At 47.1% G+C, this 68618-nt stretch overlaps 5 protein-coding genes across 10 annotated transcripts; 3 read left to right on the top strand and 2 right to left on the bottom strand.

Moving 5' to 3' along the window:
* Positions 1-27138: 27138 nt before the first annotated feature.
* On the top strand, positions 27139-35503 carry LOC111153289 (methyltransferase like 17). 2 transcript variants are annotated; one of them, XM_022512223.1, is made up of 14 exons: positions 27139-27324; positions 27444-27601; positions 27683-27813; positions 28720-28801; positions 29269-29350; positions 29661-29734; positions 30184-30278; positions 30819-30889; positions 31085-31192; positions 31699-31767; positions 32653-32703; positions 32952-33044; positions 33278-33465; positions 33540-35503. In XM_022512223.1, the coding sequence occupies exons 1-14, from the start codon at positions 27244-27246 to the stop codon at positions 33649-33651; spliced, it is 1395 nt and encodes a 464-aa protein (XP_022367931.1). In that variant the 5' UTR covers positions 27139-27243; the 3' UTR covers positions 33652-35503. The 2 variants fall into 2 exon arrangements, with proteins under 2 accessions (XP_022367931.1, XP_022367930.1); XM_022512222.1 differs by having other exon boundaries at positions 27141-27324; positions 27444-27597; positions 27679-27813; positions 33540-35502.
* On the top strand, positions 35281-37664 carry LOC111153291 (solute carrier family 39 member 2). 2 transcript variants are annotated; one of them, XM_022512224.1, is made up of 4 exons: positions 35281-35622; positions 35805-35935; positions 36153-36203; positions 36743-37664. In XM_022512224.1, exons 1-4 carry the CDS (start codon positions 35508-35510, stop codon positions 37370-37372), a joined length of 927 nt encoding a protein of 308 aa, XP_022367932.1. In that variant the 5' UTR covers positions 35281-35507; the 3' UTR covers positions 37373-37664. The 2 variants fall into 2 exon arrangements, with proteins under 2 accessions (XP_022367932.1, XP_022367933.1); XM_022512225.1 differs by having other exon boundaries at positions 35491-35622; positions 36158-36203; positions 36743-36804.
* Positions 37665-43758: 6094 nt separating this feature from the next.
* Positions 43759-52426, bottom strand: LOC111153185 (NDRG family member 2). 4 transcript variants are annotated; one of them, XM_022512039.1, is made up of 17 exons: positions 52366-52426; positions 50706-50768; positions 49927-50007; positions 49523-49564; positions 49032-49137; positions 48690-48810; positions 48444-48506; positions 47416-47476; positions 47108-47194; positions 46907-46963; positions 46631-46734; positions 46151-46195; positions 45809-45860; positions 45524-45571; positions 45221-45256; positions 45012-45063; positions 43759-44759 (listed from the first exon to the last, which is right to left on the bottom strand). In XM_022512039.1, exons 3-17 carry the CDS (start codon positions 49999-50001, stop codon positions 44593-44595), a joined length of 1116 nt encoding a protein of 371 aa, XP_022367747.1. In that variant the 5' UTR covers positions 50002-50007; positions 50706-50768; positions 52366-52426; the 3' UTR covers positions 43759-44592. The 4 variants fall into 4 exon arrangements, with proteins under 4 accessions (XP_022367747.1, XP_022367746.1, XP_022367748.1 ...); XM_022512038.1 differs by lacking the exon at positions 52366-52426 and adding an exon at positions 51704-51763; XM_022512040.1 differs by lacking the exons at positions 49523-49564; positions 52366-52426 and adding an exon at positions 51704-51763.
* A 3892-nt stretch (positions 52427-56318) lies between these two features.
* On the top strand, positions 56319-58191 carry LOC111153316 (tubulin polymerization promoting protein family member 2). Its single transcript, XM_022512261.1, has 4 exons — positions 56319-56352; positions 56549-56790; positions 57026-57179; positions 57904-58191. Exons 2-4 carry the CDS (start codon positions 56618-56620, stop codon positions 58090-58092), a joined length of 516 nt encoding a protein of 171 aa, XP_022367969.1. The 5' UTR covers positions 56319-56352; positions 56549-56617; the 3' UTR covers positions 58093-58191.
* Positions 58192-60068: 1877 nt separating this feature from the next.
* LOC111153317 (ribonuclease A family member 13 (inactive)) lies at positions 60069-60578 on the bottom strand. Its single transcript, XM_022512262.1, has one exon. The coding sequence runs from the start codon at positions 60528-60530 to the stop codon at positions 60069-60071; it is 462 nt and encodes a 153-aa protein (XP_022367970.1). The 5' UTR covers positions 60531-60578.
* Between the last annotated feature and the right edge of the window lie 8040 nt (positions 60579-68618).

The raw sequence follows: 68618 nt of genomic DNA, 5'->3' as shown, positions 1-68618 counted from the left end.
ACAAGCCAGGTAGTTCAGTCTGGATGATATACCCTTCTTAGAGATGAGACTCAGAGGCAGCCTGAATGGGCAGAACTGACCTTAACCCTATCGCACCCTGCCTCCCTCTGAGAAGCAGTGTCCAAAGAAGAGCACTGGAGCTTGAAAGTAGACCCTCAGGACTCTGCTGCTCCCTGCTGTCACCATCCTCTCTGGGCCTCAGGACAATCTCTAGCATGGGGAGAGTCAGAACTACCTTGTAGTCTGCTGTGAGGGTTAAGTGAGGCAATTTTGATAAATTGTCTTACAAATGGGGGGACGCCTGGGTGGCTCAGTTGGTTAAGCAGCTGCCTTTGGCTCAGGTCATGATCCCAGCGTCCGGGATCGAGTCCCACATCGGGCTCCTTGCTCGTCAGGGAGCCTGCTTCTCCCTCTGCCTCTGCCTGCCATTCTGTCTGCCTGTGCTCACTCTCTCTCCCTCTCTCTCTCTCTGACAAATAAATAAATAAAATCTTAAAAAAAAAGAAAATTGTCTTACAAATGGGAACTTTCAATCTGCTCCAGAATATGCTCCAAGTGAATGTAAAAATAAGTTAGCTGTCCATCCTAGTACCTTAGTTTGTCCGCCGTATACTAAAATGGCTTATTTTAACTGTCTCCACTATTAAAAGACCAAAGTCTAATCCAATTGATACTGATTTCTCAGATACCCATTACAGAAAAAACAATCTGAGGGTTTTGAAGGGGCGGAGGGTGGAAGGTTGGGGGAACCAGGTGGTGGGTATTAGGGAGGGCACGGATTGCACGGAGCACTGGGTGTGGTGCAAAAACAATGAATACTGTTACACTGAAAAGAAATTAAAAAATTTTTTAAAAGGAAAAAAAAATCATAATCATAATAAAAATAACTACTCAGTTGTGCCCAGAATGTTCACTTTCCCTAGGCTTCCTTAGGTCTGGTAACAGCAAGTGCATCTGGAAGGGTTTCCTGTTCTCAACCCACAGCCCCCGGAACCCACACTCATGCGGGAGCTTCAGAACTTACATCCAGGGATGTAAACAGTAAAACGCGGAAGGACTTATGGACAGCACACACGCTACAGATAAATCCATGGGGCTCCTGCTGCTGTTTTGTTCCAGTATATTCCTCCTAAGTGGTTTATACTAGTAAAAGTTGGGAAACAAAGAGAATGTCCTGAACATGGAACTGGTTAAAATATGATGCATATCCTTACAACAGAATACTATGCAAATAGAACCAAGTACACCTTTGCTACTGACATGAAATAGGTCCAAAATATATTCTTAGTGGGAAAGAGGAAACAGTGTACTACATTGCGTATAATTGTTATTCATCTGTGAAGGAAAATGAGGGAACACATGCACATATATACATGTTAATTAACTTTTTTGAATGTTTTCTTTATTTATTTGAAAGAGAGAGAGAGAGCCTGTGAGCAAGGGAGAGGGGCAGAGGTCAAGAAAGAGGCAGACATCCCACTGAGCAGGGAGCCTGACCACTCAAGACCAGGGGCTCCAATCCCAGGACGCAGGAATCATGACCTGAGCTGAAGGCACACACTTAACCCACTGAGCCACCCATGCGCCCTGTCAATAAACTTTTATTTTTATTTATTTTTTTGTAATAATATATTTGTTCATTATTATTTTAAATTTTTTAATTTAAATTCAACAATTAACATATAATTATTGTTAGTTTCAGAGGTACAGGTCAGTGATTCATCAGTCTCATATAATACCCAGTGCTCATTACATCATGTGCCCTCCTTAATGTCCATCACCCAGTTACCCCATCCCTCTGCCCTCTCCCCTCCAGAAACCCTCAATTTGTTTCCTATGATTAAGAGTCTGTATGGTTTGTCTCCCTCTCTGGTTTCCTCTGGTTTTATTTTTTCCTCTCTTCCCCTATGATCCTCTGCTTTGTGTCTTAAATTCCACAGATCACTGAGATCATATGATAATTGTCTTTCTCTGAATGACTTCTGTCACTTAGCATAACGTCCTCCAGTTCCATCCAGCTGTTGCAAATGCCAAGATTTCATGTATCTGACGGCTGAATCATATTCCATCAAATATATTAATAATATTTAATACTTAAATCTGTGTAATAGATAGATGGTGAAGGGACATAAAAAACTGAACTGCGTCTGGAAAAGAAAACTGGAGCCTAACAAACAACAACCAAAGGAAAACATCCTTTTTACCAGATTTGTTTCTCAGTATTGCATTTACGCTTACCATTTGCATGTGCGATGCATACATAGATATAAAGGAAAAAGTCAAAGGCACTACCTCACTGCAGCCCCTTCTCTGTCGGTAAGGAAGATCCTGGTAATAGAAAGTCCAGACAATGACGTTAGGAAGAAAACTTAAAAGTACCACCGCGATGAAACCTTGAGCTGACCGGGACACCCCCACGTGTCACCCCGCAGCAGCCCCGCAGACAGAAGCACACACCCCCGCCTTCCGCACATCTAACCACCGTCGTGATGGAGAGCTCGTGGTACACAGTAGGCGCTCTTTATCCGAAGCCTATTGGCTTACTTTCGCGCAGTGTTCCTCAGAATTTCAAAGAGCCTTTGGCAAGCCACCTCTACGGAAGAACCAGGTCGTCACGTTCCGGTCCCCGGGCGCGCGGGAAGGGCGGCGCAGCGCCCCCTACCGGCCCTGGCAGGGGCGACAGCGGGACCCGCCCGGAAGGGCGAAGGTGCGGAGCGAGAGCTGGGGTCTCCCCTCCTCCGCTACCCCCTCTCCCGGCAGCACCTGGTTCCCGGGCTATGCCCCCCGGGTCCGGGGTTTGCGCCTCTGGAGGAGGCGAGGCCCTCCCTGTAGAACCTCCAGACCTCTCTCCACGAGCGGTGACCCGTCCCCGCGGTGGCGGAGCCCCTGGGGGTGAAGGGACCTAGGGAATAACGGGGCGGGCCCGGTGTCTCGGGGCTCAGGGGCCGCGCCGCCGGAGTGTTATTCGAGGAGCCCGGGAGCTCGGCTCTCCCGAATCGAAGCCCAGCACCGCGTCACCAGCCCCGGCCCCGTGCGAACAGATTCCCCGGGCCCTGGCGTCCTTCCTCACTCCGCCCAGGAAGAAGGAGGGGAGCTGGAGAGAAGCGGGGGCCGGGCCGGGAAACTCAGCCGGAGATCCTGCCCCCTGCTGGCGGCAAGGCGCCTTTACACGCGCGGTTATTGAGGGTTGACGAGGGCGGCCAGCATCAGCTCCTCTTCGTGGTCAAGGCCTCAGCCTCTGGAAAGGCTAGGAGAGAGGCGGTGGGCCGGGGGTCGATGACGGCTGCGGATTTCCGAGAGAAGGCATTAAAAAGAAGAACTGAGGTTCGCACAGATAAAGAGCGGTTGGATCACCTGCACTTGCCACATAGAGGAAAGGGGGTGTCTCCTCCAGGCCCCCCATTAGGCCTCATGGATGGCCAGAGTGGAGATTCAGTTGAGTGAGGAGCTGGTCACGGCTGGCTGGGAGCCCACATCAGTCCGTGACCTTGACATCTCAGGAATATTATGTAGTGGCAGTTGGGCCTTTCATTGGCAGAGCCTTATTCAGTAATCATTTCTTGAGTATCTACACACTAGAGGAATGTGGGACTCATCAGAGAACACAGCAGACCAAACCAAAAGGAGGAGGAGAAGGAGAGGGAGGAGGAGGGGAAGGGGAGGGGGGAGGGGGAGGAGGAGAGAAAAGAAAGAAAGAAAAAGAGAGACAAAAAATATAAGTATGTAAATTATATAGACAGTTAAGGTCATAAGGTCTATGGGAAAATGTAACAGGAAGGAGAATGGGGGAAGCTATGAATAACATTTTTAAGTAGGGTAGTTAAGCATCCTTGATAAGGTGAGGCTTAAAGGTGGTATGTCGTTAGCCTTGCAGAATATCTAGGGAAGGGGAGGTGATTTCTTAAAGAGAGCCTGCTTAATCCCAGGACCTGTGGGACTCAATCTCAGGACCACAGGATCATGATCTGAGCCAAAGGCAGATGACCAACCACTGAGCCACCCAGGCACCTCTTATGTGTCAACTTGACTGAGCCATTGTGTACCTGGATGTTCAATCAAACACTATTCTGGATATTTCTGTGAGGGTGGTTTGGAGTGAGATTAATATATTTTTTAAAAGTTTATTTATTTATGCAATCTCTACATCCAATGTGGGGCTCAGATTCACAACCTCGAGATCAAGAGCCATATGCTCCCCTGAGGGAGTCAGCCAGACACTCTCTTTTTTTTTTTTTTTAAGTTTCGGTGAGATTAATATTTAAGTTGGTAAACTGAGTGAAGCAGAGTGCTCTTCCTAATGTGGGTGGACCTCATCCAATCACTTGAAAGTCTGATTAGAACAAAATGGTAAACCTTTCCCCAAATGAAAGAGAATTCTCTTGCTTGATGGCCTTCGACTGGGACATCGGCTCTTTTCTGCCTTCTGACCTGCACTGAAACATCAGCTTTTCCTGGGTCTCAAGCCTGCCTGCCTTCAGACTGGAACCACACCATCAGCTCTCCTGCATCCCCAGCTTGCCACATCACCTTAGAAATCCTGGAACTTGCCAGCCTTCATAACTGCATGAGCCAATTCCTTATAATAAATCCTTACGTATATCCTCTCGGCTCTGTTTCCCTGGAGAAACCTCACTAATGCAACATGTATATTTATTATTGTTGTTTTGTTTTTTGTTGCTTTAAGATTATCAAGAAAAACATTAAGTATTACACGGAAAGCAACATGCAAATCCCTCTCCCTTGGAGCCGTTTTTCAGTTGAGCAAGAGAAAAGTTCAACACAGAACTACAGGGTGATCTTACACCACTGAGACTGATGGTCATTGGCTAATGCCCTGGAGGATACCGCTCAGTCGGTCCACAAACATCAGTGGAGTAGCTCCCATCCTTGGCTAACTCCAGTAGTTCGACCTCGGGTCTAATAGGAAAACAAGAGGCCTAAAATTCATTAAAACTAAGAGGAAGCTTTGGGCGCCTGGGTGGCTCAGTGGGTTAAGCCTCTGCCTTCGGCTCAGGTCATGATCTCAGGGTCCTGGGATCGAGCCCCGCATCAGGCTCTCTGCTTAGCAAGGAGCCTGCTTCCTCCTCTCTCTCTGCCTGCTTCTCTGCCTACTTGTGATCTCTGTCTCTCAAATAAATAAATAAAATCTTTAAAAAAAAAAAAAACTAAGAGGAAGCTTTAATGGATGGGCTCTATACAGCCTAAAATATCTCCACATCACTCATGATTTGAATGGCTTGTGGGACTGTTGAAAATAAACCAGGAAACAACCATGTCTTTGGTGCACCTGTTTCAGACTGGGCAATTGGGATTAAGCCTTACAATACTATCCAGTAGGTAGCACTCTCTACACTTCCTAGTGTTTTTACCTGTGCTCAGGATCTAGAGTAACCCACCATCAGACTTAGTATGTCTGTGTATCTGGAAAGAATTTTACTGTTTCCCTGGCAGAAAAGGGAAGACAATCACCTTGTCTAAGGTCACAATGTGGTAGGTGAATAGCAGGGCTGTGAGTCAAACCCTGAGCTATCTTTTTAAAAAGCCCGCACACTTTAGCAGACAACCAAGCTAGACCCTCTTAAGGGAAGGATATGAGGCAAGTAGGAGAGAGTAGGGCATGATGCTCCATGCAGGAAAACCCTGGCTTTGAACGAAGAACATATCTTAACAGTTAAGGGGCCTACAATTCCCCGGAAAAGGCATCAAAGGGAAAGACCCAACTGCTAAATATATCAGCAGTAATGACTATTCTTAGAAAATATTGTTGGGAACCAAGTTCAAACTGAGAAGCCAGACAATTAGGGCATCCACCCAGGTAAGCCTGTCTATCTCAGAGTTTCCCAGACGTCAGGCAACCTACACCATGACTCCATTCCTTCTGTATTGTTAATTAACATTTCCTTCTCATCAACTCATGTTTTCACACAGTTTGATTCTAAACAATGATACATATGAAGCCAGAGATTTACCATATTGATTATTCATTCACATTGAAATAAACACATGACAATTCATGCTTAAAATGTCTGTGTCCTGCCTTACATCAGTCATCTCACTTCCTACCAGTCATTCAAACCATTTCATCCTTCTACAAACAGTTTTATCTCAAGTTTTAACTCAAAAAACTTTACCTGGAAAATGTTTTCACGAAGAATAAAAGACCAAAGGACCATATGGAAAGACATGGAACCCGGGGACACCTGGATGGCTCAGTCAGTTAAGCATCTGCTTTCCACTCAGGTCATGACCCCAGGGTTCTGGGATGAAGCCCCTCATTGGGTTCCTTGATTGGCAGGGAGCCTGCTTCTCCCTCTGCCTGCCACTCACCCTGCTTGTACTCTCTCTCTCTCTCTCTCTCTCTCTCTGACAAACACATAAATAAAATCTTTAAAAAAAAAAAAGGAAAAAGAAGCCCAAGGTCAAAGAGTTGGTCATGTTTATCCAGTTCTGTTCAAAACCAAGCAGGCTTTATAATCTCATGATTATGGAAATGTTTCTAGTTGCCTCAGTAGAGCTGTTCCTCATATTTTTCATGGAGTCAATAAAAGAACTAATTTTTGTGACCATTTATTTCTGTTTGCTCTGATTCCAAGAGTAAAGTAGCACTTTAAAAGCTGATTCTGGGGACACCTGGGTGGCTCAGTTGGTTAAGCAGCTGCCTTCGGCTCAGGTCATGATCCCAGCGTCCTGGGATCGAGTCCCACATCGGGCTCCTTGCTCATCAGGGAGCCTGCTTCTCCCTCTGCCTCTGCCTGCCATTCTGTCTGCCTGTGCTTGCTCTCTCTCCCTCTCTCTCTGACAAATAAATAAATAAAATATTTTTTTTTAAAAAATAAATAAATAAAAGCTGATTCTGTCTCAATTTTAGAAAGGGTCTCTAGCTGATAGTTACATTGAGATGATGGTGGCCCTACATTTTGCCTGCTTTAAGGCAAGCCAGAATCTAAATTTTCTATGTGAAAATTACCATCTGGATAAGTTACGACTAACTTCAAAAACCAACAACAAAAAACCCACTGGATAAGCCATCAGAGCGGCTCTTCAGCCAGCTATACCCCCTGTTTCTGCAGTTTGTGAGTTTTGCCTCATAAACACTCAGGTGTTGTGGAGTATAGAATCATGACTATAAGCATTAAGGAGACTATACACATGACAGCATTGTACTTTACCTAATTCATTTTTACATCTCATCACCTATAGAAATGCTTCACATACCATGTATATGAATAAACTTGCTTAACAATCAGAGGAATCAAGGAATTTGACAAAGCAAGATGACAAAGCAGAGGGCTCCTAGCTCTGCATTCAGTCCTGTCCAGGTCAAAATTTGTGTCCATATTTATAGAAGAACATCAACAGTAACATGATTGCATTTTCAGATAAGAACAGAGAAAGATAGTAAAACACTACATGGGTTAATTTTGTTGGAAGATGATATTACACCAGTTTAAGACTTTAATTCCAATTTTTCTCACCTAGAAGAAATTTATCATCTATCTCTTAGCAGTTAGACCTTCCCCACCTTTGTGCCTTTTTCCACACCAATCCATGTGTCAAGAATGCCCATCTTTGGGGTGCCTGGGTGGCTCAGTGGGTTAAAGCCTCTGCCTTCGGCTCAGGTCATGATCCCAGGGTCCTGGGATCGAGCCCCGCATCAGGCTCTCTGCTCAGCAAGGAGCCTGCTTCCTCCTTTCTCTCTGGCTGCCTCTCTGCCTACTTGTGATCTCTGTCTGTCAAATAAATAAATAAAATCTTTAAAAAAAAATAAAAAAGAATGCCCATCTTTTCCCTATTACCCAGTAAACCCCTTGCTCGTCCTCATGGCTCTGCTCAGATGGAGCTCCCTCTTGCAAGCCTTCCTGAATCCAACAGGGAAAAAATAACTTCCTCCTTCTCCTAAGCTCCCATACCACGTTCATACAAGTGTTATTACTTCTATCCCATATTTGGTTTCTCTAATTTCCCATAAGCTACTTGGGGATTATGTATCCTAATATACCCTGTTAATCACAGAAATAGAGTGCACAGTCCACAAATAGCTGGTTTATAAATAAAGATTAAAATTCCCATTCTACATAATGAAATACAATACTGGGAATATAAATGACAGGTGTGTAGAAAACAGCACACATATGAACAAATGCAAGATTCTAGAAACTTAGATTAGAGTCCTTTACATAACGCTCATTCTTTTTGAGATTTCCCAGGACGACCTCAGATATCTCTAAAGGAGGAGGAGTTTCTCTTCTTGCTCTCAACTACCGCTAGCCCAATAGAAAGCAAGAGGGAAAAATATCTTTAACTGTAGGAGGATGTCCCAGGTGGTGAGTAGTGTGATATGTAGCTTGGACCCCTTCAGTGTCCTTCTCCACTTACCTGCCCTATGGCTATCTAAGAAGGCAAAGAAACAAAGAAAGAAACCACTAGCACTTCTAAACACTTACATTGTGTCAGGCATACACACACACATACACAAACACACAAATATCCTATATACATATAGAAAAAGATTTACTATGTATTTCTTATATCTTTATAAATATATACTACATATATTTGCCATATAGCAAATCACCTGAGTGACTTAAAACAGCAATTACTTATTAATTTTCATTATTAGGTAAATTGGCTGAACCCAGCTAGGTTAGCTCAACTCTGGACAACTTGGTGTCAGCTGGGCTGACTCTTATAGTTATCATTTAAGATTATTTCACTCAAGGGGCGCCTGGGTGGCTCAGTGGGTTAAAGCCTCTGCCTTCGGCTCAGGTCATGATCCCAGAGTCCTGGGATCAAGCCCCACATCGAGCCCCACATCGGGCTCTCTGCTCTGCAGGGAGCCTGCTTCCCCCTCTCTCTGCCTGCCTCTCTGCCTACTCGTGATCTCTGTCTGTCAAATAAATAAAATCTTTTAAAAAAAAAGATTATTTCATTCACATATTGAGTCCCCTAGATGGGATGACTATACATCGGGTCTTTCTCTCTTGGTGTTCACTGACCCTCCAGGACCCATCTCCAACACAGGAAAAGCATATCCTACCACAACCCCAACCGTTCATAGATCTCCAGGACCTACCAATTCAGGTGGTATCAGGAGTTCTATTATCACTGCGGCCTCCATCTCCAAATGGAGCAGATTACTAGTTCTTTTTGGCAGCCACTCTGGACTATCTGATATTCCAGTCAAAACAGGGTTTTTGCACCAAGCAGAAGAAATGCTGAAGGCTAGACCAGTCCCCTCACTGGAGTGGCTGGACAACAGAGGTCTTCTCCTCATGATCTCTCAACCTCCAGAGCCTCTCTCCCCCTATGGGGTCTCCAGTAATGAAGGGTTCTATAAAGACCATTGTTTTTCATCTTTGTTGAGGGCAGGGCAATAAAAATACTTCCAATGCCTCCAAATTCTTCAATTTCCCAAATGCAATAGAAGAAAAAGAAAGAATCACTTAATATGGGATCCTTTATGAATCAGAGGAACACAAGGATTATATACTAGTGATAACCATATAGGTTTAAAGTCTTCATGGGGTGCTTGGGTAACTCAGCCAGTTAAGTGTGAGACTTTTGGTTTCGGCTCAGATCATGATCTCGTGGTTTGTGGGAACAAGACCCATAACAGTCTCCCTGCTCATCGGGGAGTCTCCTGGAAGATTCTCTCCCTGCTCCCTGCTCCCTGCTCCCACTCGCTCACACATGCATATGCATGCACGCGTACTCTCTCTAAAATAAAGAAATCTTTTAAAAAATAAAATAAAGTCTTCTTAGGCATCTTAGTAAATACTCAAAAAAAATTCTCCTGGAATCCTACCTTATTTCACTCCTTAATGCAATAGCGGCCCTTCTGCACCTCTAGGAAAAGTCATTGATTGAGTGACCAAACCTTTATGTTTGGGTTGAAAGCTCAGCTCCAATTAACAAACTCCTCCCATTGCCTTGGACAATAGCCTGATACTGGAGAACCATGTTTGTGTCTTTAGCCTCAGAGAGTGGTGGGGCAGAGAAGGAGCAGTAGGGAAGGTATGAATTCAGGAGCCAGTGTAAAACAACTCCTTCCTTTTTGCCTATGTATGCTACACCTGATAAAACTAGTATATTACCTAATAGATCCAAAACCCTAATGAAAACACATTTACTCACATTACAGATGAATAGGATGCGCTAACAAAGTCTTTGAATGTAAAGCATTTTTGTAGAGATAATACCATTTATATCCGGTAATGAGAAGTACCACTTGACAACTATATATGCATGTGATCAACATTAATGGCCCAAAATAAAAATACCAGTTTACTTAGTATGTTCTAAAAACATGTGTTTTGGGTGTTGGATAGCTCAGTCAGTTAAGCGTCTGCCTTAGGCTCAGATCATGATCCCAGGTCCTGGGGTCAAGTCCTACACTGGGCTCCATGCTCAGCAGGGAGTTTGCTTCTCCCTCTCCCCCTCCCCCAGCTTGTGCTCTCTCTCGCTCTCTCTCTCTCTCTCGCTCACTCTCTTTTTCTAAATAAATAAATAAAATCTTTAAAAAAAAATAAAAATTTTAAAAAGCATTTGTTTCACAGGCAGGATTAATGACAGGGGTCCATGGGGTTGTAAAGGGTGAGAACCACCAGAATGAAGACTCTCTCCATCTCTCACATTTAGAATGCATATTTTATTATGGAAACAACATTATTACCTAGAACATAAACCAGATAATACAGATAAGTGATCCTGGATGATTGTCCCTATTTTAGACATGAAGAAACAGAGACAAGAAGAAAGAAAGGATTTACCCTAAAGATACATTGCACCCCAGATCCCTTTAAGAGGCAGCCCAGAATAAATGGGAACACTCTGTCTTTTGGGGAGACACTCTTAGTTCTGTCACTACTATCTATTAACTATATGGGTCTCTGCTTGCTCATCCTTAAAATGAGGATAATAGGGGCACCTGGATGGTGCAGTTAGGTGACCGAGTCTTGGTTTCAGCTCAGGTCATGATCTCAGGGTCCTGAAATCAAGCCCTGCCTGGGGCTCCAAACTCAGCTGGGAAACTGCTTCAGATTCTCTGCCCCTCCCTGCGTTTGTGGGCATACTCCCACTCTCTCTCTCTAGACTAAACGAACAAATCTTAAAATGAGGATAGTAGTATCTATCTTGTGGGATGTTTTGAGAGTGAAATGAGTCAATTTAAGTAAAGTGCTTACCACATAGAAATTGTTTAAAAACGAGTGCTTGTAGTTTGGCCTAAAATTTTCTATAGGTGATCAGAAACTAAATTAGTCGACTTTACTCGTGTCTAAGTTTATCTAACACATATAAACAGGTATTACTTTCACTCTCTCCAGTATTAAAAGATCAGAATGTTAAAACAATAATGTTGACTTCTATGTGCAGAGATGTTACTGGGCTCTCAATTTCAAGGAAAACATTTCTCTGGTCATGTTGTTATATTCCAAAAACTAATACGTTCCTAGGATTCTCTGGGGCCAGTGACACCCACAAGCATCTGGAAGATTTGGTGTGGCCAACCCACAGCTCCCTCTGCCCCACACTGTGCAGAAACCTAGGCCAGACCCTAGGAACACTGACAGGGCATAAGAGTGAGCTTGTCAATAGCTGAATACACATGGCTTGTTGTTGTTATTTTGTTCCAGGACGTATGTTCCAGCTTGTTTACAGTTGCAAAAGGCTAGAACAAAGTGTACACCGTGAATAACAGATTGATTAAGGAAATGATTACGTAGCTATAGAACAGAATAGACTATCATGCAGTCACCAATAAGAGTGAGGTACATCCCTTCCTAAATATGTTTGTGACCCAAAGATAAGGTGCAGAACACTGTATATAAGGTGCTACTATCCCTGGAGCAGAATGGAGGAGACACACACAAACACACACAAACCTGAATACATACCGATAAGTTTATATATATGTACAGGCTTGTATATTATGTACAGACTGTGAAAAGATACAAGGAAACTGAATGCTTGATGCTTTCAGAAGAAGAAACTTGGGCCTGGAACAGACAGGAACTCTGCTGATACTCTCTCCCCAACCCTGGTCCTCCTCCATCCTCGCTCTACTGTTACAGGCTCATGGCACACAATGGATGCTCGTTAGATGTGTCTGTTGCTGCCCTTCTCTCTTTGGAAAAGTGTGACTGAGACAGAGCTTGGGGCCGGTTCGCAGCAGAAGGGTTAAAACCTGTGTTTTGGAAACCAATTTGCTTTGAGATATTTAAATCCTATGTGTCTATTTCTCCCTTGTTCTCTGCAGGGCTCAAAAAGCCTTCTAAGGGGCGCCTGGGTGGCTCAGTGGGTTAAGCCGCTGCCTTCGGCTCAGGTCATGATCTCAGAGTCCTGGGATCAAGCCCCGCATCGGGCTCTCTGCTCTCTAGGGGAGCCTGCTTCCTCCTCTCTCTCTGCCTGCCTCTCTGCCTGCTTGTGATCTCTCTGTCAAATAAATAAATAAAATCTTTAAAAAAAAAAAAAAAAAAAGCCTTCTAAAAGATAAAGCTGGCCGCAGCTTTAGCAAAACAGGGCCAAAAGTTGCACTCTTGGCTCGCGGGAAGCGGGCAACAGAGCGCCCCCCTGGCGGGCCAGTCAGGACAGGAGCGGGAGAGAGAGTACAGAGGCCACGGAAGAGAGAAGCTCCCAGCCAGGATCAGAGTCCTTGCCTGCAGGCGTTTTATTAGAGCAGCTCGGGAACAAAGTGGACTCAAGACTCAGAGAACATCACGTTAGGGTGGGATCAAGGCTTCCCGCAGCAGATGCTTCCCCCACTCCCAACCCTCACACTATGCACCCGTGAAGATTCCCCGGGTGGAAGGGGGACTAAGGAAATTTGAAAGAAAAGCAAGTGTCAGCCTAGGAGGTCCTGTCTGGCCAGAAGGCAATCACCCACAGAGGAGACAGAGTGGCCCTTCTCCCGTTGTCCAACCATGTTTCCTCACCCCACCTCCTGCACATGAGGAGCCTGAGAGAGCATAGCTATCAGGCTGGGGTCAGTGAAGGGTGTAGCTTCTGGGGAAGGAAGGAGAGGGAGGACCACAGAAGGCAAACCAACCAGGGCTCAGATCTTAGAACTGGAAGGAGGGTCAGGGCACCAGGATCCCTAGGAGACCACGCACTTGGTGATCTTGAGTTTTCAGAAGCTGAGGTAACAGTTGGTTGTCCATTGCAGGGTTGTGTCACCTTCTAGGTATGGCACTAAATATGTCACTTATCCTTCAGAAGCTCTAATGAATGAAGGTATCTATGGACTTGCATTACAGATTCTTTTCTTAGGAGGAGCTATAGGTAAGAAATATAGTCTGATAGTTTTCAGCAAGTCCCTAAGTTTTCTGGAAAAGTGCACAGCTGTGAAAATGGCCCTTCCTTTTCATTCTTTAAAACTTGCCATGTCTGTTCTCTAGAATATCTCCCCTTAAACCTCTAGATGGAAAGGGAAAACAGAAGTAGGTGGTAAGCGGTATGGATAGAGCGTAGCTCAAGGACATGTCCACACTGAGAACGTCTTAGCCAGCTTTGTGTTCACCTGGCTAATTGTTGTGATATAAATTTGAGTGACAAAATCCTTTTCTTCAGAAAGTGTAGTCTGAGGTTCTGTCCTAGCCTTACACCTCCCTGGTAGGGACCTCCCTGTTTCCTCTGACTGACAGTTATATAAAGAGCAGATATTATTTTTCCACAATAACAATGACTTTTCACAGTCAGTGCTTCCCTAGATAGCATTAGCGAAGATTTATAGATACTATCTCATGCCACACAACTTGGCTTGGCACAATCTCACCCACTAGAGAGGCCTACTCCAGTTTATTTAAAAGTTCTGTACTGCCAGTCCCCATTTTAGCCCAGAGCCATTTTGTCCCTTCATCTCTGAAGCAGTAGCGTTCTTTCAGCCTGAACTCCAGGCCCAGCCTTTGTGGCTCAAATAGAAACTACTCTCCTAATGTCCATACAAAGCCAACTCAAGAGTATGTCTGGTTTTGTACTCTGCTTGGAGAACACTTCTTCTCTTTCTTTTAAGATCGTATTTATTTGTCAGAGAAAGAGAGCACAAGTAGGGGGAGAGGGAGAAGCAAACTCCCTGCTAAGCAAGGAGTCTGATGTGGGACTTGATCCCAGGGTCCTGGGATCCTGACCTAAGCCAAACACAGACACTTAACGGACTGAGCCACCCAGGTGTCCCCGTAGAACATTTCTAAACTAATCTCTTTTTGGCCAATAATTCTAAACTTCTGCTCTGAAGGCTTTCTCCCTCTTATCTGTACTATAAAGACACTCTTCTTAAAACAACAACAACAATAAAACTCTTCTTTGCTTAAAATTCACTAACTATGGGACATTCAGAAAGCCAGCAACACATCTCTTTCAGGAGCTCGTTGTCCTCACTCAAAAAATATTTGATCAGATATTATTAGGAATCACCTATTGCTATGTAGTTCATTTGGCCAAAGTGCTGAAGATACAGCCAGAACTACCCTAGACCAAGGCCCTTCCCTGGGCCTCACACGTAAGAAAGGCCAACAGGGAACTAACACAAACATACAACATAATAAATATATTAAGGGGTGCCTGGGTGGCTCAGTGGGTTAAGCCTCTGCCTTCGGCTCAGGTCATGATCCCAGGGTCCTGGGATGGAGTCCCGCATTGGGCTCTCTGCTCAGCAGGGAGCCTGCTTCCTCCTCTCTCTGCCTGCCTCTCTGCCTACTTGTGATCTCTGTCTGTCAAATAAATAAATAAAATCTTTTTTAAAAAATAAATAAAAATAAATATATTAAGGAACACAGAGGTGCCTCTGTGACTTGAAATCCAGGGCAACCAAGAATCCTAAACCTCTGCTTTCATGCCTGACACAGCTCTAATCCAAGGGAAATAGTTCTCCACAGTTCTTGCCCAAAGCCTTAAAAGGGAACTATGCCTGAGTGACGAGACCGCTCACAGATTGTGCCTCTGCCAGGATAGGAGACAGGCCTGTTTCCAAGTACTGGAAGGATCTGAGCCGCAGAAGCCCGTCAGTAAAACAAAAGGCTGACTTGTCAAATTCTTCCTTTCAGATGGCATGACTGCCGTGCATTTTATATTGTGATGTATCACGATGCCAAGCATCTCTTTCCTTCTCTCCCTTCATGTTCCAATGTACAGTTTTGAAAGTATTCACAAATTAGCACAATCCCCCCCGACAGTTGTACATGACAGCTGAAGCATGTTTGGCAATATTCGATTTCTTTACCCTTAAATTTGTACATATGTATTGTGACACTTCATACTAATTCTTTACAAAACTCTATATATCTAGATATTGTTTTAAGAAGTGGCAAAAATAGCAATAGAATTTACAGAACTTTATATAATAAAATGAAAATAATCCGTAACATTTACTGTGATAATCTTAATTTAACATATGCAACCCCATTTCAGTGTTACAACATACGTAAAACTCACAACTCATTTCCAAATCTCAATATTGTTTTATTTTCTTTCCTTTTTTTAAGATTTTATTTATTTATTTATTTGACAGAGAGAGAGATCACAAGTAGGCAAAGAGGCAGGCAGAGAGATGGGGGGAAGCAGACTCCCCTCTGAGCAGAGAGCCTGATGCGGGGCTCGATCCCAGGACCCTGAGATCATGACCTGAGCCTAAGGCAGAGGCTTAACCCACTGAGTCACCCAGGTGCCCCTGTTTTATTTTCTTACGAAGGTTTATTTATTTGAGAAAGAGAAAGAGAGAGAAAGCATGCAGTGGGAGGGGCACAGGAGAGAGGGAGAGTGAGGTGGAGAGAGAGAATCTTAAGCAGGCTCCATGCTGACCACAGAGCCCAACGTAGGGCTCAGTCTCGTGACCCTGAGATCATGACCTGAGCCCAAATCAAGAGTTTGATGCTTAAACAACTGAGCCACATAGATGCCCCGAATATTGCTCTAAGAACAGTACTGATAATACATTCCCATAACCTTTTAACAGAAAAAAAATCTTCAAATGGAAATTAATTTTTAAAAATTAATAACTTACAATGATCCAAGAAAAATTAGCTACTTTGACATATCCATTGCTGTCATAAGAAGAATATAAACTGTGTAAAAACTTAGACTGTGGCAACAGTGATTTTGCTGAAACAAAAGCAAAAAATGAATTTTCAGCTGTGCCTTTTGAAGGCCAATCTGTCTGCCTTACTTCCTTCAAACAGAAGACATCCTGCATGCCATCCACTCTCTGCTGCCGTCCACCACAGTGGTCTCCCCAGGACTTTGGGGGGGTGAAGTGGAAGGGATACAATTATACGGTCATTAGCTATTCCAGGGACAGAGGATTTGTAGGACTACAGAAAGAAGACTTGAGGAGAAGGACATCAGACTCTGGGGCTCTTCAGATGTTTCTGGGTCACCTATGCTATCAGCGTCAGAGGGAAATGAGCAGAGGGTGGGAGATTTCAAGCACGGGTGAGTCATGCACTTTTTGCCTCCTCCCATCCCGGGAGCCCTTACATTCACCTTCAGCCACCTCTGCTTTCAGCCATCAGTGCTTTCTCTCCTTCATGAGCACTTCCTTTCCTCTCCCAACAACTTACCAACCCCAACAGGAACCATCTTCAGTTCGAACCGTATCGTTGCAAGAGCGGGAATAAAGCTAGAGAATGGCTCCTTACAACCTCAGGATCAGGGCGCCTGGGTGGCTCAGTTGGTTAAGCGTCTGCCTTTGGCTCGGGTCATGATCTCAGGGTCCTGGGGTGGGGCTCCCTGCTCGGTGGGGAGTCTGCTTCTCCCTCTCCCTCTCCCCTTCTCCCTCTCCCTCCACCCCTTCCCCCTGCTCATACTTTCCCTCTGTCTCTCTCTTTCAAATACTTAAAATTTTTTAAAATGAGGATCAAATTAAAAAAGGACCAACCAGAGCATTTTCCAAAGCTCTGAATCCCCAGCCAGGAGTCTGAGAGGGCTATAAGGGAGCAGATGAATGTGACTTCAAGTGAGTCTGCAGTGAGAAGGATGGAATGAAAATGGGCATGAGAACCACGGACAGGAGCAAGAGCTAAGGTGGCTGGGCCATGGCAACTGGAAGCCAGAGTCAGGAGTAACTTAGGAAGGGAAGCAGGACCTGGAGAAAGTTAGGAAGAACCATGAGAACCACAGGAGGGCGCTGCACTCCCATGGGCTAGCCGGGACTGCCTGGGACTAGCACAGTAAAGAGGTCAATCCGGACAGCAAACCCCCTCTGCCTTGCTCCCCAAAGAGAGCATCTCTCCCTCTCCCTAACTCTTGGGTTTCTTGTGCTGACACAACTATAGGAGAGAGACACACAGTCACCACCCACTTCACACACCAGCTCCCAGCAGATACACACACATATTCATGTGGGAACATGTAAATATCATCTCCTCCCAGTTCTGAAGATTACCTTGCTAATAGTGTTTTCTGTGTAGGCAATGTGCTGAGAAGACCTGCCTTCCCTTCCATAATGCATAACAACACCTCTGTTTTTGTTTTCTTAACTGGGCTTCACACACAATATGGGGCTTGAACTTGTAACCCTGAGAACAAAAGTCTCAAGATCTATGGACTGAACCAGCCAAGTGCCCCTCACAACAGCACCTCTTGCTGGTCAGGACTGATGCTCTTTGGAGTTCTTTACCTTTTCCTCATGTTTTGCCTCAGCTTAAAAATATCAGGGTGTTAGGATATAAAAGTAGCCTAAATGCCCATATTCGGGTGAATGGGTTAAAAAAAAAAATATCCACACAGTGGATTATTCAGCCATGAGGAAGAAAGATATCCTGACATTTGCAACAACATGGATGGACCTTGAGCACATTATCCTAAGCGAGATAAGTCAGACAGAAAAAGACAAATATTAGATGATATCACTTACAAGTGGAATCTAAAAGAGTCAAATTTAAAAAAAAAAAAAAAAAAGAGAGAGAGAGTAAAATGGTGGTTACCAGTGATGAAGGAGAGTTGGAAAGCAGGCAGACAGGGGTAAAGGCCCATACCTCCGGGGGAACGACTCTTAAAAGGATTTTACACCCCCCTGGAAGGAGGCCGCCACCCTTTCCCACATGACAAAAACCTGATTGGATGACAGGCTCAGGGAGGGTTAATCAGATTAAAACAGCTGTCAACCAGTTCACAAAAGTCTTGAGACTTAGAAATTCTGGTGGCATCCCTCTCAGGTCCCCTCCCTCCTCAGGAGCTTAGTACTATCACTTAGCTATCCCTCAACAAACCTGGCTCTGCTGCCCACCACTCTGTCTGGCCTACCTCTCTATTCTTCGAAGCCGCATGACCGAGAACCTCTGGCACTGAGAAAAAAATCCTGTAACACCAGGGGATAGGGGGAGAAAAAATCCTGTAACACCAGGGGATAGAGGGTGAGGGGATAAGACTGATGTAGTTTAAGAGTATAAACTTACAATGAGTAGTAAATAAGTCATAGAGATCTAACTCACAGTATAATGAATATAGGTAACAAAATACTATACTACATTATCAAACTTACTAAGAAACTAAAATGTAATTATCCCAAAGACTAAAAGGAATGGATAATTATGTAATCTGATAAAGGTGCTAAATATAGCTACAAAGGCAATCATATTACAACATATAAATACATCAAGGTAGCACATTGTACATCTTAAACTTACACAATGTTATATGTCAAATATATTCAATTTTTTTAAAAATCAGAGCTTTTGATGATATCCTATCTGTCCTCATCCTAAGTTCATATGTTCTTCCTGATGCCAAACTTTGCCTTCATAAGAAAGAATGACAGGAGATCAAGACAGAAGTCAATTATGGTTCATCTTGGAGAAAAACATTCTGTACAGTTCTCTGGATGGTGTGTGTTATCAGTCAGCCTTCTGAAAAACAACAGAGAGAAAACTGCAATTATCCAGAGGGTGAAGCATTTTTCTTGAAGTGTTCTCAGGGAGAAAGAAACTCATAAAAATCAGTCAAGAATTCTCTGAGCAACCCTGGGATTCCAAACATTCCTCTATCAGTATCACCCACTTGGAGGAGGAGTCCAAAAGTCTAGGTGAGTGTGTGGTCCCCACTGCACCAAGAAGAAGGTTTGTTGAGCCTGGAAAGGACCTCAGAATGTCTGATTTAAGAAGCCAACATTTTAAATAACATCTCCATTTTTTTCTTATTAGAGAAGTAACACATATTCAATACGGAAATGTTAGGAAATTTGGAAAAATCACAAATCTTAAAGAAAAACAAAAACAGATCAGCTGTAATCTCGCCAGCCAAAGATAAACATATTCACAAATTTCCAACCAACATTTTTTCTGATTGTATTTAAAACTAAAATGTGTGATAGGAAACATAGTATTTTATGTTCTGCTTCTTTTTTTCCTCCCTTTCCAATAACAAGAGAATGTTTCCCCCCCCCATAAGCTTTCTCAGGGGGTGTATTTTATAGTGGCAGCATTGTTTTCCATCCTAGATTTCCATCACTTACTTATCCTTTCTCTTATTACTGAGTTATTCGGTTATTCTGTCCACACAGGAGAGCAGCCTGACAGCTGATAACCCTGTCTGAAGTTTTGCCTCAGTGCTGGTGGCCTTTCCCCTTGAGCTGTTTCAAGTGTGTGTGATCACCAGGGTGGGGACCTGTTCTCCTGGAAGTTCTTGTTCTTTGTTTCAGTTTAGAATGCTGTTATAAGACAGAAAACTCCATGGAGTAAATCTGAATATCTAAGTAACTTTATTAATCAGTGCATGAATCAGAAAGCATCCCATCTAGTAAGTAGAGGGGAGCTCCTAGGAATTGTCAAAATGAAGGGTTTCCATAAGAAAGAGGGTAGGACAAGAAGTTATTAGCAAAGGAAAAGAGAGGATTGTATCAAGCCAGGACATGTTGGGGGAGGGGGAACAACAGGGTTTTTATCATGTATATTACTGCACTAGTGCTGATCAGGAAATTTCATATTGACTGTTAAAAGATGGCATTCATTGAATAGATTGAAACTATTAAATTACTTATTCCCTGGAGCCAGGGGGTCTTGGCATCCACATTTCCAGTACCAGTGGTCTGGAATACACACATGTGGCCTCGCCCAGTTACTCTAGCCCCATGGCTCCCTAGATGTTATCTATTGTGCTGGAAGGCTCCAAAGAAATTAACTCCTTGTCCCTTACAAGGAGGACATACACTAAGGTATTTGTAAGATAGGAAAAGGAGGGGGGAAAACAGTTTTTATGGGGTCCCTTCAGTTTCCCTGTCTTAATTAGATCTTCTATTTTACTCAGTTGAATTTTTTTTCTTCAACAATGGAAATTGAGTAAGAAGAAAAGACTGTGTATAGCTCTAAGATACACAGAAATGAATCAGAAGGATATCAGTCAACTAATATTGGACACATATTGTAAATCATGTGAATCGTTTAAGTATTTTTTTAAAGATTTTATTTATTTATTTGACAGACAGAGATCACAAGTAGGCAGAGAGGCAGGCAGAAAGGGGGGGGGGGTGAAGCAGGCTTCCTGCCGAGCAGAGAGCCCGATGTGGGGCTCGATGTGGGGCTCGATGTGGGGCTCAATCCCAGGACTCCGGGATCATGACCTGAGCTGAAAGCAGAGCCTTTAACCCACTGAGCCACCCAGGTGCCCCTGTTTAAGTATTTTTAAAAGATGCCTCATTCCCCACTGAAATGAGCTTGTTTTGACAGATGGTTTTTACCTCACCTTGTAAATTATAAAATTCTATTTTTCTTAAGAAATCTCATAAAAAGGGTGATGTGGGAAAGATATTAGGGTTCAAAGCCAACGGCCAAGAAAGAATTCTTTGGTGCAAAAAAGGTGGTTTTATTAAAGAATGGGGACATTCTTTTTTTTTTTTTTTAAGATTTTATTTATTTATTTGTCAGAGTGAGCACAGGCAGACAGAGTGGCAGGCAGAGGCAGATGGAGAAGCAGGCTCCCGCTGAGCAAGGAGCCCGATGTGGGACTTGATCCCAGTACGCTGGGACCATGACCCCAAAGGCAGCGGCTTAACCAACTGAGCCACCCAGGCGTCCCAGAATGGGGATATTCTTTAATAAGATTTAATAAGAGCTGCACTGGGGTCATGAGCAGTGGCTCATTACATACTTTCAAGCTGGGAGGGGGTCAGGAATATCGAAAGTCTCTAAGGAATTTTGGAAGCAAGGTTTCCAGGACTTTAAGGGGGCTAGCTATTGTTGGGGAAAGGTCGTTTATTACTGTCCAATAAAACCTTAGTCATGAGACCCTTCAGATGTATATCAGTGGATATATGCTTGGGGGATGATTGCCAACCTGTATCTTGGGGGGTAGAGATAAAGGAAGTTCCCAAAGGAATTTTTATAGGTTAAATTAGACTTAAATGATCCTGGGGTTTGGGTTAAGACTGCCGTTTGCCCTTAGCAAAGTATCAACAGCAAGGCAGTTGAGTCCCTAAAGGAATGTCACTCTGCCTGTTTCAAGGACTTGTCAGTGGGCTGTAGGGAGTAAGGAAATTTAATAATTTTTCTTCTGCCTTTGCTTCCCACATCACAGGGGTGCCTGGCTGGCTCATTCAGTGGAGCATGTGACTCTTGATCTTGGGGTCATGAGTTCGACCTCCACGTTTATGTAAACTTGTTTTAAAACTTGTCTTTTTTAAGAGAAATTATTTTATTTTACTTTTTTAGTAATCTCTACACCCAACAGGGGGCTCAAACCCACAACACCAAGATTAAAAGTTCCATGCTCTTCCTGCTAAGCCAGCCAGGTGCCCCTTGAGAAATTTTTTAAAGAAAACATGTTTATATCTGAAATTGAGTAATGTGTACATGTTGTTTTTGAGAGGAAGGCTATGGAAGAATGGATGAGAGTCTAGGGCCAGACCCCTTGGTGCAGTAACCCCCAGTCCCTGGTAAGAGTTCTAGTGTAAACGCCTGTGCAGCCACACTATCACTGAACATGGAACATCAAGCACTAGTCTCTTGCCCTTCTCTTTTTTTTTTTAAGTTTTTTTTTTCTTTTTTACACTTTTTTGCACTTCTAATGGGAGAACTTACATCAGGTTCTTTGCAGACCATGACCCCCAGTCTTTGAGGCGACTCCAGCCTCCTTGGGCAAAAATGAGGAAACAAAGGATATTTGATATTTGATCCTTTTTACTCATATTTTATTCTTATGTAAAACCTTGCAGGTGGCTGGCAACGACAGCAGCCTGGCACTGAAACACTGATTGTTCCTGTTAAGTTGGTATGACTCCCTATTGTCCTACCCCATTCATTCCCTTGCTCCCTGCTTAGCTCACTGACAGGTATAAATGTAAATGTTGTATTAACCAAATGTGTGGGCATATGTCATAAATATTTTCTCTCAGTATTGCCTGCATTTTGAAATCCTGAACCTAAGAGTTTTGCATGCAACCTTGAGTTACTACTCAAAATAAAACACATATCCTTCTTCTTGTAGTTCTTGGCCTGCTGAATCCTTGAAAAGCATATGAGAAATATATAGCAACCTATTCTCAACTTGGCCAATCTAATGAGTCTCTGTCACTCTAAGAGAATTCCTAGCCTCATCCTCCTCTCTTGGACAACCATCATCCTGAGACCAGGGTAATTTTTTTTTAAGATCTTATTTATTTATTTATTTATTTATTTGAGAGATAGTGAGAGGGCACAGGGGGTGGGGTGGGAGGAGCAACAGAGGGAGAGGGAGAAGCAAGCTCCCCACTGAGTAGGGAACCCAATACGGGGCTTGATCCCAGGCATGACTAAGCTAAGGCAAATGCTTAACTGACTGAGCCACCCAGGCACCCAACCAGGGTCATGTTGAATTGCATTCCAACAACTAAGAAGTCCAGCCAGTTGAAATGCACAATGTCTACTTGCTGAATATGTAACTTGGTTCCCAAAATTATTAACAGGACCTATTAACCTGAATTCCTATTTTGGAATATTAGTATCTTTATTAGTATCTTTATTACCTCCCCATTTCTACACTGCACCAAGTATAGTTTACAAAGCTCAGTCAAATGACAGGAACCTATACATCTTACATTAGAATGAATTTGGTAACTCATTGATAATGACATTTTCTCCTTAATTACGGGGGCGGGGGTGGGAGGATAATGCATCTCAATTGATTCTCAATCAACCTAAAGTATACTGAGATTCCAAAAATGAACATAAAACACAAGACACAGAATCAATAATCAAAAATAGAAGAAACATTCTTTGGCAGAAGGTGGGGAGCTAATTGTAGAAATAGAGAACATCTAGTCCCATCATAAGCAGAAGTAATACAAAAACATTGCCTTCTGAAAATTTTCTAAAACACAACAAAAGAGAAGGCATTCTGAAAGTTCTTAAATAGAAAAGAGGACCACCAGAGAGGAATACCGATAAGAGTAGTCTGTGAAATTCCACTGAAAAAATAAAAACTACCCTATGGACACCAAGAAACAAAGGATATTTGATCCTTTTTACTCATATTTTATTCTTATGTAAAGACAACAGAGATATACTTTTAGATCATTAATATTTATTTAAGTGACATTTCTGAGTGCCCTTGATGTGGCAAGCACTATGCTAAGTGCTGTGTATACAGTGGTGAAGAAAATAGACATGTGCCTGCATTTTACAAATCCTCTCCCCACATACTTTGCTTATGATAATTATGAAGTATATGTCAAATACTGAGCTGTAAATCTGTGAAGAAAGGCTTGAAAGAGGATGTTGCCTATTTATCCAAGTGATAACCAGTAACATCAGTATCCATGTGCCTTAGAAATGAGGAATGGGTATTTCCCAAACTAGCTCAGAAGGGTATATTTGAAGAAGAGAAAATCTTTCTATCGCAGCAGTTAATTACCTTCAGTAAGAGCCCATCATAACCAAGGACACTGCACATTTGTCATCAGGACTACGGCTTGGGACCTCTTTTGTATCCTGGATCAGTAGATCAAGTGAGGACAAATCATTTATCAAATCTGGGAAAGAGAAAAGACAAACATCAAAAATGAAAACATAGTGCAGGTCATCACCAGATGGCTCTGCTAGACTGAAAGTAAAATCAAAGTCACAGAGAGGTATAACCAAGAATTAGCTAAACTATGACATTCTATTTAATCACAGTTCAGAACAACTCCCCTAATTGCTGCTGAAGATACTTCAGTAATATCACTTACCTCTGGAAGACAGTAGAGGACTAGTGAGAAGAGATGATTGGTGTTTACTTTAGAACAAAAGAAAAGACACAACACACTCCAGCTCCAAGGGAGAGAGGTGGAAGGGGACAGAAGGGAGAGAAAGAAAGAGGGCAAGAGAAAGAGAGTGTGAGACAGAGGAAGAGAAAGGAGGGAGGGCAGGAGGAGGGGAAAGACTGGCTTTCTAAATGCACAGCTAAAGCAACAGCTCAGAGGCATGGGTACCATTCTTCAGGATCCAGTGTGCTTATTGAACAAGAGAGCTCTAAATGATACTGTGTCCCAAATAGGAAAAGTACAGGGTTCCAGCAACCAAAGAGCAGAAGCAGAAGTAACTCCACTTACCACACCCACTGACCAACTGGGAAATTTTGTACTTTCTTCTCTGTAACTCTGGGCTCTGCAGGGCCAAAGGTCCAGGTCCCCAGAGCAGATGCACCCTTAGTCTTTAAAAAAAAATCTTAAAAAAAAAAAATGTGGAGGGGCACCTGAGTGGCTCAGTTGGTTAAGTGTCTGCCTTCAGCTCAGATCATGATCTCAGTGTCCTGAGATCCAGCCCTGCATGGGGCTCCCTGCTCAGCAGGGGACATGCTTCTCTCTCCCCCTGACGCTCCCCCTGCTTGTGCCCTCTCTCTCTCTGTAAAATAAATAAATAAAGTCTTAAAAAAAAAAAAAAAAAACATGGAGTTAACAGACTGTCAGGGTTAAGTAGTCCTTATTAGCAAGAGGAAGGATATAGGGCTGCTTTCACACAATGAGGCCAGACAGGATTTCGTGTAGAACCCAAGCGATCTATTTGGGTGCTTCCTAGAATTCCCATGCTCCATTGTAACTGTGAATATGTGCGTTCAGCAATCTCAGCCAGAGAAATATATGACTGTCAAGGGTTTGGACCCCTCAGGAATGAAGGTTTGGGTCATAATACCAGGCAAGCCACTAAGACCTGAGGACATGTAGTGGAGAGTGAGGGGAAATTAGAATTCATAGTAAAGGAGGGAGTGGATGCGGGCCAGTTGCAGCCCTGAGATCAACTGCGGTGATAGTGGCTATAATTTGCCGCAGTAACCTCCTTCTTCTAAGTTTCTCTTTAGGAACAGAGGCCCATATGAAGGTTGAAGGAATTGTCCCTTGAACCCGTCTGGAAAAGTAGATCTGTGTGGCTCTAGGCAGCTATGAAAATGCACTCCTCAGATCTCCTGCCATGGGGATCATAATTGATGATGGCCCCAATTGCCACACTGAATCTGCTACACTTCCCATGGGCTGTCCTCAAAAAATCAGTGCAGCAGGGATAATAAGTCATCCCTGTCTCTGCCCAATGCAGGACGCCTCTAACGTTGGGCTCAAAGATTCTCCTGGCCTGGCTGAAACTCTTAGAACTGTGCGTATCCAACCTGTTTTACTTCCCGCCCTCTTTCACAGAGCTCAAACTTGATTCCCACTCTAACAGTTCTTCCTGCCTCCTCTGGTTTCCTCTTCCTTTCCCCCCTCACAAAACTCCTTCCAGAGCACTCAGATTATAAAGCCAAAGTCTCCTTTATTAGAATCGAAGCTTACTAACCTAAACGCAAATCAGACACTTAACTCCCTGATGGATATAGTTCCCCATATTTTACCCCATAATTATTATATTTGGACTCTTGCAGTTGCAGCAAAGACAATACTTTCACCCATCCAGTCAACAGATACCAAAAAGTTAACATATTCCATAGTTGACCAATATGTTTGCTAACAGAATCAAGAGGGCACACAGCCCAGTGAGTTCATTTTAATGCTATATGTTAATTTAACACTTCAGGACATTTACCATATTGTTCCCAGTTAACTTGCTAAGTTACATTCCAAGGGCCAACAATATCAGGTAGAGTATATGTTTAAAGGTGAAACTCAGACTTAAAACTGCCCAAGTTTATTCTTTTATTTTTATTTTTAAAAAGATTTATTTATCTATCTATATAGCACGTGAGTGGGGGGAAAGACAGAGGGAAGGAGAGAATCTCAAGCAGATTCCCCGCTAAGCGGGGAACCCAATATCACAACGCTCCGATGACGACTTGAGCTGAAATCAGGAGTCCCTGCCTCAACCAACCTAGCCACTCAGGGGCCCCTAAACTGCCCAAGTTTAAATCTAATTGTCATCTAACAAGGTTTGTGATCTTGGGCGTGATATTTAACCATTTGAATACTCGCTTTTTTCAACTGCAAAATGGTGTTAACAGAATGTATCTCACAGATAGCAGGAACTAAATGTGGTAATATTATGTAAATGCGCTTGCCCACTGTATCAGGTATGTTCTAAGTGTTAGCTACTTATCTAAGAGACATCTTAGATCTTAGATAAATACATGTCAGGCATCTGCTGACATGTAGCAGTTTTTTTTTTTTTAAGATTTTTATTTATTTATTTGACAGAGACAGAGATCACAAGTAGGCAGAGAGGCAGGCAGAGAGAGAGGAGGAAGTAGGCTTCCTGCTGAGCAGAGAGCCCGACGTGGGACTCGATCCCAACACCCTGAGATCATGACCTGAGCTGGTCAGAGGCTTAACACTCTGAGCCACCCAGGCACCCCCTAAGAGGACAGTTTAATATGGAGAATAATATGTCAAAACAAACAAACAAAAAATTTGTATCTATTAACTATTAATTTCTGTTATCTTGGGTTGCCTAAACTTGGGTTTTTCTTATCTTTCCATTACTGAATTCTCCCGTTCTCACACACAGGGACAAAAAAATCCCAAGACTTCTAGAGGTTCTCCAGAGAGAGAAGCAAGGAACGCAGGTAGGTAATACATCCGGAAATAGTCTTTTCCTGTCTATGGCGCTTCTCTAGAGAGCCCAGAAAAGGGCCCGTCCCCACCCCGCCCCTCGACTTCGGAACGTCGAGACCAAACCCCGCACAACCTTGACGCCACTTCGCCGTGGACTGCTTACGCAGAAACCCAAGGCCTAACGCCACCCACGTACCGTTAGCCTCCGAGGTGATTTATATATCGGTTGTTTATTGGCTACTAGAAGCACTCGCTCTTCTCATTGGCTGACACTGCTCCGGGCGCCTCACGGGTCTCATCATTTCCGTTTCCTGCTCGCCTCCGGTGCCATGGCGACCGTGAGGGGACTGAGGCATCTGCTGACATGTAGCAGGTGGCGCCGCGGCAGTGGAGAAGCTCCCCAGTCTCGCGTGAGTGTCTGCTTTCCCTGCTCTCGGAGAAACTCTGGATCTCAGGGATAGCCTCTTCCTTAGAGAAGGCCAGAGCCTTTCCTCTGCCCCGCAATCAGCTTTTCTTTCCTGGCCTGCAGACGCTCGCTGCCATCGTTCCGGGCATATCCCAGGTCGATAACAATTCCGATTTTCTGGGAAAGACGCCCCATCGCCGGCACCCCGGCATCTTGCAGCTGCCATGCATAGAGGTGCCGCCAGCACTGGCTGCCGCTGCGCAGTTCCTGCTGCTCGGTGAGTAACGGTGGGAAGCGGAAACCCGAGAAGCAAAAACTGGGTCTGCATTAAGTGATGCGTTTCATCTTTGGCCCATAGAGAGCTCGATGCCCAATGTGGAGAAGCAGGTGCAAGCACTGACCAATTATCTGTGGAGCCGGCGTTTACCTGTAGAGCCTCAGGAGTTGCAAAGACGGGCTGTCCATCTTGAGAAGAAATTCCTGGAAAACCCAGGTGGGGCCTAAGAATAAAGAGTAGGCCCAATTGAAATACCGGTGGGAAATTAAGAGCAAGGAATAATTTTACAGATCTGTTTGAGTGTCTGTGACAAACAGATACTGCGGTTTCCTGTTTGATTTTTCTGGTCGGAGCTGCTTGTTACAGTGATGCCTTGCTAAAACAGAATAGTTTCCGAGGTTGCTCTTGGGACTTTTGTAAAGGTCAGCAAGGTACTTAAGTATCCGTCAAAATCTAGGTCTTAGGGTTTTTTTCCTGCAAATCCATTGGATTAGGATGGTTTAAGTTTTTATTAAAGTGAAATAAAATCCCTGTATGGCTCCCTGTCCAGTACTGAAACGGTCTTCAAGGATAGGAGAATGAGTATAACTCATCAAGTTATTTTCATGAATGTGAGCTCCTTAATACTACAGACCTGCCTTTTATTCATCTTGTGTTCCCTGCGCTTCCCACAGTACCTGGTTCATAGGTGCTCAGTAGATAAAATAGTACTGAGCTGAACACAATCCTGAGATGAGATTTTTGAAACCCCTTTCTTCCCTCTAGGAACATTGGAGATGTCACGTACTAAAGTTTAGGGGGACCTGAGGAAATCCACAAAATATAGTCCTTACCCTGTCCTTTTAAATCTTTGAGACACTTCCCTTTAAAAGAGAGCAAAGCCTGTGGGATGGTTTTGATCTTGTTGAATAAACTGCTGGTAGAGACGAAATACTGTCTCATGCATTCTGGTGGTAATGGTGGTGGTTGCTGTTATTCTTACCCAAAATTTTTCTCTAGATTTGGCTTTTTCTTAAGCTTTGAGATTTTGCTTAAGGGGAAGGATGGATCTCAGCATATTCAGATATTGGATCTGAGCCCTGGTCTTCCTAGGTCCTCACTCAGTTCTTGTTCTCACCACAGAGTTAGGTCAATTGGAGGAGAAACTTCGTGAAGCTGTGCTGCGAGCCCTGCGCAAAACTACATACCATTGGCAAGAACTGAGGTAAGCGGGGCTAGAAGGGCTGCAAAAAAAAAAAAAATCTTGTCTCTAGGAGGAGACTGGGGAAGTACTATTACACAATTCCTGTTTGAAAAGCCTACCTGGTTTGTAACTCAGGACTTCTCTTTTTTTTTTTTTTTTTTTTTTTTTTTAAAGATTGTGTTTATTTGACAGACAGAGATCCCAAGTAGGCAGAGAGGCAGGCAGAGAGAGGAGGAAGCAGGCTCCCTGCCGAGCAGAGAGCCCAATGTGGGGCTCGATCCCAGGACCCTGGGATCATGACCTGAGCCGAAGGCAGAGGCTTTAACCCACTGAGCCACTCAGGTGCCCCAGGACTTCTCTCTTTTAAGGAGTGAAAGTACTGAGCTGGAGGAGCCCTTTCCAAAGATTTCATTCCTAAAAATCTAGAAGGTTAACTATGCGATGGAGGTTATTTCCTGGTAGGTGTGACTCTCTGGTTTTTCTGGCAGCTACAATGAGAGCCTGAGCCTGGTATATATGGCAGCAAGACTGGATGGTGGCTTTGCAGCAGTCTCCAGGGCATTCCATGAGGTGAAAGCCCCTCAGCTTCCAACCTGTTACCATCAGTTCCCTTATACATAAAGTAGTCTCCTGGGGTATGGTTCTTGGGAAATTGCATGTCCTTTTTTTTTTTTTTTGAGAGGCTCTCTTTATCCTCTGAAAGGGTTTCATGACCCAAGGAATGTTTAAAATCATTGTCTTAGGAAGTTCCCAGTCTATAAAGTATTTACATTATATCTCAACATTCGCATCTCATCTGCTCTGTCATGGTCCCCTAATTCATAGTGGCCCTAAATAAGGGTCTGCTTCCCCTACTGTGGAGTGTTACATATTTCTTCAGATCCAGGTTCGAGTTCCAGAGTTCCAGCCTCAAACCTTAATGGATTTTGGCTCGGGTACTGGTTCTGTCACTTGGTAAGTATCTTACTGTCTCTGTCAACTCTAGCTCTACAGGGCCATGTGTATAACACTCCAAGAGACTAGGGAGCCAGAGGGAGAATAGGAAATTTGGGAACTAGAATGTTTCTTCTCTCAGATTAGGTAAGGCATAAGAAAGTATATGGATTAGGGCCAGAACTTAAAGAAACTTTAAGTGAAAAAAGACCCATGTTTAGAAAGATAAAAAAGGAAAGGAATTTAGTCTAGGGCATAGCACCAAGATTTTTTTTTACCTACAAGTAGTTCTTTTGAGTCTGCCCTTTTTTTAAGGAGTAGTAAATGAAGTAAGAAAATAACACTGTTAGTTTTTCCAACCATTTTAAGATAATATTCTGTTTCCCAGGGTTGGGGTTGGGGGCAGAGGGATCTCTTGTAGGGATGACTCTTTGTCATGTGAAATGGTGATTTATATTTTGCCATCTTAGGGCTGCTCATAGTGCTTGGGGCCAGAGCCTACGTGAATATTTGTGTGTGGACAGCTCAGCTGCTATGTTGGTTTTGGCAGAAAAGTTACTGAAAGGTGAGGACAAAAGATAAGGAAGGGTTTCTTCAAAGTTGAAGGAGTTAAGCAGAGAATGAAAAAGTTGTTTTATTGGGGAGTAGAGGAAGGCTGAAAGTTAAAGATGAGTCTGATTTCTTTCCACTGTTGTGGTCAAGCAGAGGGTTGTAGAGGCCTTTGCTGGACTGTGGGGGGGTTGGGTAAGATAAACAGGACAGGCAACCCAGTGTTTCCCTGCCCTTTGTTGTTGTTTTTGTTTTTGTTTTTAAGATTTTATTTATTTGAGAGAGAGAGAGAGAGAATATGAGCCAGGGTAGGGGCAGAGGGAGAAACTGACTCCCCCCCAAGCAGGGAGTCCTACCACGGAGCCTGTTGCAGGGCAGAGAGCTCAGTCCCAGGACCCTGGGATCATGACCTGAGTCAAAGATGGGCACTTAAGCACCTGAGCCACCCGGGTGCCTGGTGGTTTTCTTTAGCCTTGGGACCCTATTTCTTATTGAGAGATCACTTCGGTTTATACCTGTACACTCAAAGTTGCTGCGCCTCTGCTTTACTCCACAGGTGGTTCAGAATCTGGGGAGCCTTATGTTCCAGGTGTCTTCTTCAGACAGTTTCTACCTGTATCACCCAAGGCAAGTGCCAATGTTTAGAGTGTTAAATGTGGAATTTGGCAGATGGAAAACCATGGCTTCAGCTTTGCAACCCAGCCTTGAGTGTTAGAAGATAAAACAAAAGAAATATAAGGGGATAGAGCTTTGTTAGGGTCTTGGAAGGAGGGTCAGGAGTGGGGATGTCAGGTCTCTCACATTCCTTTTCTTGATTCTCAGGTACAATTCGATGTGGTGGTATCAGCCTTCTCCTTAAGTGAGCTTCCCAGCAAGGCTGACCGCACTGAACTAGTCCAAACCCTATGGCGCAAGACAAATCATTTTCTGGTGAGCTGAAATTTCTTTTTCCCTTCAAGTTTTAAAGCAGTGTCATGGGTTTCATGCATTTCCTTCTCTCCATCGAAACTTGCATTTATTCTTTTTTTTAAGTGTGTTTTTTTGTTTTGTTTTTAAATATTTTATATGTTTATTTGTCAAAGAGAGAGAACACAAGCAGGGTGATAGGCAGGCAGAGGGAGAAGCAGGATTCCCACTGAGCAGAGAGCCGGAGGTGGGGCTCCATCCCAGGACCCTGGGATCATGACCTGAGCTGAAGGCAGATACTTAATCGACTGAGCCACCTAGGCATTCCAAAACTTGTGTTCATTCTTGACCATTTTTATCATGCATAGATCCCTTTGTCCCTCTTTTAGGCTCTCCATTCCCATCTTATGTGGGGATGGCCCTTTTCTTTAGGGCCCTCTGCTGCATCTGTTAATGTTCTTACAGAGCTGCTAGCATTTATGTTTTCATGTAATTCAAAGCTTATGCTTATTTTCCTTTTTTGTGAACAGGTATTGGTAGAGAATGGAACAAAAGCTGGGCACTGCCTTCTCATGGATGCCAGGGACCTCGTCCTTAAGGTAAGAGTCTTTCTCCTTCTTTCACTCCTGTCCCACCATCTGTCAGTGGTCACTGCTGCTCCCTTAAGACTGAAGAGACTCTGTCATACAATGGTAAGGGTGACTCTCAGGATATTAGGCATATAAAGTTGTTATGATATTGGGTAGTGATTAGCAAACCAGGACCTGTGGATCAAATCTGGCCTGCCACCTATTTTCATATGTGCCATGCTTATTGGTGTGTCTCTTGTCTCTGGCTGCCCTTTTTTTTTTTTTTTAAGAGTTTTGTTTGTCAGAGAGAGAACACAAGCAGGGGGAGCTGCAGGCAGAGGGAGCTGCAGACAGAGGGAGAAGCAAGCTCCCTGCTGAGCAAGGAGCATGGTGTGGAACTCGATCCCAGAACCCTGGGATCGTGACCTGAGCTGAAGGCAGATGCTCAATCAACTGAGCCACCCAGGTGTCCTGTCTAAGGCTGCTTTCATACTATAAACAGCAGAGTTGAATAGTTGGGACAGAAACAGATTTTGCCTACTCTCTAGGCCTTTAAAAAAGAGTAAGTGCTCCAACCCCTGATCCAGGGCATTGCTAAGCCAAGAACCTTATCTTTTGGGGACAGTATGAGCCAGTGTATAATCATAAATTTAATTGTCCTGGAGTGGGATCTTTTTGAGAGTAGAGGTTGCTGACAAGGGAAAGCACCATACTATGTGCCAAGTTCCTGCTTTTCTCCTACTACAAAGAGAAGGTTCTTTGTTTGGAGTATTAGTGAAGCAGCCAGCTTAACTCAAGGAGCCTAGTTAATAATTATCAGAATTGAATGTTAAAGGAGTCCTCAGTTTACTGAGTACAGAGATTGAGTTATGAGACTAGACCCCTCAGACCCAGCTTAATTTTTTTTTATTTTAGGGAAAAGAGAAGTCACCTTTGGACCCTCGACCTGGCTTTGTCTTTGCCCCAGTGAGTATTACTTCTGCCTTTCCCAGCCTGCAAAGATGTAAACTCAGCTGTGGCCAGGAAAAGTGAGAGGGTAAAGCTAAGCCACCCTCTACTATTTTGTGTCCCTATTCAGTATCTTTCTTAGTTGTTGCCGTGGCTCTCCCTGCCTCCAGCTCCTATGTTCCCATTGCCCTAGCCCTTCTTAACTCTGTCACTCTTTGTTTTTCAGCTGTATGATTGTCTGGGTTTTTTTGTCTGTGTGTTCACAGTGTCCACATGAACTTCCCTGTCCCCAGTTGACAGCCTCTAAGCCCCTGGCCTGTAGCTTTTCTCAAGCTTACCACTGCATCCCCTTCAGCTGGGTATGTTTCCTGGGAATGTTAGGGCAGGGAGAAAGTAGTCTAGGGGAACAGGATGATAAGGAGTCAGAGGTGGGAGGAGTTAGAGAAGTCAGAGAAGAGCCTGGAGGTTTGCAGGCCTGGGTGTACATGGCTTATAGAATCTGAAAAGGGCTGCAGGGATGGGGGAAGGGGGATCACAATTTTTTTCACCATCTCTTTTTTCTCCAAATAGTCTCTCTGTATCCTTATCTTAGAACAAGAAGAAGCAAAAAGATGAAAAGTTCTCAATGGTAATTCTTGCCCGGGGGTCTCCAGAGGAGGCTAATCGCTGGCCCCGTATCATTCAGCCTGTCCTTAAACGGCCACGCCATGTGCATTGTCACCTGTGCTGTCCAGATGGACATATGCAGCATGCTGTGATCACAGCCCGCCAGCATGGCAGGTATAAAGAGTGTGACCAAAATTAGGGGGAGGTGGCAAGAACCTACAGCCCACATTGACCTCTCTTTTCCATAGGGATTTGTATCGTTGTGCTCGAGTCAGCTCCTGGGGAGATCTTTTACCTGTGATCAAGCCTTCAGAGTCGGAGCTTCCTCTGTCCCCTGCTGACGACTCCCCTGGGAGTTGACAAGGAGGTGTAACAAGGATTTTCTTACTTAGGCCTGCCAAGGCTGAAGCTCCCTGGTATCCAGGGTGGGAGTGCTGGCAGCCCTATGTATGTTGGTTTGAGGCTTTAATACTAATAAAAAGTTTTCAAAGAGTAGAAATGGATCTTGTGATTCCTAAAAGATACAGAGGTCAGTTGTCATGTTCAGTCCTATAGCAGAGAGAATTCTCAGATATTCAGTGCCTTATCTTCCCACACAGGTTGCAAGATTTTGAGATACTGCTTCTACCAGAGACCAGGACTTCCCAAGGAAATAATCTGGGGCAGTAGGGAAAGCCGCCCCCAGTCTCTGAGCTCTGGCTCGGCACGTGTCACAGTTGTTTGGTGGGCTACCTAAATAGGGGAGCCGGGCTGCCTAGCCTCTGTGTTTTTCTCCCTCCCTTCCTTCTGTCTTTCTCAGGGTTCATCAGCTCCTCCAGGGTTTGCCTGATACATTTTCCTCAAGAGCCGATCCCATCAAGACTGAATTTTCCATCTCCACCCCTGTAGCTCCAGGCAAGATCCTTCCATTTGTTCATTTCTCGGATTTTCGCTAGGCCTTGCTATTTCAGAGCTAGAGAACCTTTCTTTGTCTTAAAATTCTCAGGCCCTCTCCCCCAGTACACATGGTTCTGACTTACCGTGGCTTGATTTTCAATTTTTCAACTTTAAGATGATGTGAAAGTGAGGCACATTCAGTAGAAGCCAGACTTTGAATTTTGAATTTGGCTCTTCTCTCAGGTCAGCAGTACGTGGTATGATAGTCCCTTGTGATGCTGGGCGGCCGCAGCGCCCAGGCAATCGCTCCATCACGAGGGTAAACGGCTGGCACACTTCTAACCATTCTGGTTTTCACTTCCAGGACAGTATGTGGTAAATTACATGAGATATCAGCACTTTATTACAAAATAAGACTTTGATTAAATTATTTTGCCCAACTGTGGGCTAATGTAAGTGTTCTGAGCGCATTTAAAGCTAGTCGAAGCTAGGATTGGTAGCTTATGTATACTAAATGCATTTCAACCTAGGAGGTTTCCAATTTAGGCTGGGCCCATTGGAACATCACCCCATCATAAGTTGTGGTAGCTATGTATGTATCCAGAAACAGGCACAGTCAAAAGTTGGAACAACATCAATATTGTAATACTAGAAATCTCAACTCCCCGCTAGAAATTGCCATGCCTGGAGCTATTTCTCTGGGGTTACAGGAGAGGGGAGGCCCCTCATCTACTAGTTTTCACAGAGTGGCGGGTGGCGGTACCACCTCTCAGCCCCACCTCCTACCCAAAGGTGGCCCCAAATCCCCTCTGAAAAGGTAGGGTTCAGATATCAGCATAACAACCTACGAGACATAGGGTGGGGTGGAGAAGGTTTGGGAGTCTTAGATCAAATGTCTTAAATAAGGCAGGACCAGGTGTTCCCAGTACAAAACAGCTGGGAAGGACCTCCATAGACTCCCATTTTGGATTAGACCAGCACCAGGCATGAAAGAAGACTGTCCACAGCATTTGGATTAGTCATGGCAGTGAAGAGGAGAAGACACACAGCACAGGCTGTGCCTGGCAGGGAGTCTGGAGTTTCTGGTTTCCCAGTTCTGGAAGGCGTGAGCCAGGGGAGGGGCCTCCTGGTAGGGGGAGGGCGGGAATCTGAGGCAGGGCCCCAGTCAGCTATGCAAGGCTACGCAAGCAGAGGCAACACAGAACAGGAGGATCCCATCGCCCTCCTGGAGCTCGGGAGAGGAGATACTCCAGCTTTGATTGACTACTTCCACACTCCTGCTCGAAGATCGTAACTCCCATTTGCTATTCTGAAGCATCTGCTTATCCTGTACCCCAAGGATGGAACCACAACTAGGAGTGAAAATTGGCTGCTTCTTTGCCCTGCTGATTCTCACCCTGGTCTGTGGCCTTATTCCCATCTGCTTCAAGTGGTTCCAGATTGATGCCGCCACAGGTACAGCCCTGCCGCTGCCAGCCCCATAACCTCAGCCTGACTATGGCCATGTCACCTATCCTGATGCCTTGCTCCGAGGCTCTCACCATCCCCAAGCTGGGGAGATTGGGTGCCACATGCTTGCTCTTTTGTCACCTTTTCTATCTCATCGCCAACTGGATTGTAACTCCTCGTTTTCTTAGGTCGTCACCGCCGGGTCCTCAGCCTCCTGGGCTGCACCTCTGCTGGTGTTTTCCTGGGAGCAGGGCTCATGCACATGACTGCTGAAGCCCTGGAGGGAATTGACTCAGAGATCCAGAAGTTTAAGATGCAGGTGAGCAGCAGAAATGGTAAGCAGCAGGGCTGTGAGGCCAGAATGATGAGGGGGGAAGATGACAGAGCTGAGGACAAGGGTGGAAGGACAAGCAAGAGGACTCTTTCTGGCATGGTGAACACCAGTCACATTGGACTTTAGGGAAAGTGAGGGAGCTGAAGGGGCAGGACAGGAAGCTGAGCTGCTCCCCACCTGATTTCTGCTTTTCTCTCTCTAGAACAGGACAGAAAGGGAGGGAAATGCTTCTGATGATGCTGATTCAGCTCAGGTAAGTATCTCCCACCAGTCCCTCCCTAGTGGGGGAGGAGAACCTCCCGGACCCTTTTGAGGGGAGTATGTGAGGAAACCAGGGATCCCCTCTGCTCCTCAGCTCAGCACAGAGGAAAGGAGGAGCCCACCCAATCCATTTGGGTTTGTGGAACCCCAGAAAAAGCTCTGCTTTACTTTTTTGTTCTTTCTCCATCCCTTTGACATGCCTCACATTCTTTTCCCATATTACTAACCCTATTACTCTGGTGTCCCTTAGTCCCTCAGGGATTCTTCTCGTTGCTGTCCATACCTGCTCTTGGCTTCATTCCCCTGCCCTTCTTTATGCCCAATATGCTGCATCAATCTGGAAGCATCTGAAGCAGATGGGAATAAGGCCACAGACCAGAGGGAATGCCAGCGGGGCAAAGAGTTGGCCAATTCTTACTCACTAGGCATAGTCCCACATTTCCCATTCTCTTTAGTCTCCCACTCCCATGGACACCCAGTGTCCTTGCTTCTCTTCCCTTCCTACCTCACAGACCCTCTTTCTGTTCCTAGATGGAGTATCCCTACGGAGAGCTCATCATCTCCCTGGGCTTCTTCTTTGTCTTCTTTCTGGAGTCGCTGGCACTGCAGTGCTGTCCTGGGGCTGCTGGAGGAACGACAGTGCAGGAGGAGTGGGGTGGGACTCATGTCCTTGAACTCCACAGCCATGGACCCCCACCCTCACCCTCAAAGGGCCCCTTTCGGGCCCTCGTCCTCTTGCTCTCGCTCTCCTTTCACTCAGTGTTTGAAGGGCTAGCTGTGGGGCTGCAGCCAACAGTAGCAACCACCATTCAGCTCTGTCTTGCTGTCCTGGCTCACAAAGGGCTCGTAGTGTTTGGGGTTGGACTACGGCTGGTGCGAATAGGAACTAGGTCACGATGGGCCATGTTGTCCATACTGTCATTAGCTCTCATGTCCCCCATGGGCCTAGTCCTGGGGCTGGCTGTGACCCAAGGGGACTCTAAAGCGGGGCAGGGCTTAGCCCAGGCTGTGTTAGAAGGTGTGGCAGCCGGCACCTTTCTGTATGTCACCTTCCTGGAAATTCTGCCCCGGGAGCTAGCTGGCCCTGAGGCCCCTCTGGCCAAATGGGGCTGCGTAGCCGCTGGTTTTGCCTTCATGGCCTTTATTGCCTTGTGGGCCTGAGAGATTCCTGATTTTTCTGATGGGCCTATCTAGCATGGCCTTCCTACCCTTGGGAGACATTTCCCAAATGGGTTTGGCCCTCCACTGAGACTAAGTGACATTCATTAGGCATCACCCTCATGAACTGGACCACAGCTTTCTCCTACATGAGAATCCATTTCTCCAGGACTGAGAAGAGGATGTTTAGGTTGAGTGCCTCTAAATTGGAGAATTGATATGAAGACCATCACTCTAGATTTAACTCTTGTCCCATTTTTGCTACTGTGTATAATAAAATGTCTATTTTACCCTTCCCCTTCAGTCATGCTATACTTCATTTCTCCAGGTGGCCTAGGAGCTGCCTGCTACAGGAAGTGATGGAGTGGGGAATGGAAAGGCTGACTCTTGGATATTGTATTTTCTTCTGGAATCCAGGCCCCTAGCCATTCTGCCAGTTGCAGGCCATGCCCTCCACACATGGGAGCATTGCTTAAATTCCAGCAACCTACTCCTGCCTTGCCCACAGGTGTTGAGAAACTGAGCTGGAGTTCCCAGCATTTAGAGAGAAGAGGTGTAAAAACAGAAACCACGGGATCTAGATTTTTTCCTATGCTAACCACACCCACTCCACTCCCAATAGCTATTATTGGCCAGCCACAGTGTGTCCAGCAGACTCTTGAGATCAGGCTAAATAGAGCCTCCTTCCATCTGGTTCCTATTTTTCACACTGAGCCCTGCGTAGCCTCAAGGATGCTGTGGCTCTTCTTTAAGCCTCTGTCTCCATCCAGCGGCCTTGTGCTGAGGGATTAAGAAGCAGTGTGTTTGGAGAGGGAGAAAGGCGCCAGATAAATGCCTAGGGTGATTACCGGGTTTTGCCACAACTTAGTGGCTTTCCTGTTGCCTGCTCTACCTGCCGCTCTGCCTCCAGCCCCTCCCCACTAGGCCATCTTTCAGTGTGAGGAACCCCTACAATGTGTTGCTTCTCTTAAAAACTATGAAGGACAAATACAAAGCTGATTATCTGCTGTTGCCCAGTGCCCTGACCCATGAAATGGAGGAATATCTCAGACTTCGTGGAGAAGGAGGGGAGAGAAGATGCACCCCATGAGCTCAGTCGCTCTTCCCACTTTGCCCCTTCTATCTGATACTCTCAGTGCGGAAGCCCAAGTCATCTTCACGTGGACAAAGTCTCCTGAGTGTCCTTGTCACAGTTGCCTCCTGTCCATCGATTGCCCTCCCCACAAACTAAGATACGCATACCTTCTCACAAGCCCAGCCAACGAACCCAGGCATGAGTGAGAAGGCAAACTTGAGGCAAAACTAAAAATATCCGATACAGGAAACAAGTTCGCCAAAGCACCATCCCATTCTGTTTTCTCTTCAGCATGAAGTAATGGATTTCATTCTCCAGACAGTGCCTCACATGTAATAATCACAGCAGAGTCTCCACATGGAGCACCTGCTGTGTGCCAGGTGCTGTACTATCGCCCTCACAGACACTGTCTCGCCTTCGTGACCCCACCAGGTAGATCTTATCCCCATCGCAAGTGGAGGGAAGCACATGCAGAAAAGGTAAATAACTAGATCGCATAGCTAGCTGGGCTTCCAACCCGTGTTTCTCTGATTTTAAGGAAAGCTCAAATATCCAGATTCTCTCCTCCCTTACCTTACCTTTACCTCCTGATCTTATGTGTCAGGGGCTCAGAGGAAGCGGGAGCACATTGGAGAACTGAGGCAAGTTGCATAAAGGGAGACTGTAGGGAGGTGTGGGCAGGGTTTGGACAGAGCCCAAACAGGACAGGTTTGGACAGACGGTGGTGCAATAGCCAAGGGCTGAGCAGCAACAATGCTGTGTCTGAGGCTGAGCCTGAACAATGCTGCTGCCCAGGCTGAAGAGGAGGGAACGGGGAGCAGAAACTAGAGGGGGCTGTCCAGTAAGCCCTGCGGCCTTTGGTGGAGAGGTACACCCAGCCCACAGGGACTTGACCAGGAGGAAGCCAGAGGATGACCCTCCTCTTCCTCTCTGTCATCTGCTGCCAGCATCTCCTCTTGGTCATGCTAACTGAAGCCAAAGGACAAAAACATCTGATGGTCCGTGGAAGATAGGTCACCTTCGTGAGGCACATCAAGAAATCTGGACGGGCAGATCCCTCATGCCATCCAATCCCTGCTGCCGTCCACCGCAGTGGTCTCCCCAGGACTCTGAGGGGGGGGTGAAGTGGAAGGGATACAATTATACGGTCATTAGCTATTTCAGGGACAGAGGATTTGTAGGACTACAGAAAGAAGACTTGAGGAGAAGGACATCAGACTCTGGGGCTCTTCAGATGTTTCTGGGTCACCTATGCTATCAGCGTCAGAGGGAAATGAGCAGAGGGTGGGAGATTTCAAGCACGGGTGAGTCATGCACTTTTTGCCTCCTCCCATCCCGGGAGCCCTTACATTCACCTTCAGCCACCTCTGCTTTCAGCCATCAGTGCTTTCTCTCCTTCATGAGCACTTCCTTTCCTCTCCCAACAACTTACCAACCCCAACAGGAACCATCTTCAGTTCGAACCGTATCGTTGCAAGAGCGGGAATAAAGCTAGAGAATGGCTCCTTACAACCTCAGGATCAGGGCGCCTGGGTGGCTCAGTTGGTTAAGCGTCTGCCTTTGGCTCGGGTCATGATCTCAGGGTCCTGGGGTGGGGCTCCCTGCTCGGTGGGGAGTCTGCTTCTCCCTCTCCCTCTACCCCTCCCCCCTGCTCATGCTTTCTCTCTGTCTCTCTCTTTCAAATACATAAATAAATTTTTTTAAAATGAGGATCAAATAAAAAAAGGACCAACCAGAGCATTTTCCAAAGCTCTGAATCCCCAGCCAGGAGTCTGAGAGGGCTATAAGGGAGCAGATGAATGTGACTTCAAGTGAGTTGGCAGTGAGAAGGATGGAATGAGAATGGGCATGAGAACCACGGACTGGAGGGAGAGCTGAAGTAGTTGGGCCAAGACAACTGGAAACCAGAGTCACAAGCGAACCTTAACTCATTCAGCCTTAAGAAATAGGTTATAACTGAAAACATTTAGAATCATTAAAGTTGAAAAAAAATATGAGGAAAGATGCCAGTTAGGAAAAAGGGTAAGAGAAGAAGCTAGTTGGAATAGTCACAAGAGAATTTATGTGGAACAGTTTTCAAGTCTCCTGAACCCCTGGGTCCTTTCCCCATCCCTTATTCTGCACCCCCACACATGTATATTTTACATATTTAAATGGAAAAAAAAAAAAAAAACACAGAAGAATGGGACCTCCAACTGCTCTCTCACCTAGAGCCAGCTTTCCATTCTTGCACCAATAAATGGTTCTCTGAAGTAACCCTTTGGAGCTCCCCCACCTTCCTTTGTATACAAGCCGAGGCTTGGGTTTTTGCAGTTGAGAAGAGTTGAGGCACAGCATCAAAGAGAATAGAGGTTAGTGAGTATCCTGGGGCAGGATGGGAGGTCAGCCAAAGACCAGCACCTATGAACAAAAGGCATCCAGGAACAAAACCACAGAATTCCAGGCTAACTTGTGTGACAGTTTACCCACTTCACCCCTCCCCTGAAGGACAGTTTTCCAGTGTCTTGCCTCCCTCACAGGAAATAGTGCTCTGGCTCCTGACTTTGGGTGATAGAGTACAAAGAACAGTTGCCAGAATTGGAGTGGGTTGGTATGTGTGAGTGGGAATGTGCCAACTGGCCAGACACCCTCATATTCCCTGCCCCTGGACCTCAGGGAGGGGCCTGTGGCCACTAGCAAAGGTGAAACAAAAGGGGTGTAGACAGGGTTGACACCCTTAGACCCCAGTCTGCAGGGATGCTTAAAGAGGCCAGTTGTTGATGATTTCCTTTTTATTTCAACTTCGTTACTATCTTTAGATATATTGAATGTCAAATACAGAATGCATTCTACTTTTACTATATAGTTATCCAATTTGGGGAAAATTGTAACGTGGGTGAGGAGAGAGGTGCAAACAACCTAATTGCTCTGGGCACCATTTACCCTGACCACACCCCTGACCTCTAGTCAGAACTGATTCTCACTTTCCTGTTAGTCCCCAAATCTCTCTAGAAAGGTGGTGTCTCCCACGGTAGCATTTCCCTTAAGTATGTAAAGGAGTGCCCTTAAAGGTTAATATCTATCCCTCCTGCTGCAGTTTCACTGTTTTGTATGTAACTTCAGAGAATCACTCTTTATTTATTTTTTAAAATATTTTATTTATTTATTTGACAGAGAGAGATCACAAGTAGGCAGAGAGGCAGACAGAGAGAGGGAAGCAGGCTCCCCACTGAGCAGGGAGCCCGACACGGCGCTCGATCCCAGGACCCTGAGGGCTCGATCCCAGGACCCTGAGATCATGACCTGAGCCAAAGGCAGAGGCTTGAACCACTGAGCCACCCAGGCACCCCAGAATCACTCTTTAAAATCTCCTCATGAATCCAGAATTTTCACGCTGACCCCACGAGGGTCTCATCACCATATTCTTCTAGTTATATTCTCCTTCCCAGAGAACTCTGTCTTAGCTATCTTGAGCTTCTGTCCCTGAAGTCAGGAAAACACAGCCCTTGAGAATGACAGTAGGAGAGAAACAGGAGTCCTAAGCCTGAAGCAGAGACAATAAGTAGGGAGTTTGTGGTTCCGCTTCTATGAAGTCTGCTCACCTCTCTCCTGAGCTCTGATCTTAAGAACAGGCAGGAGCCACAGACCACTCCCTCCCTATGTAGTTACTACATAGAATCACAAAGAACACTGAGAGATACCCGAAGGGAAGCAGGCCCTGGAGAAAGTTAGGAAGAACCATGCCATCCACAGGAGGGCGCTGCACCCCAATGGGCTAGTGGGGACTGGGACCAACACAGTAAAGAGGTCAATCAAGGACAGCAAACCCCCTCTGCTTCCTCCCAGCAGAGAGCATCTCTCCCTCTTCCTAACTCTTGGGTTTCTTGTGCTGACACAACTATAGGAGAGAGACACACAGTCAACACCCACTTCATACACCAGCTCCCAGCAGATAAACACACACTTTCATTTCCTCCCAATTCTGAAGATTACCTTGCTAACAGTGTTTTCTGGCAAACATGCTGAGAAGACCTGCCTTCCCTTCCATAATGTACAACACCTTTGTTTGGTTTGTTGGTTTGTTTGTTTTAACTAGGCTTCACACCCAACATGGGGCTCAAACTTGCAACCCTGAGATCAATAGTGGAAAGCTCTATGGACTAAACCGGCCAAGTGCCCCTCACAACAGCACCTCTTGCGGGTCAAGGCTGTTGTTCATTGGAGTTCTCTGACTTTTCCTCATGTTTTGTTTAACTAGGAGCTAATTGGTCCAGTGATTCCAATTATGCTCTCTTTTCTTTAGGGTGGCATTTAAGCACTCTTTGCCGCCTGCCCTGCGTGCGTTCACCCAACACCCTTGCCATCAATAACTAGCTCTAGAACTCTGCGAGTCACTTAATACCCCTGCCCCCTTCTGATCCTGGCCTACTGCATTTAAAATAGACTCAGGCCTATGAGAGAGTGATGAAATGCTCAAGAGTCAATAACATATTCCATGCCTCACTTCCATGTCAGTGTGTCAGCACCAGACATCAAGCCACATTATAGTCCTCAGCTCATTGAGGAAAGCATGTCATTGTCTGTGGAGGTTCTATAAAGTAACCCAGCAAGTGGCCTTGTAATATTCCATCCATGGTACTCTTACCAATAATATAAAGTGCCTTCTCGTATTTTACTTCTTGTGCCCCCAAGAGCCCAAGAATCAGCCTGCAACAGTCACAGTATCCAAAGTCTTCTCGATGAGTATTGTGCAGACTTGTTGAAACACTTCTCAGAGAACCACAAACATAATCTAATCAACACCCCATGTCCTTGGATTCATGGGGGAGGAGAACTCCTTAGAGGAAATCCTTCTTTGTCCTATTACTCTCCTGAAGGAGTCTTCAGACTGGGACCAGCTATGAGCAAACCAATCTCTCTAGTAACTGGGTGAGGCCTGGCCTACTCATTGCACTGAACCATCTAAAATGGAATCTAGGTGCCCCCTAGGGAGGATCACCTGCAGGAAGGTGATCACAAGACGTCCTTGGACACTTCGGTTGGCATTCCATACTTCCTTCTTAAGATCATGATGTCGGTGATATCTCTGACCTCCTATGGCATTTCTCAAGGATCTATAACCAATAAGGAAGTCTCATAAGACCTAAGTAGCTCCTTTCTTCCCAAAACTTGGAAATACTATCAATGTCAAGGGCAATACCATCCTATTGGACTAGGGGCCTTTGACTCTGTAGTCACATAGGGACACAGGGAGCCAGGCCCTATCTAAGAAGAGAATGTGAGTTGGGCGGTAGGTTGGGGGGGGAAGGGGCATGATGCAGGCATACTCAGACAAAGAATGGCACTCAGTTCCTCTACAGTTTATTGTTACAGCAGAAGTCGTGGGACACAGGAGGGCACCCTTCCACACATAACACAGTGTGAGCCGAGCCCCAAGATAGCCCTTCCCACCCCTATGCCAAGCCCCAAGCAGCCCTGCCCCAGCTTAGCTCCCTCCCCCTCCCACTCTAGACACACTCTGTCTAGACAGCTACCAAAGTTAGTGCAGCCAATGGCCCCAGGCCCCTTCCTATTGCCCCTGCTCCAATCCTTCCCTCATACTTGTTCATTGCCCACCACTTCCCATTCCAACTTCCGTTTCACACACCAGATGTTTCTATCTCATCCTGAGGACCACTAACCCACCAGCAAGCCTCCTCTGACACACATTCATTTAGGCCCATACTCTTCAGAGGTCTGAAGTGTTAATGAAAAGCCGTATCAGCTTTGGTGAATGGAGTCCCAGCCCCAAGTCCCCTACTCTTGCAATGGGATAAGTAGGGAGAGTCTGATGGAGGCACCATGGGGCAACTACAACCACCTCTTATCCCTTATCTATGGACACCTAGATTAGGGAGAGGGGACACATACCCTCTCCACCTTAACATCAAAATGAGGGAGAGGGATAATTTCAGGGTCTGGGTCCCTAAGAGATATTAGGACATCTCTCCCAGGATCTGAGGGGAATCACAGGTTAGAGGTCAAGGTTAGGGTAGCAATCAAAGATCAAGATCATCTCCCCACATGATCTGCCCATCTTCCCTTACTCTGGCCCAGTGCCCTATGCACCTCCCAGGTTAGTGCTGGGGGAGGTGAGGGCTGGGTCGTACACCAGGGCAACAAAGGTCATTCAACAGGAGACCTCCATGGTATGCCCCGGGGGCCCTGAAGGGAGAGTCCCAGACTCGCTGCTCTGAGACAGGGTGCGAGAGCGGGACCGGTTGCCATCAATGGACGCTGCACTGGTCAGGGAGGCTGTGCGTGATCGTGACAGGCGAGTCATACAGGATGAGGCCACTGTGGAGACAGAAGCATAAGCGGCAGGCAGAAAGGAGGTGGGAAAGAGAGGCTGGCAACTCCGAGTGGGGTACTTGGGTGGGGATGAGAGTGACAAATGGGGATGTGGGTGGGGGAGGAAGGGGTCCATGAGTTGGCAGACGGTGGTAAGCTTCAGAACTAGCCTGAAATGGTTCCTCCCACTCAGTGCCCATCCCTCTTCCTGTGCAGCAATCTCTTGCTCTCACGATAGCCTCTGACCCCCATACTCACTATAGCCCATGCCTTGCAGGAAGTACTTGAAGGCCTCGGTCAGCTTGCCTGGCTGTGGAAATAAGATGAGCAGAGGGGGACAGACAGTGAGATGAGGTTCGAAGCCAAGATGGAGCCCAAGACCATGGCGGGTTGGGGGTGGGGTGAGTGGCAAAGAGTATAGTTCAGTGTCGCTAACATCCCGTCTCATAGAGGACAGTGGTACTCACCTGAGTCAGCTGGGGCTGACCTCCAGAGTCGGCCATCTGGTCAGGAGATGGAGACAGCCATACAGAAGAAGTGATACACACATAAATAAAAGCAGCCATGCCAAGAGGTAGGAAAGGTTCTCTCTTCCCTAGCTTCCCCACTCCAGGCCCCAAGGGTTTGTGGTCTTTATCCACCCTGCCTGCTCCTGTGTGGGACCTTGAAGGCCTAGAAGCTGAACCTAGAGAGTATCTATGGCTCCAGACAGGGGGTCAGGAGTCAGGCGGGGACAGGAGTCAGGCAGCGCCTGGAGTAGGGTCACTGACCTTGAGAAAAGAGGTCTGGGTGGGGTCCAGCTTTGAGTTACACTCCACCTAGTATAAGCAGGAAGCTGAATGAATAACGTTATACTCCCTGTGGCCTCTCCCATCCAAGGGACCCAGGGACCCGGATCGCAGTTCCTTCCCCATCAGCCCCATACCCATTTCATTCTTAGGCCCCACAGTTGCTCTCCCAGTTCCAAACAGAGCTTGCCTCTTGGCAAGATACCCCTCTGACCACCGGCCAAGGACTCCAACCCTCCCTTGCCCACCCCAAAATTCTCTACTGACCACTGCATCTTCATGGGGTGCTTGATCTCCTACCACCAGCATCACAGGGCACCTAGAGACATAGTGTCAGAGGGAGAAGGTGAGCCCCCACTATGCCCTCCGCTGCCTCCCACAAGAGCAGCTGGAAATTGTTCAGCTCCAAAGAGGAAACAGTCTTCTGAACCCCACTAACCCTTCCAAGACAACCCAAAAGGGTAAGACTAGAAGGTGGGATTTGCTTCCTAGGATAGTGTGGGAGGTGACGAGAAAATTCCCTGTTAAAACACTCTCCTTCTTCTAAAGAATGTAAGCATCTAGGGAAGATCCAGGGAGAGAGACAAAGCTTTACTCTTAAAGTCTTACTTGAAGGTGACAGCACCTCCACGCTCAAGGTTCAGGTCTCGGCGACTAGAAAGGGGTTCAAAGAAGAGCAGGAATTTTAGGCAGTTCCTTCCCTGAGGAAGCTGTCTTCCTTCCAAAAATTACAGTCAACTATTAATAATTGAAAGTGGGAACCAAAGGGGAAAGTGGCAGGCAGGCCTCAAATCCCTGCGGCCACTTGGAACCCAAGTCCCTGGCAAGAGGGCAGTGAAGGCAGAAGAATCATCTCTCTTCTGGGAATCCAAAAACCCAAGGGAAGTAAACAAGAAAAAGGGGGACATCTCCTTACAATTCATCCCATGGGGTCTGGCCCACAGCTGCCCCAGTTGCACACCAGACCCTGCCCTCCCTGTGATTGTTCTGTGTGATTCCCCAATCTCCCTGTCCTCCTCCCGCCCGTGACCCACGGCTGCTGCTTCTACCTTGCTCTCCCGTGCGCACACACATGCACCACACACTCACTTGTTGTAGCTGTTCCAGTAAAGTTCAATGTTCTCCAGGTTGGGTGCATGTGTAATGATATTTCTGTACTTTTGTACTAACTCAGAATTTCCAGAAAGCTCCTCCTGAAGGAAAGAAAAGGGAGAAATAGGGTTGAGAAGAGACGTCACCAGTTATAGGACGAGAAGAAGCAAGCCTTCTTTCTTCCCCAGATCCTATCCCACCTAAAGAAGTCGCTCCAAGCATTCAAGCCCCTGTCAGTCCCCTCCACTTCTTCCACCTTCCACAACCACTTACCTGGCTGAAAAGATGTCCAAGAATCATCTCCGGAATGGAAGAGGTAAGACCTGTTAGCTATGAGGAAAGGATGGGTGAGCAAGCTCAGGATACTATGAGGAGAATGGACCCAGGCTAAAAAGTCACACGTCTTTCCTGCTCCACTCCCCTTCCCAAGAGGGCCCTCCCACCCTGGACCTCAACACACAGGCCCCTCCAAACCTTGTGGGCTGCCCAATCCATCCAACCCTTGGCATTGGGATCAATGTTGATGAGGACAAGACCCTCAACCGTATCTGGGTGGGTAAGCTGCGAAGTAGCAGAAAGAAGGGAAATCAGAGACTGGGCAGGGCCTTATTCCCTTCCCACTGAGCTCCAGCCAGTTTTAGGCTCCCATGGGCCCTGCTCCCCACCCTTATACCCAAGTCCTCCCCACAAACACACACTAGCAAACAATATTCTAATCAGTCTGCCATGGGCCTTACACCTGCCTTTCCCTTGTCTGGTTTGGTTTGGTTTGAATTTCTTACAGCATATCGTGACAGGATATAGGCTCCAGCTCCAACACCAACTCCAATTATTGTGGAGAAACTGTGGAAGAGAAACGTCTCTCTCACCGGCCCTGGTGTCCAAAAGTTTGGCCCTTCAAACTCGTCACCTCCCTCCCAAGGCCACATGCGCAAAGGACAGAACGCAACCTTCCCTGGAGGGGTGCAAAAAAAGGAAGGTGCCGAGGAGCTAACCACTGATACTGGTAGCCAGCGAAGGTCCCTGAAATCTACTTCAGCTGTCTCTTGGGGAGCTAGTATCTTGAAGAGTAACACCCATCCACCAGCCAACCAGACACTTCTCCTACAGAGCTCTGTGTCCATTTTTAATTCTCAGGAGCTAGTTCAACTTGTTCTGGTTTAGTTCCTGGTTCCTCGTGAGGAACCAGGAAGAAGAGAACTTGAAGCAAGATGGGGGTAAAAAAGACATAACTTCGGTGAACAATAGGGAGAACGGGGGAAAGAGAGCAAAAGGTGAACCCAGCTGCCCAGAGCTCAGGTGCCCAGGAAAAGCTGAGCCAGGGCCAGAGCCCGGGGAGTCGTCCAGCACACCGAGTGTGTACCACCACGGCTCTCCAGAGGCTCACCAGGCTCTCCCTTCCTTCTCCCACTCTCCCTCACACCCAGGGCTTCCAGGTACCAGGTGTGTGTCTGGAGGAGGGAAAGTGGGAGGAAAAGAGACAAGTCTATCTGGCTCCTTGGGCTTCTGTCACCCCTCCTCTTCCTCTCTACCTTCCAGATCCGAGAAGCCCCTCCTCAGCCTGAGGCAGGGCCACGCAGAGCCGCTTCCTCTTCCTGCTTCTCTCCGTCAGGACTACATTGCTGACTCAAGTCAATTTCCAAACTCATCCCTCTTCTTCTCAACAGTCAGGTGGAGGCACAGAGGAGGTAGGATCTATCTAGGCCAGAGACCACAGCCTGCCCGGGAACCCTGGCGGACATAGGAGTTCTAAGGGCCCCCTTGTGCTGGGCAGAAAACTCTGTTTTTGAGGGGTTCCCAGGCCTCTCACTTTAAGTACTGCAGGATACAAGGGATCATGTCCGCAAGCTGGTCCAGAGATGGGTACTGATATCTGGGGAAGAGAAGAACGTTAAGGAAAACACCAAGCTGCCCCCAGTGCCTGCACCTCAGGGTGCCCCACTCACCCTCTCCCAGAGTCTCCACTGTCCCCCCATTCCTCCTCCTCTGGTCCACTCTTCCCCACCCCTGCCCTGTGCCTCCAAGCATCGTGAGGAGGGAGGGAGCTAAGTCTCACCCCAAAGGGAACACAGGAGCCCCCTCTTCCATTCCAGGGGCATCCACGTGAACCCGCACGAAGTTCTGAATGATTTCCTGCATATCCCCGAATTGAAACAGCGGCTGGAAGCAAGATTTATCTAAACAGAATCCCCACCACCCCGACAGTAGAATCAGCCAGGGAAAAGCATCCCCAAGTCAGAACGCACCCTTTTTTATGCCATAGTCAGGCCAGGACAGAACTCCCCCTTGATATGCCACATGGCTCCCTTCCTGCCAATGCTGACCCTTTCCCCTCCCTTGGGGTTTTACCCTTCCCACCTTCCCAGAAAGGAGCGGGAGGGGAAGCTCAGGTCCTTACAGTTGAGTCCCACATCATGGTAGGTGAGTATCGCTGGGCGTTTGGGTTTGGGGGTCCCATAGACAGTAAAAGTGACAGAGCCATAAGGGGTCTCCACGGAGTGAGTCTGCAGAAAAACAGGTCACCATTAGGGAGAAGTTAGGCTGAGAGGAAAAAGAGGCAGGAGAAAGGTGCCCACAAAAGTCCCATAAAAGTCGGGGAGTTGGGGTGGGGAGGGGCAAAGAGAGAAGACAGGAACAAAGAATTAGAAATAGGATCAGCAAGAATTTGGTGCAGGTAAATAAAACAGGAGAAAATGATTCTGAGGATGGAAAAGAATCGTAAAGGATGGGAGAGCACCAAAGAACTCTGAGAAGGAGAAAGAAAGGAAAAGGAGAGGTGGGGAAGGGAAAGGGTTGAAATAGAAGGAAAGGGAGCAGAGAGCAGCCCTCTCTTTACTGGGAAAAAGGAGAACCCCTCCTACCACCCTGGGACTGCTCCCAAGCTGTTACCTGTCCCTGGTCCAGGAGGATTCGGGCAGCTAACTCAGCCTCCTGGAGAGACACACATACATACATACACACACACACACACACACACAGAGATAGCCACAGAGAGACACAGCCATGTAGAGTCACAGATGGAGAGACAAACACAGAAGAAAGGTTCGCGAAGAGACCAACCGAGACAAAAGACAAAAGAGATGACAAAAAGAGACATGGAGAGGATGAAGGTTAGTGTAGTGACAGGACAAAGGCCTGGACTCCCCTTGTGGTCTATGGGGGAGAGACATGGGTACAGGTGGAGAAAACAGGGCTGTGGGTTAGAATGAGATTATGGGTTTGGGAAGGCAGGAGGTGATGGGGATGCCTGCAGGTCTGGAATTTGGGCCTGGGAGTCAGGGGTCTCTAATAACCTTGGCCATCTCAGGCATCTGCCCCGGCAACAGCGGCTTCTCCTCGGTGATCTGCACCTCCTGCAGCTCCGCCATGGTGGCCTGGCAGGACGAGGAAACACCACGAGTAGGGAGGTGGCCTCCACACCCGCCCATCTCAAGCACCTGGCTTCCTCTCCACCCAGGGCAATGCGGGGTGCAGAGGGCCCCAGAGCTGACCACCTCAGGACACACACAGAGCCTTTCCTGCCCCCCAGCTCCACATCCAGGCCGCTGGGAAGGAGGGCTGGTGGCAGAGGACTCAGGATACCACTTCTCTTCCGACTAGTCATCCCCACGGCTGGCCCTCAACACCCACGCCTCAGAAACCCCCTCCCCTGGCCTGGATGGAAATACTAGGGTGAGGCAGGAGTCCAACTTTGGATTTCCAGGCTGTATTCAGGGGCCACCCTACACTCCCAGAGTTAGGGAGGTATGAAACTTGTGGCTCAATGACTGGGTACTCCAAAGATACCCAGGGATGGAACAGTGAGAGTTCATAATTAACTGTGACCTTCAACTAAGCCTCAAGGTCAGCAGCTCAGAGGGAAAGGGGCTAAAAATGACCTAAGTATCATGACCAAGAAGGGGAGAGGGAAACAAAAAGAACTAGGGGCACCTGTGTCCAACTGACCCAATGCTTCCTTCCCTTCCTCCCAAGACTCTCTTAGCATACATTCAACATTAGTGGGGTGGTGAGGAGCAGAACACCTGTGCAGATGGCAGTTAGGAGCCTGCAGCCTGGGGGTGGGGTCACTTACTGGGCTCCTATTGGCTCGATGCAGTGGGGTTAGGGGTCAGGGTTCTCCTCCTGGCTCCAGGGTCTGAGAAAACAAGGCAATGAGGTGAATGACATGGGAGGCAGACGCTGGGTCTTTTAGAGACAGAAAGCCTCAGCCAAGATCTAGACGACGTGGGTCACTAACCCTCCCTAATCTGTACGCCTGAGTCCAATGAACACGTCTTCTCTAGGCTTCAGCTAAATCAATACTGGCTGGAGGGGCCTGCGGGGCAACATGGAGAGCAGGTATCATCAGTCCAGGCTGGGGGAGGAGAGAAGGAAGTGCTGATGTGGAGGAAAGAGCGTGGCTTGTGTCAGAACCTCCGGATTCTAGTCCCGGCTTTGCTGCTAAGGGTGTGACCTTGGCCCACTCTGTTACTTCCCTTGGCTTCAATTTCCTATTTGCAAACTAGAAGTGGGGACTAGGGGATCCTCAAGATTTTTTGACAGCTCTCGAGTGAGATGAGGATAGCTGAGCATGACTGTTTCCCAGTTAAACATTTAAAAACAGCATTTAAAAAGCCCCGTTTCTTCGCGTCTCTCCTCCTCCCTGTCTCGGTGTGGGTCCCGCGAGCGGAGAAGGGGAGGGAGGGCGGCCCCACAGTCTCCTCCCAGCCTCCCCGACGACCCGCAAAGGCCGAGCGCCAGCTGGGAAGGGATGAGTAGGACTGGCGAGATCGACCGGGCCCAGCACCCGGGACCTGTCCCTACAAGTCCCGACGCTGTCCGTCCGCGTGGGGACCAACACCCCCGCGCGGCCGGCGAGGAGCACCCTGGACCCTGGACACAACCTCGCGCACGCCCCAAACACGCCCTGCCGCTCGCGGAGCCTCCGCCTTTGTGCGCCACAGCCCAGCGCCCCCTCCTTGTGGGCCTGTGCCCGCCAGCAGTCAGCTCGGAGGGATTGGGATCCAACCGCCCACCGGCCCGGCTGGCGCCATCCAGGCCCAGCAGCCCCTCGCCCGCCCCTCCCCCTACCTGCTGCCGCCGCGGCCGCTTCCACCTTCACTTGCCTTTGACTCTCCGTCCCGCCCGGCTTGGGCTCCCCACAGACCCGCCCCCGGCCCGCCCCAGCCCGCCCACGGGCCGACAGCTCCCTGCAGATCCGCCCCAGACCCCCAGTAAACACGCCCCCCCTTTTACCCCGCCCCAGGCTGTCTGCGGCTCAGGGAGGGGCTGTGCTGGGGGCCCGAGGGTTACTCCGAGGAAAGAAACTGCTGGGTGCCTCCACTCTCAGCTCGCGCTCCCCACCACATCCCCCGCAACCGGGCGGTAGTGGGGTGTGCGGGGATCCCTGAGTCCTGCAGGGGATCCCCACGCCCGCCCTCAACACCGCCCCCACCCGTGACCTGGATCTGCCTATCAGACTGTGGTTCTTTCCTTCGCCCCCAGACTCAGTAGTGGGGACGGGTAGTAAGGAGGCGAACCCAGGGTGCTGGCACCCCATGATTCCGACTCGGCTTGCGGGTAAACACAAGCTAGGTTAAGGGAGGAGGAGGTGGGAGGGAATAGCCGCTGAGGAGGCGAGGGTCTCGCCGCCTGGAAGGGGCAGGTATGCCAGCACCAAAAGAGCGGGGCAAGGGTGGGGGGCCGTCGGGGGCGCAGGAGTTTCAACTTCGGGGTGCCCAGGGTGTTGGTACCTCCTCTCTCTGCTGCGTCCCGACGCCTGCTCTCGGCTGCTCCCTGAGAAGTTGGAAAACAAGGCGGGGAGGGGGGGCGGGGAATGCGGGGGGGGGCCCCCCGCTATAAATAGCGGGAGATCGCAGGAGGGGGGGAGAGGATAGCCAACTGGGACTCCCGGGTCAAGGCCCCAAGGGGGGGCGGAGGAGGGGCCAGGGACCCCCAGGGGCTCCGACTCTAGGGTAAACAGGCGCGGGGGCGGAGTTAACTCTGCGGGGGTGGAGTGGGGGCTTGGGGAGGACGCTGTGTCCCGGGCTGGAACCCAAGAGACCCTGTGGCTTCGGGGCTAACCCCTCCTAGTCCGGCCCAGAGAAAGAGGGTGAGACCAGCTCGGTCCGGCTGAATCTTAGGGCCCAGGCAGTTGTTTCTCGGGGACTGCTGTGTGTCTCTCCAGGGCCTGGGGTGGGTTTGCCATCCTAGCCTCCTCACTCACCCTGTCCTCCCCCAACAGTAGATGCACCCTCCCTGTGGCCCTAGAGGAAGGCCACTCGGAATGGAATAGTTGGGGGCGGGGGGTGGGGGGGGATTGCGTGGGGTTCCGAAGTTGTCTTAAGCACAAGGAAACCAGATTGAATTTCTCCCCCACCTGCACCCTTCCAGCGCCCCCTCCCTGCCAGGGTCCCCACTCCATCTTCCTTCGGCCTGGTTACCATTTCGGGGGCTGGGCGGCAGGCCAGTTGGGAACAATGGCCAATGGAATTGGAGCTGCCAACCGCAACACCAGCACAGACTGCCACCCCAAGACCCCCAAGTTGCCCTCCCCCCTCCTGCCTGGGAACCACCCCACCACCACCACCACCCTCCCCACCCACACCCCCTTCCCCTCCAAGGAACATCAATGCCCCTTTCATCCCCACTTGGCAGGGTCTATTGGAAAGAAGGAGGGGCCAAGAGGGAGGAGGTGACCCAGAGTAGGAGAACTGGTCAGGATCAAACCGGCTTTCAACAACCTCACATCTAAAGGACCCCCATACCTTCTCCCAGTTTGGAGCACGGAAGTTTTCCTCTGTTCCCTTACCCCACTCTCTTCATAACTGTTTCCCTCAGAAACTGGCCCAGAAGCTGGGCACCCTGGCAGCTTGCCTAGTCCCCTCTCCCCTCTGGATGCCAGTTTAACACTCTCCTGGACAAGGAAAAGCTTGCTGGCATTGGGATAGTAGATAAAGCTGTGTAGGACAGGAGAGAGATCTCACCAGCCCTCCTGGAGCTGGGGAAAAAAGAATGCCCAGAGCAAGATCCTCTACCTTCCCTGCCATGATCTCAGATGTGTCTAAAGTAGTCTTACTTGGAGTGGGGGAGGGAAGGACCTGGAGGTTCCAGCATCTAAATTCGTCTCTGGGTCAGGATGACTCAGGGGGAACCTGATAAGGGGCCTACGCAGGGGCGTGTGGCGGGTAGGAGGTGGGAAATTTCCACTGGGATTTGTTTGCTTCAGTCGCCTAGGGGTCTCAGACTCCCAGAGGCAAAAGTGAGGCAGAAGCCCTAAGGTAGGGTTCTTCTCCACCAGGGCAGGTCCCAGGACAGCTCAGCTCTAAGTGGCCCAAGCAGGGTAATCTCTAACTTCCTGCCCTTGGGCCAGAAGCAGCTGCAAACTATACCTTCAGTGAAGCGACAGTTTTAAGTACCTACTGTGTGCAAGCCAGTGTATGCATGCAATTCCGAGAATTGTGACAAGTAGTCATACATGATCTCTCTAGAAGTTTATGGTGGAGTAGGTGGGAGAAGTAATAAATATGGGAAATGTTAAGAAAAATGATGCTTTTACAAGATTGTTTAGGCAATAAATCCTATGGCAATCATTTCCCACCCTTCTCAAGTGGGAGATCAGAGATTTTCATTCCCACTTGATGGTTTTAGTATCTTCTGATGGAGACAAACCATGAATTCAGCAATACTTTTAAATGAGTTTGTAGAGAATTTTTTGTAGTTTGTAGAGAATTTGTAGAGAATTCTTTTTTTTAAAGATTTTTATTTTTAAGTCATCTCTACATCCAAAGTGAGGCTCGAACTTAAACCCCAAGATCAAGAGTCACATACTCTACTAACCAAATCAGCTAGACACCCCAGTTTGTATAGAATTCTGATAATGATAACACCTATGTATATAGTAATATCTATGTGTGCAAAGCATATTATTTTTTCAGTTGATGATCAGTGTTCTGTGTACATATAGATTCCAGGGGTCCTTGCAATAATTCAGAAATCCTTTCTCCAGGAGACTACAGCCTACAGGCTAGGAACCATTATCTTGGTATAATTCAGAGGAGGAAAAGGGTTTTGTTCCCATGGTATACCACCCCATGAGGAATACAACCATAGTGTATTTGAGTGGGAGAGAGGAACGTTGTATCCAGGAAGAAAGAGAGCATGAGGGAAAGTTTGAGAGCAGAAATACACAAGTTACTTTGAAGAATTGAATATTAACTACTATGTGCAAGATATTTCCTATATACTATCCTACAGTACTATTATTGTCCTCACAGTACAGGTGAGGAACTGAATGAGGCTCAGAGATTTCTGTAACAGAAGCTTTAGTCGCTTGCCAAAGGTCAACCAACCAGTGCTGTAAATGACAAATCCAGAACTCAAATCCCCACCCAGATTTATTCCACTCCAAGGCTATGCTCTTGCCACTGAGGTAGCCTGTCAAGCCATATGGTCCCAGATGAATAACACTGATGAGAGATTGGTGTTGTTTGGTAAAAGTGTGACCCTAGCATGAAAGTCCTTGAATGACAGGCACAGAGTCTCGGCACTGGAGATCCTTAGAGTGTTCTTGAGCAGGATTATTGGATAAAAAATAGTTTTGTGAAAATTAATCTGATGGGTGAGTGATAAAGATGAATTATGGGGGGGCATTCCATTTAGGAGAGAGATTCTCTTTCGTTCTTTCTTTCTTTTAAAGATTTATTTATTTTAGGGGCGGAGAGGAGCAGAGGGAGAGAGAATCTTCAGCAGACTCCCCACAGTGTGAGGGGCACAACAACAGGCAGGCTTAATCCCACAACCCTGAGATCAGGACCTGACCTGATATCAAGAGTTAATCAACTCAACTGACTCAGCCACCCAGATGCCCCTAGGAGAGAGATCCTTTAGAAGCCAGGGAAATCAACTAGATAGGAGATAACAAGAACTTGACTAAATGTGGGAGCCATAGGAATGGAAAGAGAGGATTTGATAGGGAAGTGACATTCACGGAAATTGGTGACTGAATAGAGGGGAAGGGGAGGTAAGTCACCAACCCAGTCGCTCTGTTTTAGAATTCCTGAAGTTCATCCATCTATATGGCTTCTAGCCAGAGAACAGGTTGAAGAGAAATCCCTGACCTGCACAGAAACTTATCTGGAAGATTTTCGAAGTCTGAGACTCACGCTCACTCTGACTTCACTCACCTTGACCCACCCAGGTCTGTCATACTCCAAGGCCTGTGCTCTTTCTATGTCGGGCCCAACACTGGAAGTCATTTAAAGTTCTTATTGAGGTTGGTCTGCCAAAGCCACTGGGATTCTCCATGTCAGTCACTATCTTTGGCTTGAGACTAAAAAGGAGGGCACTGTTGGATTTATGCCAACCTGTTTTCATTAACCCCTTCCCTGGGCTCCTCTCAGCTCTTTGGGGCAGAGTATAAACCAACTTGACCAGGACCCAGAAGACTGGGTCAGGCTGGGCTGGAATGATGAGGGAGAGCTTGATCGGCTGGAGAGGTCAGAAGGTTGGCAGCTTGATCGATGTAGCATGCAAAGTGGGGAAATGAAAAGACCCCTCTACCAAGACTAGGGCTGTCTCTGGGGATGATGTCACATAAACACTGCTGAGGTCATAGAAACTTCCCTCTCCTCCCCTGTTTCCCCGTTGCCACACAGTCTCTCCAGTCAGCCAGCTCCCACATACCTGCACACACATAAATAAAGGCTGGGAAGGGTCAGACACCATCCGGGTACTCTTAGGTGCAAAAAAGTGGTGGGGAAGTGGGTGGTAGTGGTGATTATTCAGCACATAGGAGCCACACTAGTACCCCTAGTGCTGGAACAGTAGGTGGGATGTGAGTGAGGGGGACAAGGAAAGAGAGGGACAGGGAAGAGGGACTTTGTTCCTATTACTGATCCTGATTTTATCTTAACCCCCATCCTTATTACTCCTCAGTCCTCTCATCCCCTCCTGCTTTACCCCCAAGTCTCCCCCCCTACTCTCCTCCCCCACCTCCAGTTGATCATGGCATCAGAAGCAGGGAGAACATTCCAGCGGTTTGCTGTCTTCGGAGAATCATCGAGCAGCGGCACTGAAATAAACAACAAAAACTTCTCTAAACTATGCAAAGACTGTGGCATCATGGATGGCAAGACAGTCACCTCCACTGATGTGGACATCGTATTCAGCAAAGTCAAGTAAGGGACCAGAGATGGGAAGTAGGGGTGAGAGTAGAACCAACAAGGCAGTGGGACATGGAAGGGTCCATGGGATAGAACATGGGTAATGGGTCTACTGAGCACCTACTAAGTCCTTGACCCTGTCCTCAGGACACTCAGTGTCAAGAGGCCAATTCGAATAAGGGGAGGGTTGGACCTTGGAAAGTGATGAGTTCATGTTCCAGAGGTTCTGGGTTTCTGTCTGACTGATCAGGGCCAAGAATGCCCGAACCATCACATTTCAACAGTTCCAGGAGGCAATGAAGGAACTGGGCCAGAAACGATTCAAGGACAAGAAACCAGATGAAGCTCTGGAGAGCATTTTTAAACTCATGGAAGGCAAGGATCCAGCTACCACTGGTGTTACTGTGAGTGACATGCTTCATCCCTGACCCTTGACCCTATTTCCCTAGATCCCTGCTGCTCCTGCCTCCCAACTCACCTTCCAATGTCCCTCACCTCTACCATTAGTAATACTGTAGGGAGACAAGGCAGGTGCCCTGCTGGTATTGGAACAGACTTTAGAGATCATCTACTAGTTTAGAGATGAGGAACCTGTGGCCCAGATAGGGGTCCACATCTATTTTAATAGTAAAATTTAGACTCATTCCCAAGTGTCCAGATGGCTTTGGGGAAATGCTTAGTGTAGAGGACTTCTACTTGATCCTGACCTGTAATCTCTGACCTCCTTCCTCTCACCCACCACCTGTTCCCTATTTGACCCCTCTCTATTTTAAGTTCCCTCTACTCTGGGTTTCAAATAGGGCCCTCCCAATAGGAGGAACCTTGCATATTGGATCTGGGGTTGATGTCCTCTGGCTGCAGCCTGGTCACAATAACTCCCTTGAAAATAGAAAAATCCATACACACCCACATGAGTTCCCATACACCAAACTCCCCCACTCTCATGAGTGGATGGCTCTTGTCACAGTTCTCACCCCTGGCTGCATCTGGGCCCTAGAGAAAGCAGCCTTATCCCAAAGGTAGAACAGAGTGATGAGTACTAGCAGAATCAGAGGCCGTCTTTAGAGAAGGGGTGTGACATCAAAGGGAAAGAGAGAGGGATCAGACCCGTCCTCCTCTGGCTTGCAGAAAGCAACGACAGTGGGTGGGGTGAGCCGGCTGACGGACACCAGCAAATACACGGGCACCCACAAGGAGCGCTTTGACGAGAGTGGCAAGGGCAAAGGCATCGCAGGACGGGAAGAGACAACTGACAACTCAGGCTATGTGAGTGGCTACAAGGGTGCTGGCACCTATGACAAGAAGAGCAGCAAATAAGAAGTAGCCTCAACAACTAGGGTCAATCTGTCCTCAACCCAGCATCTTAAACACCAGGGACCGTAGGGAACAATAAATATCCGTGTGTGCAGCAGCCAATGAGTTTTGTCTTCCATCAGGATGAGGGATAGATGGGCCTATCAATGCAGAGAGAAGAGAGAGCCCAAGAAGTCAGGGTTTCCAGCTCTGCACCCTTTCTCTACTTAGCCTAATGCCTCCCAGCGAGAAGTTAGCATTCCCTTCAACAACTGCTTCTAAGATCAGAGCTGAGGAATATATTTGGAGGTAAAAGACAAACCAGATGTGGCGGCAAAAAGTATGTGTGCCTTTGCTTTCATACGTCACTGGTATCCACTGTCCTTATCTCCAAATCAGCAGTTCCTGATTTGATACCACCAGCCAGACCCTTCCCTGTCCCTCTACCTTTCTCATCTGTTGTAGTCCAGATTTTGTTGGAGAAATAGAAACTAGCTAAAATGGGCCAAGAACTTACTCAGGTTGACTACTATTACGAATGTGTTTGAGCTGGGGGGATGAGAAAATCTATTTTTAACAACCAGCCCAGAATTGAGTTTTACCCCACCTAACCTCCATTGCAGTTCACATGGAACAGAAGATCCCACTCACTGCTAAGGGTAACCCAGGAAGACAACCAGAGGTGGGTGGCCTCCAGGACTCCAAGAGTAGGAGTTCTGGTGTGCTGAGGAAAAAGGAATTAAATCAGAACTGATTTGGATGTGTTTTTATATTTTTATTTTGAAATGACTATAGAGTCACAGAAAGATGCAAAAATAGTACAGAGAGGTCCCACATACCCTTCATCCCAGTTTCTTTTTTTTTTTTTTAAGATTTTATTTATTTATTTGACAGAGATTGACCCAGCAAGTGAGGGAACACACAAGCAGGTGGAGTGGGAGTGGGAGAGGGAGAAGCAAGCTTCCCACAGAACAGGGAGCCTGACACAGAGCTTGATCCCAGGACCCTGGGATCATGTCTTGAGTGGAAAGCAGATGCTTAACGACTGAGCCACCCAGGCACCCCTCCTTTACCCCAGTTTCACCCAATGGTTATGTCTTACATTACTCAGATGTGGTTTTAAAACCTTCCATGACTACAGCCAGGCTCACCTCAGCTCTGTCTTGTCAGCGGCAGATCTTGGATTTGGTGGGGAGATGTATCAGGAGAAGCTTTTGGAAGGAAAGGGATGCAGTAATCTTGGGGAGAACAGGTCAGAGAAGGTAACTTGAAACTCCAGTGAGTCACAGTGAGAAGGGTGGAAGGAAAAAGGGTCAGAGAAAGGAAGACAGGGTGACTATAGGAGGTTGGGAATGTCAGGGAGAGACTACCCTGGGCTCTGTGGTAGAGGAGAAAGGAAAGAACAGGTGATGAGGAGAGAAAATCAATGATTTCACAGAGAGGAACAGACTGGGAACTGAAAGGCTTTCTGGAGAAGTGAGGCTAGAATGAGTCTAAGGGTCTCAGGGAGGTCCCTGAAGCTAGAGGTACCTACTGTGTAGGTGAGTGAGTGGAGAGTCCCAAGGGAGATGGGGAAAGCTAAGAAGAGAAGGCTGGTGGGGGTGGGGAGTTGAGACATGGAGCTGGGTGCCTGTTGCCATGGTGTGAGCTGAAGCTCTGGGCCTCCATCCAGGATTCAGGATCTGGCCCAGTGGATGGATAGTCACTGCCAACTGGACACAGTCAGCTTCTTGGGTGGGTAAGACTGTCTGTGGGAGAGGGAGGATGGTAGGGGAAGAAAGGAGGTAAACAAGTTGGAAAGAGGCTACAAGGCTGTATAACTTTGCATGGTGACTGAAGCTCAAGACATTTGTCCTACCTTCCTTGTCTCTTGGGAGGGGATCCTGCCTGTCTGTGAAGTCAGGAAGGAAGCCTTATACCAGGGATCAGAAGTTCGGGAGTAGGGTCAGGCTTGTGTGTGGTGGCAGTAAGGGGTGGTTCAGAAAGAAAACCTTCCTTTCTTAGTAGAGGCCAATGATGCCTATCGGTTCAGCATCATTCTTCCCAGAACAGAGCAGGTAGAGCCTTTGGTTGGTTAGGGTGTCATTATAGTGGCAGCTCGTGGGCGGTTGTCTAGAGACCAGAGAGCAGATCGTGACAGGGATGGCGTCCTCTGTGAGTGTGCAGTATTCATTGTAATTCTCACAGAAGCTGTCACTGTACTTGCAGAACCCATTGATTTCTCTCCAGGGGGCATGCACCATGTAATGAATTTGGGGGCAATACCAACTCCATTTTCTGCCCCGCACATAGGCCATGAGACCATTACAATAGCCCCGGAAACCCTTTGGGTAGCTAACCCGGGGATAGTCGATGTGTAACAGGCGGAAGTTCCTGACGGCGATCTGCACCTTGATGTCTTCAACCAGAGCTGGTCCTAGAACAAACTGGAGAAACACAAGCCAAGCCACAGATGGTGCCATTCCTCCTGCTGGTAGAGTGAAGTGGTTAGAAGCAGAGGTGGGTCTAGAGTGGCTAGAGTGCCCCTTCCCAGAGCCTCCAGAATTTCCCCATCCTTCCCCATGTGCCTTCCCCTATAACCTAACAGCTGGGCTCTACTTCAGAGATCATCCAAACCAGGTCCTAAAGAGAGGAGACACTTACCCAAGTTCACCCAGCTGGCCGGTCACCTTCAGCCACTCCCCCAACTCCTTTGGTCCACCCCAGGGCCTCAGCTTCACCCAGTCTGTGAACTGTAACACTTACAGAATAAGAAGTCCAACAAGTCCTTGGGTGAGCGACTCTTCCAGATTATCTCTGGCTCTGGTCAAACTTTCTGGTAAAAATTGCAAAGTGGACAGAAGGAACAGGCTGAACTACTATTCTCTGACTGCTCTGGAGAAAGGACAGGAGCTGGAAGACCAGCAGGGCAGGAGCAGGAATTCTTCTTGCCTGAGGCCAAAGGCTGCCCAAAGGTGAGAAGGAACTAAAGAGCTCTCTAGACAAAGACCAGTCTTGGAGGAGGGAGTGTCCCCTGAGTTTGAGGAGCCGCTGTGCTGAGGGGGTTGGATGGGTGGGAGGATAGAGACATTGCTGTCTGGTTTCCTCCTTTCTGCTGTCATGAGAACACTTAGTTCCAGCTCCTTGCCAGAAGGCTCAAAGTTCTTGGGTTTTCTTTGATGTTTTCTCCAGTCTGTAGGCCATGCTCCTGTGGAAAGGTGAGAAGGAAAGCACTGTCATGTTTCTGAGGAACAAAGTGCTGCTTATTCCTGACCCTCGGAGAACAGAGGGTCTGCCACTCATCCCACTCACCCTTGACCCGGAGGCCACACATGCACACAAGGGCCGCCCACTAGAGTGCTGGCTTGAGAATCAGAGACCTCATTGTGGACCCCCGCAGTCCCCATCATCACCTCCACACTGGTCTCAATCACACTATTAGCCAACTCTCTTACCTACAACCTCAGGCCCTATCAGGGTCCAAGCACTCCCAGAAACCTATGCATGTTGACCCTGAAGCTTCCAACTTATCAGGTGGGATTAGACAGCACAGCCTGAACGTGAGGAAGTGTGGGCCCCCTGAGCCCAGAGGATCAGATTCTTACTGGAGTTTGTCTTAACTCTCTTTGTCAACACTTGCTGCTGCTTGGGAACTAAAGAGCCTGCCAGCCATGGCCCTTGACTTCCACAGGCCTCTCCGCCTCGCCTCCCTGCAGGGTGTTGTCTGGGTGGTGGGCTTCATCGTAGGACAGCCTGCCATCCTTGTCCTGGAGAATGGAGCTCGGAGTTCGAACAAAGACCCCCAAGTGTTCCAAGGCCAATGTGTAGTCTGGGGTTGGTGCAGAGTACTGGAGGCACTGGGGATACTGGTGTTGCTCTTCCTGAGAGCATTAACTGGAGTCCAACACTGAACCCATTCCCCCCACAATTTGCTTCTCTTCCCGTGTTGTCTGTCTCCCATTTCCTCGGTTACCTATGCAAGAAATCTGTGATCCTAGATCCTTCCCCCTCCCTTACTCCACCTGTGGGGAGGCAGTGGCTGCAAGGTGGCCAAGAGCAAGGCTTTTGAGTCAAACAGACCAGAAATCCTGGCTGAATCCTGGCTCTGCTACTTACAGTCTGTGTATCACCAATGAAAGTTTGCTAAAAAATAAATAAATTAATTAATTAATTAATTAAAAAATTAAAAAACACTGTAAGTTGCAGTTTCTTCATCTAGTAATGCAGGTAATATTTTATACATCATAGCAGTATTAGAATTCATTACGATATATATCAAGAGATTTTAGCCCAGTGCCTGGCACCTGGTGAGTACTTAATATGAACATGAGTCCATTAGTCACGCAGCCCTGACATCTAAGACTGTTCCTGAAACTGTCCCTTCCATCCCTGTGTCTTTCCCTGCTCAGGCTCCCCCACTCTCCGCATTACATGCGCTCCAACTCCAGTAAGGCTCTACACCTCACAGGACAGAAGACTCCCCATGACCCAACCCCCACCATGTCTCCAACTACATCGCCATCTGTGACTGTTTCCCCATTTGTGCCACCCTCCACCCCCTCATCTTGGCTTATGCCACCTCCTTTACCCAGGATGCTGTTCCTTACCTCCTACCACTCTTACCCCCATCATCTCCACTGAGCTAGTTCATGTGAAGACTCAACCTGGAAATCCTGTTTAAAAAGCTTCTGCTTGGAAGACCACCCTCTGGGAGGTGTGCACAGCCAAACAAGTGAATGTGAAGCCCACACACAGCCCGGTTGCTCATCTGTATCCTTCAGGCTGGGTCTATAGGCCAACACCGAGTGCGAGACTTGCAAGGAGCTGCCTGAGCCTGGCCGACTCAAGTGTTGGTTTTGAGGAAGTCTACTATTGTTCCCACCTCAAAGCATGCCTCCTCTTGCCTATTTTCTCAAGGCTGCAGCTTCCCTGAAAAGAGGAAGGGGCTTTTCATGAAAGGCTCCTGGTCTTCCTCTTCCTTCATTTGCTCCCCGCCTACCACCTGCACGCACAGTTACAGAAATGAAACAGCCCTTCATAGAGGAAAGAGTTCAGGACTTGACATCAGATAACTTACTGAATTTTTGCTTCCTCATCTATGAAATGGGATGAATACTTTCCTTACCTCATAAGGCTGCAAGAAGAAAGTGAGATGGTCAAGATGAACATGGCTTTCAACTATCACACGGTATATAAACAATGTATAACTAGATATGATCTTCTGGGTTCTACACCAACTAGTTTTTTCCCCCGACTCAATACCAGCAAAGCCTCTTTTATTTCCCAGATGATCCGAGTGACCTTCCTCATCCCAGCTCTGCCTCCTCTGACACCTGACTTAAAATTCATCTTCATGAAGCTTTCTATTACTAGCCATGCCCTGTGTCGATTACCTTAAAACATTTTTTTAATTAATATTTTAAAGTTGTTAAATACCATCTGAAAAGCACTATGACAAATGCTGGGGACAGTATAAAGGTAAATAAAACAGCTCCAGTCCAGATTACATGTATAATTCAGCAAGAAAGATGCACATATAAGCATATGTTAGAAAGGCCTGAGCACAGGACAAGGAAAGGTGCTCAGTGTGCGACGGGCCTTCAGGTTCCAGACTGCAACTTTGGTGGCCTGGCCTTTAAAATCCTATCTTTGGGGCGCCTGGATGGCTCAGTGGGTTAAAGCCTCTGCCTTTGGCTTGCCTCATGATCCCAGGGTCCTGGGATGGAGCCCAGCATCATCAGGCTCTCTGCTCAGCAGGGAGCCTGCTTCCCCCTCTCTCTCTGCCTACCTGTGATCTCTGTCTGTCAAATAAGTAAAATCTTTAAAAATAAATAAATAAAATAAAATCCTATCTTTGATAGGATTTTGATTGATCCATAGCATTGCTGCTTTCATGCTAACATCCTTGTCATGGTTTCATCTGTTCCTAAAGCCTGAGATTTGTAAAATTTGTTGCCTCATTACACTGGGCTTTACAAGAATTACTCTAGAGATGAAGAAGCTAAGTTTGAGAGAGTAGTTTGCTCAAGGTCATATGTTCTCAAAGGGGGCAAGGGTGGGCAATTTGGTCATGTTGGGGTGGTCACAACTAGGAGGGACTACTGGCATCTAGTAGGTAGAGGCTGGGGATGCCATTGAACATCCAACATTGCTCAAGGCAGCTCCGGCAACAAAGAATTATCTAGACCAAATGTAAACAGTGCTGAGGTTGAGAAACCCTGGTCTGGGACACCTGGCTGGCTCAGTCAGAAGAGCATGCGACTCTTGATCTCAGGGTCTTGAGTTCAAGATCCACGTTGGGTGCAGAGACTACTAAAAAAATAAATAAATACACTTTAAAAAAACAAAAAGAAAAGAAACCCTGGTCTAATGAGTGAATCAGATTTCCTAACAAAGGCAGAATTACTTATGCCTTATATGTTGAAAAGGGTTGGCAAATCTCCAGAACTTAGAAATATTTTTGTTAAATTTTACTTTTAGTAGTGATGGTTTTTCTACCAGCAAGAAGAGCACTGAATGTTCACCACTGAAATGAGAGTTTTTGAGTTGTTTTTCTTGTAAGGGTGACCCTCTGCCTGTAGGCCTCTACACATTCTCTCCCTCCTTCCCTCCCCAGTGATAAGCATTTCCAGAACAAATAGCTAACGTTCAGGTGCAGGAGTGATTCCCCGTGATTGAGGGGAACCCCAAGATTTTGCCCGGAGTGAGCTTACCACAATCTCAGCAAGGTCACTTTTTGCCCTGTCCAACCGAAATTGATCCAACCAGCATAGTGTGTCATGGACAGTTCCTGGGCCATCCTTGAACCCAAAGGATTGCTTCATGCAGCTCAGCCTTCTTGTCATGACTTCACCTCAAGCCCAGGGTTGAAGTCCAGGAGCTGCACTGTCAGATCCTCCATTTGCTAACCAGTGCTGAGGGTGCTGGTGGTCCCACCAGGGACTGGGATCATTTAGGGGCACAATGAATGCCTTCTAACCCAAAAGTTGAATCAGTTAAGGGTCATTTATATGCAAGGCACCAAGCTATCCCTGTGGAAAGTGGGAAAGAAGTATAATATAGATGATCCGTGTCTTCTGAAGATTAGATAGTCTAAGTTGAAGGAAAATAATAAATACATTTGAAGAGATAACCAATGATTCAAGACAGAAAATTATACATCTTGAAGACAGAACTGTAGGAATTTAGAGGTGAAGAAATCCCTCTGAATTGGGAGGATTGGAACAAATTTTCTGTGTGAGGGGCAGGTCATCCTGGGACCTTGGGATGGATCTCAAGGTATGGTTAAGAGTTGAGTAGAGATGAAGAGGATTATGAAAGGTATGCTTAAGAAAATAGAGAAAACCAGCTTGGCTAGAATTGAGGCGCCTCGGTGGAAGAAAAGTCAGAGACAAAGTTCAAAAGATGGGTTTGCCAAATTGTGGCAGACCTTGAATATTAGGCTAAGGAGTCTGAATTTTATTCTGTAGATAAAGGGGGAGCTGACAGTGGCTTCTGAGATAGAGTGACCTAATGAGGCCTTTGCCTTTCAACCCCAGAGTAGGTCCCCCTCTCCTACATCCTGGCTTGTCTAAAGGAGTTGGTCTGGGAGCCAAGGATTCCAACCTTCTGTCACTGCCGTCTCCTCCAGACCCGCAGCTGTTCCAGGAAAGGTCATGAGAATTCAAAGACCCAGAGCAAGTCTCACATCTGACCCCAACTTGCTGTTTGTTTCACTTTCTCTGTCTACAGAAATGAGCCCATTACCTTTATTTATCCTAGGAGCAACAAAATTAGGATAACAGAATTTGGATCTGCTCCTGCTTGGAGGGAAACTCTCATGGGCTTTCCATCGGTATCCAGAGGCTGTGTGGAACTCCGGAAGCGAGAGAGGCTGGCCTCTGAAGGGTGGGCGCCAGTCCAGGCCCGGCCCTCCTCTCAGCCAGCTCCCCTCACCCCTCTCAGTGCAGGCCAGAGGAAGCAGCAGCTGTTGTCCTGTGGGGAAGACAGGCAGAGGTCCACCTGGCGCTGCTGGGATTTTCACAACACCCGCCCCGGTGACTTTAAACTCACACACACGCACACACACAGGCATGCATGCTTCCATGCATGGTCATGGGAGTAGCCTGGCAGGGATTGGGCCAAGAGCTATGACTATGGCCATAGAACGAGGAGGCGAGCGTAGCTACCTCATCTCCCCGATAGAGGCTGCTTGTGAGAGGACCTTTCTTCCCTCCCATCCTCTCCCCCCATTTTGTCTTCTTGCTCACCTCTTTCTAATTTTTCTCTTTTCCCCTCTGCCAGACTCTCTGATCAGTCCTTGGCCTGATGCCTGACCTCTTTTGTTCTCCCTAATCTTGTCCCCCCTTCCTCCATCTTTTCCTCTTAGTCCTTAAACGGGGTGAAGGAAAACTGGCAAAATTATCCTCCCAAGTACAAAGTGAAGCGGATCTTGGAATCAAGAGAGTTGGGGCAAATCAATCAATAAACAAAATCACCTGCCTTATCCAAATAACTGAGGCAAAGTAAGGGTTTCAGCTCAAGTTGTAAAGGTGGTAGTTTCAACTCTTTAATTTTTGTATGCAAACCTAAACCTTTACTCTCTCTCTCCTTTGGCCTGAGATAGGAGGGTAGTGTTTGACTTCCACACAGCACTCAAGCCGGCTTCTGGAGAATTCGGGGTAATGGGCTTGAAGAGCAAACTAGGATAATTATAATGACAGGAAAACACAAGAGCACAGGGCAGTGCAAGTCGTGGTTTGGAAACATCTCACTCTAGAATAATGAGAAGTGAGGAGTCCTGGCTAAGAATTCAAATGAGCTCCTGGCCTCCCGCTCCCTCCCCTGAGCCGGGCCTCCCGTCCAGGGCAGGACAGGCCTGTGCTTATCCGCATTCTGTCCACAGTCTGCTTTAAACCATGGATTTTATTTCCAAACATTTGCATCTCTACAGCAGCAGAGGCATAATTCTCCATCCTGAAGTCCAAACAGCAGAGATTCAGGCTCCTTAACAAAGCAGCAAATGTTTTTCCCACAGCCAAGGCCTCCCCCAGAAGCTGAGGAGCCAGAGGCCTGTGGGAACTTGCTCCTGGTTCTCTGTCCCCATCTAGTGGTGCTTGCCACCTCCAACATCGTTTTTTCTTCCAAAAATCATACTCCAAACGCCATCTGCTAAAACGATGTCCTCTGGCCTCAAAAACGAACACCTTCTCTTCCCGACTCAAACTTTTGACTTCTGGACCGGAACACAAACTTTACAATCCAGACCACTTTTAAGATTTTTTGTATTTATTTGAGAGAGAGCAAAAACGAGAGAGATCACAGAGGGAGTCTGCTTCTCCCTGCTGAGCGGAGAGCGTGATGACATGGGCGTCCATCCCAGGACCCTGAGATGGTGACCCGAGCCGAACGCAGACATGTAACCGACTGAGCCATCCAGGCGCCCACTCAAGACCATCTCTGTGGCTTTGCTCCAGTTACAATCTACACAACGGCCTTTCACTCCTCTGCTTAGAATGGCCTCCCACCCTCAGGGACCCTCCCCAGTGTGTGCAAAGTCAAAGTCACAGTCTTTGCTGGTCTCAGAGGCTCTCCATGATCTGGCCTCTCAGCTCTGTTCAATGTGGACCCTTCTTCCCCACAAGTTCACGTTCTCAAATTCACATCCTTGTCCCAGAAGGGCCCCCTTTAATGTCCCTATTTAAAAATCACTGCCTACCAACCTCCCTCTTTTCCTACCTCTGTCCTTAGCAGTTATCACTTCAAGTAAAGGGTATATTTATTTTTCACTATCTTTCTCCTGATGGAACGTAAGCTCCACAAAGGTAGGGATTTTTGTCTCTTTCATTCACTGATCTATCCCAAGCACCTCAGCACATGATAGGCGCTTGAGAAATATTTGTTTACTGACTGCATAGGTGAACCTAAACCTGGTGTTCTGAGATCACCTATTACTTACAGGTGAATCCTGAAAACAAAAGAACTGTTCATCTCAGTTTTCCAGATCTTCCCACCCACAGAGTATGATACTTCTAATCCTCAGTGTCTCGATTCTTCTGAGTACCATATGCCAAGCTCACTCGAGCCCCCAGAACAGTGCCAACTCGGGCTCTCTGCACACCTATGACTACTGCAAGGAACAGGGCACACAAGAGCAAGACCTAAGGCAGAATGAAGCAACCACCACCCCCAACAGCATTTCCGAATTTGGACAGTGTTTAACTTTTGCCAATCTCAACGAAGTAGGGAGGAAGAGAGTGAAGGATGAAAGGTGTTGGGAGCCTTCCGCCAGGTAAAGCCAGGTGGCCCTGCTCAGCCACCTGGTACTCCTGGCACTGAGGAGTGACCAGAGGAGTAAATCACTGCAGAATAGCTGAGTTGGGGTGGTGTTGGGCATCGTGACTGTGATGATTCGTCTGCTTCCCTGTCTTCTCCATCTCCTCCAAAAGATAAGCAGGAAGACCTGATGACAAGAAATCATACCAAGCAATATTCGAGGCTATTCCCTCTGTACCTCAGGTTAGAGAAAAAGCTATTCTTACCACCACAGGGATTGGCTCTTCCCAGAATCATGAACCAGAGATGTCTATAGG

This window comes from Enhydra lutris, unplaced genomic scaffold, assembly GCF_002288905.1.
Source record: "Enhydra lutris kenyoni isolate GAN:26980312 unplaced genomic scaffold, ASM228890v2 scaffoldscaffold31, whole genome shotgun sequence".
In the NCBI taxonomy this organism is placed as follows: domain Eukaryota; kingdom Metazoa; phylum Chordata; class Mammalia; order Carnivora; family Mustelidae; genus Enhydra; species Enhydra lutris.
Note: the sequence above shows the minus strand (reverse complement) of the source record. Positions and strands in the feature narration are given on the sequence as shown.

Coding starts and splice junctions, on each gene's coding strand:
- LOC111153291 (XM_022512224.1), top strand. CDS start 35,508: ATGGAACCACAACTAGGAGTGAAAATTGGCTGCTTCTTTGCCCTGCTG. Junction 35,936..36,152: donor TCCAGAAGTTTAAGATGCAG/GTGAGCAGCAGA, acceptor TTCTCTCTCTAG/AACAGGACAGAAAGGGAGGG. Junction 36,204..36,742: donor ATGATGCTGATTCAGCTCAG/GTAAGTATCTCC, acceptor TTCTGTTCCTAG/ATGGAGTATCCCTACGGAGA.
- LOC111153289 (XM_022512223.1), top strand. CDS start 27,244: ATGGCGACCGTGAGGGGACTGAGGCATCTGCTGACATGTAGCAGGTGG. Junction 27,325..27,443: donor GAGAAGCTCCCCAGTCTCGC/GTGAGTGTCTGC, acceptor CCTGGCCTGCAG/ACGCTCGCTGCCATCGTTCC. Junction 27,602..27,682: donor CAGTTCCTGCTGCTCGGTGA/GTAACGGTGGGA, acceptor GCCCATAGAGAG/CTCGATGCCCAATGTGGAGA.
- LOC111153316 (XM_022512261.1), top strand. CDS start 56,618: ATGGCATCAGAAGCAGGGAGAACATTCCAGCGGTTTGCTGTCTTCGGA. Junction 56,791..57,025: donor ATCGTATTCAGCAAAGTCAA/GTAAGGGACCAG, acceptor CTGACTGATCAG/GGCCAAGAATGCCCGAACCA. Junction 57,180..57,903: donor CAGCTACCACTGGTGTTACT/GTGAGTGACATG, acceptor TCTGGCTTGCAG/AAAGCAACGACAGTGGGTGG.
- LOC111153185 (XM_022512039.1), bottom strand. CDS start 50,001: ATGGCGGAGCTGCAGGAGGTGCAGATCACCGAGGAGAAGCCGCTGTTG. Junction 45,257..45,523: donor CCCAGACCTCTTTTCTCAAG/GTCAGTGACCCT, acceptor TCTCCTGACCAG/ATGGCCGACTCTGGAGGTCA. Junction 44,760..45,011: donor CCTGCAAGGCATGGGCTATA/GTGAGTATGGGG, acceptor CTGTCTCCACAG/TGGCCTCATCCTGTATGACT.
- LOC111153317 (XM_022512262.1), bottom strand. CDS start 60,530: ATGGCACCATCTGTGGCTTGGCTTGTGTTTCTCCAGTTTGTTCTAGGA.